Here is a 72,089-nt window from a genome sequence, read left to right on the forward strand (position 1 = left end):
CCAGTCGTAGTAGTTGGGGTCGCACATGGGCGGGAACGCAGATGCACCCCGGCTGCCCAGCGTCGGCCAGTTCCCTCACCACCCCGTTTTCTACACACAACCGGGCATACAAACCGCTCCAGGGTCCTGGTAGGGCGCTCTTTTCCTCCCGCAGTGCCGCCTCCACTGCCGCCAGATCCGGATCTCGCTGCTGGGTCTGTCTCAGCTGCTCGTCGTTTAGGCCCGGGAAGGCGCAGCCGACGTCCTCCTGGATCCGTCCGATCGGGTCCCGAGCTGCGGGTCCCGCGCTTGCCGGGCGGTCGACGGGATCCTCAGTGCCACCTGTGAGGGTCTCTGTGGCGCACACTGCACTCTCTCTCGCTGGGGGGGGGTCAGTGGCCGCGGCCTCTCGGGGGTCCGTTGCCTGCCGGCAGCGTCCCCCCGTGAAACACGGGCAGGCCTCCTCCGCCCTCGTCTCGGCGTACACCGTGGGTCGCCTCGACAAGGCGTCCGCGTTTGCATGAGTCTGGCCAGCCCGATACTCGATTTGCAGGTTGTACTCCTGCAACTGCGCCAACCACCGGGCCATCTGCCCCCGCGGCTCCTTGAATGTAAGAAGGAACTGCAGAGCATAATGGTCAGTGCGTACGCGACATTTCCTGCCGTACAAATACGGCCGGAACTGTTTGCATGCGAAAATCACGGCGTACAACTCTTGGCGGGTCACGCAATAGTTCAGCTCGGCCCCACTCAAGGTCCGGCTGGCGTACGCGATGACTCGTTCCGTCCCATCCTGTACCTGTGACAACACCGCGCCCAGCCCGCTGCTGCAGGCGTCGGTGTCCAAAATAAAATCGGTGGTAAAATCGGGGAAAGCGAGGGTGGGGGCGTGGGTGAGGTGGTCTTTGAGAGTGGTGAAGGCCGTCTGGCAGGCCCCCGTCCACTGATAGGGGTGCTTAGGGGAGGTGAGTTGGGTGAGGGTGCGTGCAATCTCGCTGAATCTCTTTACAAATCGATGATAATAGGTGGCGAGCCCCAAAAATGATCTGATCTCCGTCAGATTCCTTGGCCGTGGCCACTCCACTACGGCGCGTACCTTCTCCGGATCGGTGTGCACGCCTGCCTCGCTGACGCGATGCCCGAGGTACCCCACCTCGCGTTGTGCGATGTAACACTTACGTGGCTTGAGCTTGAGATGAGCCGCTCGCAGTCGCTGGAACACCTCTCGAAGCCTGGACCAATGCTCAGACAAAGATCTACTGAACACTATCACATCGTCCAAGTAAATCAGGCACTGTTCCCACTGCAAGCCCCGCATCACCAACTCCATCAACCGCTTGAACGTCGCGGGCGCGTTAGTGAGTCCGAACGGCAACACTCGAAACTCAAACAGGCCCATCGGGGTGGTGAATGCTGTTTTTGGCCGATCCTCCTCCGTCATCTCCACCTGCCAGTAACCGGACGCCAGATCGAGGGTGGAAAAATACCGCGCTCCTGCGAGACTGTCGAAGGTGTCGTCGATGCGGGGTATGGGGAAGGCATCGCCGAGCGTGACTGCATTTAGTTTACGGTAATCGACACAGAACCGGGTTGACCCATCCTTTTTCGTTACTAGTACCACCGGGGCTGACCAGGGGCTCGCCGAGGGCTGAATTATGTTATCGCGAAGCATGTCCCCAACTGCCTCTTTGATTTGGGCGCGTTCGGGTGCGCCCACTCGGTACGCAAGGAGTTTGATGGGTCGGGCTGCACCGGTGTCAATTTGGTGCTTAACAAGGTCGGTCCAACCCACGTCCGAGTCGTGTTTCGCTGAACACGTCGGCATACTCCCGCAGTAACTCGCGCAGCCGATCGGCCTCTCCCTTAGGTAAGTCCGCCCATGGTACATGTAACGCGTCGAGCAGGGGAACGACCTCGGCTCGGGGAGTCGGGCCGACTCACCAGGCCAGGGCCTGCTCACCCTCAGGACGACCGGGGTCCTCAGCCCAGAGCGCGAACACCGAGTCGTTAGAGTGGCGTGCGTGCAGGGGGTGTACTGTGGCTATCGGGGTGCGCCGTCGCAGTATCGCTGGGGTATTGTGGGGGTTAAACATCCGCATAAACAATCGGTCCCCATCTGCGTTTACCAACGTGGCGGATCCCACAACCCCATACCGTTTTGCCAACTCCGGGTGAGGAGTTAGCATTACCTCTCCTGATGGTCGGAGCGCGGGGTCGGTGGGGGATGTTGCCACCGGCACCAGCATCTCGGTGAGCGGGTCGATGGTGACTGCCGTCGCCAGGATAGCGGCCACAGGTGCAAAGCGGCGGCGCGTTGGTTCTCGTCCCAGGAACGGGATCCGCTCGCCGTTGCTCTCCATGGTGGCGCATCGCTGGCGGGGTTGCACGTTGAGTCCCAACCGTTCTAGGAGGTCGGTGCCTGCGATACACTCGTGACACAACGCACTCGACACGTAGAACTCCTGCGTGCACACCTGGCTGCCTATGCGGACCTCTAGGGTGGCTCTCCCCAGCAGCCCCATTCCGGCTCCGCTCGCAGTGTGCAGCGCGCGGTCCGGGGCCTGCAGGTGACGCACGTCGACCCCGATCGCGCTGCAGTGCGCTGCGCTCACGAGCGAGGCCACCGCCCCCGTGTCCAGCAGGATGCGGGTACGCACTCCGTTTACCTCCCCTTCCACCAGCGATGTGGCCCCCGTGATCCCCGCCACCAGCTCCCGCAGCCAGTTGCCAGGAGTCACCGTTTCCGTGGGCGTTGTTGCTGGAACCTGTGTGGAGATCACTCGCTCGCCATTATCACTACAGCTTGTTCGTATCGGGGCTACGTCGATTTCACCCCCCGGTGGTCCCCTCTCTAGGGGGGCCTTAGTGTTTGACCTTAGCTCTTGTCTAGCTCGGGCGACCTGAGGACAGTCCCTCCTGAGATGCCCTCGCCGATCGCAAACATAACACGTCCGGGGAGGGGTGGCGGCTCCGTAGTGGGTCCCCTGCCCGCTCCCTCTCCCTGTACGCAGTTGTTCCAACTCGGACTCTAATTGGGATACCTTCCCGGCCAGCCCCCCTACTGTGGAGTGTAGCTCACCCATCTCAGACTGGATGGTCTTCACATTTTTATTTGCTTCCTCGCGTACCTGGGTTACCCTCTCACCTACGTGAGTTACCCTCTCACCTACTTGGTTTACCTTGTTGTCTATCTGGGTTACCTGGCCGGAGACATCCTTTATACCCGTTTGTATACCGGCAACCCATCCCGGGGTTGTCTCGCGGGACACTGGAGGCTCTCTTTCCCGGCCCCTTACCGTCCTTGCGAGCTCCTGTTCCTCCTCCTCGTCTTCCGAGAGCAGGCTCGCAATGGCGCGCTCTCGTCCCAGCCTCCGGAGCTGCGCGCGTTCGCTGTGAATTCTTTCACACTTACGTGCGCGCTCGACAAGGGCGTTAAAGGGAAGACGTGGGCAGCTCATGTCTGGCTGCCACCACGCCGTGCGAGACAGGTACCGCTGGATTTTCTCGGCGGCCAGTTCCTCAATGACATCAGTTGCGTACCCCGGTCGTGCGATCTTTGTTAACTCGCGCACATCTTCGGCGTAATCACGTAGATCTTCACCAGGTTGGCGACGGCGCGCCTCTAAGGCCGATTTTGCTTCCTCCTCGTCACGCATGCCAAAACGCTGATCGAGTCGGCGCATCAGCTCCTCTAGCTGTGTCTGTGCGCTCGCGGGCAACGCTTCTACAAAATCGGCTGCCCGCCCATCAAGATTCATATTAAGTTGACGTACTGCCTGCGCGTCCGTCCATCCATTAATTTCCTTGGCCCCTAAGAGATTGCGGGCGAATGCCTTCCACGAAGGGGCCCCCCGGCCGGTAAATATTAGTCTTATTTTAGCGTGAGGTAACGCGGGGGTCCGTACTGCTTCTGGCACCAATTTGTGGGGGCCGTCGGCCCCCGGGGTCCCTCCCGCCTGCATCCCCTATTCGTTTACGTAACCCCACCTCCCTATTACCCGCTACGGTTTCGCCGGCATTCGAACGCGACACCCCTACTATTTACAGCCTCGCGCCGCGCCCCCACGCTGCGAACATACGTGCGCACATCATCATCAATCCAACGCCGTGCTCGCAGTATAGCCCTGTGCGGCACGTTACCAATGCGCATCCGTATCCGACACGTAACGAACGTATGCGCACTCCCACACACACAGCTCTGCACGGCACTCACTCTTGCGCCGCTCTGCGCCGCGCTGGCCGCTCACGTTATGATCGCGCACCTGGGGTACGCCGATTTCGCACGACGAGAGCTTACGCATACACCGTACCACACGCGTTCACACTTATAACACGGGATCACACGAGCACACGCAAGCGGGGCACGCGCCGACACAACGACTCAAGTTGCCACCGCCGTGCGCGCGAGGTAAACCGTACAACAATGCGCAGCCGATTACGCGCTCGAGCACACGCAAGCTCGCACAAAGCTAACAGCTTCACTGCGCACCGCGGTTTCGCACACGCGAGCGGGGTGCACGCCGACACAACGACTCGTCCCCTCCCGCACTCGCGCGTGCACGTCAACACAAGTATCGTGCAAGGACGATTCTCCTCTCACACGGCTGCGTAGGCACGCCAACACACAAAAGTACTCTCCCCGGGCGTTAACACACACACCTCCGTACCCGCACCATCGTACAGAGACCACGGCCTTTACGCATACAACGACCACACACCCGCGAATGCAGTGCACGCTAATACCACGTTCAAAAACACCCAACAACACGGTTTTGTTACTACGCTCGAGATTTTATTAACCCTTGTTAACCCACCGAGCCACCCGTGTGTGTGTACGAGCCAGCAAGGCGCTTCCAACCCACTCTCTAGTGGCGTGCAGCCCTATTCTATGCTGCGCTCTCTGTTACACCGCTTTCCTACTCGTCCTTACCCCGAACTAACCTTCTCCTACGGATCCTACTCTCCGCTCTGAGGTGTTGTAAGGTGCGTAATACGATACCGTCTGTAGTCCTAGGTGACCTTGCGGCACTCAGGTCGTCCTGCAGACGATCCTGCGGCTCGCCCGATGACTCCCTCGTCGTCGAGCCCGTGTCACTACTCCAGAAGAAGAGCCTTCCCTACTGCCCCTGCGTTTTCTTTTAAACTATCCACATCAAAACTAGGCGCCCCCGTCCCGACCGCCTTGGTCTCTCGACCAATCCTGAGCCTAGGATTTCCCGCCCTTTTGCGATCCCGCCGGCCTTTGACCTTTTTGCTAAGCAGCAGCCCCGGGTCCTGATCCTAGCTATCTGCCTTGCTGACCCGTGTTTGTGTTTGTATGCGTTTCTAACTGCGGGGCTCTCTGAGCTCGCCGTGGTCGTGCGATCTCAAATCCACCCACGGCGCCGCAGTGTTACTTAGCCTGGGAAGGGTCCTGTCCAATTCCCTGGCCCTGAGAAACCGTGGGATAACCCCCCGAGGGGGCCCTCGGGTGAAAACTCAGGGTAGGTGACCCGACCACAAGGCCCTACGTGGGTGCGGGTGCGTGCTTATGTGGGGGGGGGGGGGTGATGGGGGGCAGTGCAGTGGTGGAAGCCGGGCGGCTCCCTGGCTCGGCAGAGCGGCCCCGTCGTTGTGGCACCACACTTCCACTAAGTTGGCTGCCCGCCCATCCAATTTAATATTTAGCTGTTGTAACGTTTGCGCGTCCATCCAGCCATGAATATCTTTGCCGTACGTGAGGTTGCAGGCAAACGACTTCCATGACGGAATCCCTTGCCCGGTGAATACGCATCTTACCTTCGCTTGGGGTGGGGCACCTCTCTCCCTTGGAGGCATGGGAGGTCGTACCACCTCTGACACCATATTGTGGAGGCCGGGGCCCCCCCCCCCCCGCCCCCGCTAGGCGGGCGGGGCGCAACGTCCGCCCCCTCCACTCCCTCCTCCCCCTCGTCCATTGCCTCTCGCCGGGCCCCCGCCGATCGAGTGATCGGTCCCCCCGCGCCCGCGCCCTCTCTGAGGGACATAGCTCACTGGCTGCCTCACCACCGCCCGGGGTTATCCCGCACACCCCCGCATGCACCACCCCACAATAACAAATAAGTATAACCCGTAAAAACAATTTGTTTCACTATAAATCCTTTATATGCGTGGCAGCGAACTTAATATAAAGGATTTAAAAATATATTCGCCTGTGGAGGACGCGGGGATCGATCCCGCGACCTTTGGCATGGGAAGCGAGGGCGCTACCAACTGCGCTACTCCGCCACGGCTTGTGGAGGGGTTACGCTCTGGGCTCTTACACTGTGACGTTCAGCCAAAGCCATGAATGAGTTCTATTTGAATATATATGTAAAATAAAAAAAAATTTGCCTAAAAAGTGTAAAATTTTGGGAATTTTTTTTTCACGAACATTAATTGTCTCGCACAACGAGTCTGTGTGGAAAATGTCAGCTCGATTGGATCACGGGAAGTGGGTTAAAAAACGACCGAAAGATTTGCACGGTCGTAAGCAAGCAAGCACGCAAGCAAGCAAGCGAACTTAATATAAAGGATTTTAATAAAGGATTTGAAAAAAACGCGGTGGCGTGAACGCACACGCCTCTGCAGGTGCTCGTTTCACGCACACGCACGTGTAAACACGCGCGAGCGTCGGCGAGTGGCTTAAACGCCCCCTGCCCTAATACTCGCACGACACAGCTGCACAAACAAGCGAGCGTCGGCAGCCGTGTATATTACACACATTACACACCTGCACGCCTCGTCGTCAACGCTATTGTTCTCGCGCGAACACGCGCGAGCGTTGGTGAGCGGGTTTATCGCAACCCGCCCCGCCCTAATACTCGCGCGGTACGGCTGCTCGGACGCTGGCACGTCGGCGACCGTTTATGTTGTAATACATGCGCGCCTCACACACACAGCCCTGCACTCGCTCTCCTGTGCACACCGTCACTCGCTCTAATGCGGCGTACCGCAGCCACGCCTGCAGCGATCTCCTCTCAGCACGCGGCAGCTCTACGCTCACTCTCTCGTGCACACCGTCCCCCCCGCGCAGTCGCACCACACACAAATCGCAGACACCACGCCGATGTTCTACCCACACACACAGAAATCACACTGCACCGATACTCTGTACTAAAGTTTATTAACCGTGCAAATACACACTACCTGGAGGGAGAATATTTTTTCGACTCTGCCTACGAACCCAGTCACTCAAACGTCCTACCACATACCTCGAAGCTGTACTCACGGTGTCGCATGGACGCCGTGAGAGTCGGAGGGAAAAGGACGAGCGAAAACCTCGCCTATAACTGCCTCGTAGCAGCACTCACTGGCATCACACGGATGCTTCGAGCGGCTCGAGGAGGCAGAATGGCAGGGAGTGGGTCTTGATGCCTGGAGGTTGAAGACAAGAGAGCGAAAATCGTCCCGGGCTGCTCTTTTTATTCCCTAAACTTCAAAGGCCCATGGTGACATCGTACCGTACAAGCACATTCGTGCGCTTACCTGCCCTGTCGCTCCTTTAGGCCCTCTCCCATGGGGGAGTGCTGCTGCTCCGCCCACCCATTGTTCTCATGTGCTCTTGCCGAATATTGCCCCCTCAGCCTCTCCCAATGTTGTGACTCATTGCGGCTGGCCCAGTGAACCTTCTTGCGCCCATGCAATTTTAAGCCAATTTAGGAGCACCACAATGTAACCTGTCCTGCAAGGGTCGGCCAATCCCCTGGCACCGGGAAACCGTGGGACTTGCCCTCTAGGGGCCCTTCGGATTAAAACCCGATGTGCCAGGCAACCCCCCATCAGGACACTATGTTTGTGCGCTGCATGTGGGTGTGTGCTTCGTGCAGGGGCCGGGAGGGAGTTGCGGCGCTCTGTGGAGTTGTTCCGCGGTCTTGGCACCACAAATCACTCGTGTTAAGTCTACAAACGTGTCACTCACGTGAATATTACATGCATGCCACTCACGTGAAGCCTACACACGTGCCACTCACGCGAATACAGCACGAGTCTGTGTGCCAGATACGGCTGCAGCAACAAGACCAACAGCTGTCGTTCACCACTAAGTGGTGGTGACGTGAAGTTATCAATGGCTCGCTGGTTGAAGGTCACGGAACAAACCCCCGATGCTATGGGGTGACTGACTCAGATGACTGGCAGATGCACTATCTGTGCTTCCTACTGTGCCAACTTGCTGCGTTTTAAATGCCCAACGCTCCACTCGTAGTTGTGAGCGTCGCTCCTCCGCAGGGCGACTGACTCCATTTGCCCCATAGCTTCATTCACGAGTGTACTCCACAGGTGCCGATCTTGATATCACTGGTACTCAGCTCCACATCCTCCTCTACATTCATCTCTTCCGCTCCTACAAAGACACAGTCATTCACGGCCCACTCGCGTTGTTTGGAAAAGAATTCTCCTGCACAGGAAAAGATGACATCAGCGTGCGTAAAAGCGGGTTAACTTTTTCTCTTAAATGTGATAAGCTGAGTTCCAGCACTTCCAACAATGCCCAGCTCAATCGTCAACTCTCGCAACTCCACGGCCCATTCCAATGCGCCGCTGCACCACCCACGAGCCGTGCCGAGAAGGAAGTGAGTGACTCATTATAATCAGCACACGCGGAGTTCGATCAGCCCCTGCGCTAGACCGCTACTGGAAACGATACCGAGGGGCCAACCATTGCCACTAAGCCCCAAAATGACTGCTTAGTTGAACAATGACCCACATCTAACAGAGCGAAGGTCGCTCGCCTATACACATTTGGGCTGTTCACCAAAATTGGTTCAAGCAATCCCGACTCTGCTGACGAGAACACCGAATGTGAAAACCGATCCAGAGGGGTGTTGTTTATGTATTTATCCAGGAACGCTGCGATGTGTCGTAGGAGGTTTTTTTAAAAGGATGGTCCTGACACATGGGGTTGTTATTTTAAGGTGTTTTCAACCAATTAATGATGAGTGATAATAATACACGTGGGAGGAAACCGGCTTGCTTGTGTTGAATCAATGTTGCACTCCTAGAAGGCCGTGTGGCTGATGGGATGTGTTTACAATTATTTTTTTATGTGGAGGAACGACTATTGGAAGGCGTATTGCCTGCTCGTTCATTGTGTTAATTTGGGAAAGGCATCGTGAGAGTATGACAGGACCCAGATAGAGAGAGTAAGAGCGGTGATGACCAGAAAATAACCAATTGGCACTCTTAACTCAATCAACTAATTTTCACTAATTATCCATTTATTTGTCTGGGTGGTAAATTTCCTCCCCCCCCCCCCAATAACAGTGTTTCCCTTAAACTCATGTCAAGCCACTTGGCTGTGCTCCAGTGAGGGTCCCGGTGGGAAGTTAGGCGCCGCGCGAGGTTTCTGCTCCCGCGAGATCCCTCGTAGAGTCGCGAGGCAGTGACACGCGGAGCCTCCGTTGCTCGTCCTCTCGGCCATTCCTCATTTCCTTTGGCAGTCAATCTGTCATTAGTCTCGACCGCCGGCCACCCGCCCCCCTTCCCATGATCTGTCCTGCCAATCCCGATTTCCTTAACAGCAATGTCTGTATGTTGTTCTGCAATCCACATTTTCCTCATTCTGCCTCGCAGTGCAATTCATTCTTAGCATGCCTCACTTTACAATACGGCTGTCTAATTTCCTTTTTCAATGTCCACGTTTATGACCCATACGCGATACCAGAACTGGCCTTCTTAACCTGAAAATCCGTCACCCGTGGACGTGAGAATGTCTCCAGTGTGTCTCGTTCGCCTGATTCCTCTGCACCTGTTCTCATTGGCACTGAGCAAGAGTGAGTCACCGCTATGAGAACAATTGTGGTCTTATCCACGCAATTCTCCACCGGGCTTGAGTGATACATTCTTCCACGTGTCCATGAAAAGAGACAGAATGGCTCGCCAGTCCCGCCACAGGACGTGAGTCACGTACCTGGTGATATTTTGTGTATGGTATTGGGTCGTGTGGGCAGCCACAAATTAGGGCCGTGCGTATATCCCAAGACTAAAGTACGATATATCTGTGCGTGTGTTTTATCACAGTTAAAGCTCGCTGCCCGCTCAGTGTTTTGAGAGGTGCAGCTCGCTGGTGTAAACATCCACACCGATAGTTCCTGCTGTCACCAACTGGGAAAAGGCATATGTAGCCTGACACAGGCTTTCAAGTGCATGACTGATCTGTGTAAATGCATTACTGTACAGTACTTCTGAAAAAAGCCCTTTTGTCAATCCATTACCGAATGAAGGGAGCCGCATGAATGCATGGTGTCATGATAGTTATTTGCCGATACTTCACCACGCTGGTGAATGTGGTTGGCGAAGGCATGGAGTATATGGCCATAAAAGTCGAGTACATTGCTGGATTTTGCTTCACTACTGTCTCCTGCCCACCACGAAGCACACTCTAGGCTCAACTCTATGTTTATTTTACCAGGTAAGATCCACTGAGCTATGTAGCTCTTTTTTCAGAAGCGATGGCTCAACGAAGTGGGTGATCACGTCGAAATTTATATCAGCCAAATACTCCAAATGCATGTTTCTAAATGTGTATGGAAAATCCGGAGAACCCAGAGAAAAATCCACGCGACCACGGAGAGAGCATGCAAACTCCAAATATAAAAACAGGCATCAGGGTCAGGATTGAACCCACGACCTCATGTATACCAGGCGAAGTAGTTAACATCTCACCACCGTGGTGCCCCATTTGTACGGGAATAGAGTGTTGCCTCCTCGCCCAAGGCGTGGGTGGGTGATCCGGCTTCCTTCCACTCGTATGATACACACACCTCGTCATTAACTGACTGAAAACATCTTAAATTAAAGAAACCCAATATAGTAGCAGGACCCCCCCCCCCCCCCATGAAAAAGAGTCCTATGACTCAGTGTTGCTTTCCTGGATAAATAAGTGACTATTATTTTTATTTTGGCCATCAGTGGGAAAAAGTGACAGGTGGCCCATGAGTTGAGAGGAGTCAAATTCTAATGGCCCTGGCTCTTTTGCAAGGAATCACGTCCGCATTAACCACACATACTTGTGGTGAACATGCAAACAAAAAACATGCTCTGGTAACATATGTGTAATTGGTTCAACTGAGTCGCAGATGTAGGCTTGAAGGCAACATATTTATTCAACTCCAACATGTGGGGTAACTTCCCGTTAATAGAATAACAACCTATGGTGGTGACCACCAGGCTGACTACACTAGTTACAACGTAACTGCTAATACGGATTGGGACCAACAGCTTGGGTCCAGGTCCACATGTTGGAGACTTGTTGAACGGAGAACGTAGACGAAGGTTTCTTCCAGGATGAACAACAACCCCGGTCCCTCTCGGAACCCGGTTTATATTCCCTGTGGTGTGGCTGGCTCCGCCCTTTGCCACAACCACCTTCCAAAATCCTCAGGAAGGAACCGGGTCCCAACCACGTGACCACCTCTAGCCCCCACTTGGGGCCGCTTTGTAGACTTAACTGGTCACGTGTCCTCCCGGGTCAACCAGAGTGCCATGGCCTCGAGTAACTTCATCCCTCGGCCGGCACCCACAAACCCTGTCCTGTAGGGTCGGCACTGCACGCAAAGCATGGTGCCATCTAGCACTGTCATTCAGCGCTCACCGATCCCCTCTAGGGCCGGGCACTGTACGTTGACATCCCGCGATGTCACTACATATGCATTGTCTTTGAAACTGATTGGCTTACACCAGATACAGCCTTCTTTCGTCTCTGGTCTGACATTGGTGAGACTAGGCCAGAAAGAAGATTGTTTGAACATCTTAACACCTGTTGTATTGCCAGAAAGGGCAAAACCTATTGTTATTTTTCATACTTTGTAATAAGACTCTTTGAGACGCCTTCTGGAATCCGTATTTTATTCACTTTGGGTTACATCTACTTCACGCTGCTGATAGACAACGTGAAGGGACAGATAGACCGAGAGAGACGCACTGCCACGTGGCAACTCGGAGCCCCGCTCTCGCGTGGCTCCTTCCTCCGTTGGTTCCCGTTCTGACCACGTGTCGTTCCTCTCTACCCCTATTTAATCCCCGGGTCACGTGGTCACTTCAGCCAATCCTCGTTAGCTTGCATCGAATCTTCCAGGCTCCCTCGTCAGCTCCCGGGACCACGCCCCTGACTCATCTCCCCATTGGCTGAGGCAAAAGCCAGAAAAACCAATCTCCATAGCTGTCACCCTTCCATCACGTCAGGGCCATGCCCCCAGGCTTCCCCCCATTGGCTGTAAACCAGGACCGGCAGAGCCAATCACCATGACAAGGTGTGATACGTCAGTGAGCCGGATATATTCTCATATTACACTTTGATACTGGCAAGAAGGTCTCATTAAAAATTCGACCGCTTGCTGCTCTGCAGAGCCTCAGAAAAGTGCAGGAACATATCCTCCGATGGATATAATTGCAGGACCAGAGCTATAAATGTTCTGGTACTTGTGTAGTGTTTTCTCCGGAGGCACTTTGTAGGGGGTATGTCTTTATTATACACACGCGCCCTAATACTAAACATCAACTCCTCGTACAGTTTATCTCGAGTACTTCCACTCGGTATATTACACGCCTCCTACGTAGTGTGCCTACCCCGGCTGCGCTCCAGGTCCTCCGGCTATAATATCCTATGGGAGACCCAGAGTCCACCACTGGCCTCACAGAGCTTCGGCCCTTAAAAAGACAGTGAAGCTAGGGGTCCAGGGTCCTATTCTAGCAGGTCTTCTTGCTTCAACTGGTCGTCTTCAATTGCCTGGATCTCTCCAGAGGTCCGCCTTATATACATTTCTCAGCCGAGGTGCGGACCTCTGTGAGGGACGCGGGTGACCCAGAGTCCCTCACTGAGGTTCGCATGTCTGCCGCTGCAGACAAGTGCATCCGCAGCCCCCCCGGCCATTGGGAGTGTTTGCGAGGGATCGTAGGACCCCTCAAAACCCCCAACTGCTTCTGGGATATCTGTTGCCTGAAAGTGCAGCCCATCCATGGCACTACATTTGCATTGTCTTTGTACGGTTCGCCTTTTGGCGTTTTCTGGTCTAACACTGGTAAAGCAAGGCCATAAAGAAGGCTGTCTCTGGTGTAGACCAATCAGTTTAAAAAACAATGAATATATTACTGGAGCATATTTTTTTGCATGTTCACCACAAGTATGAGTGGCTAATGCAAGACATGAGTCCTTGCAAAAGATTTTTATTTGGTGTTTTAACAAATTAAGACCTGTTTTATTGCCAGAAAGGGTAAAAACTATTCTTATATTTTGATACTAGTTTAGTGAGTCCAACTGAGTCGCAGACGTTGTCTTGGGAGAAACACTATTTATTGCAGTAACTCAACATAACATAACACAACCTACACTTGGGTGTTGAACTAGACACAGTTCGCTATCCCGACCTGGACCACAAGCTGGGTCCCGGACTGCGTGGCTAGAGGCTTCTTTTACCCGACGTGGATCTTCATCACCAGCAACACGAAGAACACCGAGCCCCTCATGGGGCCCCTGTTATATCAGCCCGGGCTGGGGCTGGCTCTGCCCCTCGCCCCGCCCACCTTCTAGATCTTTCGAGCTCTTTCCCGAAGGCTCCCAAGAGCTCTTTTATACCACGTGACCGCCCAGCGGCCCCCGCCCGTCGATGGTCCCCCTCCAATATCATCCAGTCACGTGTAACTGTCGTCATGGACAAAATAGAATACAACAACAAAATTCAAGAACTACTCAACGATGGCAGCTATACAGAAATAAAAAGAGACCCCCACCAACAACCTCATCACTAAAACCAACAAAATCATTTCTGATTCAACCGCATTAACGATGGCAGCTATACAAAAATAAAAAGAGACCCCACCAACAACCTCGTCACTAAAACCAACAAAATCATTTCTGATTCAACCGCATTAATTGATCAGACCAAACAGTTCTCGTTGAAACCTTCTGCAGCCAGGCCACCAAGATTATATGGCTTGCCAAAGATACATAAAGAAGATACACCTCTTCGTCCCATTGTCTCTACTATCAACTCCCCCACCTACAAACTGGCTCGTTTTTTGTCTGAAATCCTACGGCCTTTCACTGGAAAAACCACCTCTGCGGTACTAAACTCTACTGACCTGGTATCGACAACCAAGGGGATTTCCCTGTCCCCAGACGACCTGCTTGTCAGTTTTGATGTTGTTTCTTTATACACCAAAGTTCCTGTACCTGACACCATCGCAATCATTGCTGTAAGTTTCCTCTCACTACTCTCCCATTGACATATTTCGTTGCTTCCTCTTAGTATCTTTCACACGACGGTCAATGGTACAGTGTATAATAACAAATAGTATACAATTTATATGCTTAATACAATGTACAAAGTAATATATAGTATCGTAATTGTATAGTGAATATACAGCAGTGTGATATACATTAGTGTGGGTAGAATAATACATATGTAATAGTGTTCCAGGAGACTTTGACACCGGGGTTGGAGGCACACGTATTTATTCCATATCGGTACAGTACAGCACTGACATACAACACTGGAGGGGGTATCGGCCCCCTCACCCGTCTAACTGGGGATACACTTCTAGCTACGCCTAGCCTACCCCTGGGTCCTCCAATAACGGGCTAGGGAAGGCTAGCTAGCCCGACACTGGTAAGTCGGGCTCACGGTACCCGGAGTCCCAGACCAGCTCTTACAAGAGCACCGGCTCTGGCTCTCGGGACCACGCCGCTGGCTCGATCCTGTCCGGCCCTGACAAGGGCGGCGATCCAGGGGAGTCCAGGGCTCTATCTATGACGATCTTCGATATTCACTGGTTAGCTTCAACATCTCTCCCTGAACCCTCCGGCTCATCCCCTTTTATACCAAAACCCCCGCTGAGGGGTGGGGCCCCGGGGGATCCCAGCTCCGAGTCAGCCCCCCAGGCTGCCCGATGCGGACGTCGCTGGAAGCACCTGCCCGTCCACTGACATAGCCACGCCCACTGTGTTTCTTTCCCATCTGATCCCATTGTATACAGCCCCTCCGTAACACCCCTACATCACCCCCCCCTGTACAGCTCGCAGCCGTCCCGGCTGCAACAAACAACAATAAAAGTGTATATACCCCTTGAACCCGCGTGTGCCTCACTAATTTTTTTTTCAACAATAACAACAACAAGAACACCAACAAGAACCACAACAGCAAGAAGAGAATTAACCCGGCGCACCCCCCCTGAATAAATACGAATACCGTAAGAGCACCCTATATACAATTTGTAGGAGAACACACCACACACACAACACACAATGAACACAACATATGTACAATCCAATGTGCAGGAAACACACCACCCACACAACACACAATGAACACAACATATGTACATTTCTCCGGGCCTCACAAAAGTCTGCGCATTTTCGTGCGCATTCTTGCAGCAGGCCCATCACACGGGGCAACCCCGGATGGCGGACTGTTGGGTGGCAACCGTCCGTGTCCGAGTGAGTCACTTTCCGTTGCCGCGTGACCCTTGGAATCCCCAGGAGGGGTTGTCAGGCGTGAGCCCGTCACTCCCGGTGCACCTGGGGGCGGGACAGCCGGCAGCACGTTAGGTGAGAGCAGCGGAGACGGACCCTGTGAGTCGGCGGACCCCCCACATGTCTGGCCACGCGTGTGTGAAGTGGGAACTCGGACCGCAACGAAGGGTTTCAATCTGGAGGGGTGCACAAACCACCGCCGCTTCCCCCATTTGATGCGTACACACTGAGGCCGCAAAACCTGAACCACCTCCACAGGGCCCCGCCACGGCCGCACCAGTTTAGAGGAGGTTGCAACCGGTACCTGTGGACAGTGTAACCATGCTTTGTCACCCGGTTTCCACTGCAGTACGTGTGCCCGACCCAGCCTGAGCCTCTCGTTAGCCTTCTGGCGGAGGTCGGAATTTTGCATAGCAGCCTCCCGTGCCTCTGTTAATTTAGCAATATTGAATTTAACATGTTCGGCCAATTTAGTTTTACCCCGCAGCGCGGAGATATGCAGCTGGGTCTGAACAGGCGGGTCAGGTTTGCGGCCGTACATCAAGAAGAAGGGGGGAAATCCCGTTGCCACATGGGGAGCCATTCTATATGCTGCCAAGACCCCTTGAATTTGAAGGTCCCAATCGGTCTGTGAGTCCGAGACCTGTTGGGACAGCATCGACGTGATGGTTCGATGCAGACGCTCGACCATCCCATCAGTTTGCGGATAATATGGGGAGGTACGAATTTTTTTCGTGCCCAGGAGCTCACAGACTTCTTGGAGAAGTTTACCAGAAAAATTTTTGCCCTGGTCGGTCAAGATACGTATCAGCATTTTGCCCAGGAAGTCCGTCCCCAGCAGGCACGGAACCGCCAGCAAGGAGGAGACAAAAATTGGGCCCGATAATTTGATATCTCCGATACAAATTTGCGCTCGAATTTGTCCAATGATGCCCAGTGAGCCCCCGTTAGCAGCATAGAACGGAACATCAACGGGCAGCAAAGGACGGCTTTGAACGGGAAGAATGTTGTAAATCAATCCCGAAATAATGGTCGCCGATGCTCCCGTATCGACCAGGATGCGCACCTCAACCCCACCAATGTGCCCCACAACGGCTGATGACCCCGACGACGCGGCCACAACGCGATGGGCCAACACAGACCACTGGCTAGGTTGGATATTAGTCCCCACAGTGGTACGTGTTGGCGCGACGGTGTGCAATCTCGGCCCCCCGTTCGTTGCGGTGCGTGAGTGTGTGACGGGTGTGTGCGTGGGCCAAACATGAGGGGTGCCGCGACTCGCCGGGTTATGTTGGAGCTTGGGAGGAGGCGCGGCGTCCTGTCGATGCGTCGCCCCGCGCTGCCGAGGAGAGCGGCATCCCGAGGCGACATGACCCCGGAGGCCGCACTTGTAGCAGCGCGGGAGCGCTGCCGATGACGATTGCTGGTCGAGGCGGCTCGGTTCGTCCCGAGCCGGCCGTACTCCTGCTCTCCACTCCAGCTGACAGTCGACGGCGCAGATTTCCTCCGCCGGGAGGGTGGCTGCAGCCACGGCACGGCCAGTCGCCGCCTTGCTGGCCTTTCGTCGCTGCGATAGTAGGTTGGCGTGGAGGTGTTGTGCGGCCCGGAGGGAAGACATCTCAGCGTCGTCCTGCGCTACGACGACGATGTCCAATTCGTCAGCCAGCAAGAGGATCTTTTCAGTGACCATGGCGTCCACTCCTTCGTCGTCCATTCGCGGGAAAGCCGTTCTTGCTAGCGCCAGGAGACTCGTGCGATACGCCAGGGGCGACTCCTTTGCACCCCGCTGACGATCGTAAAATAGCTGCCTGCAGTCAGACGGTGGTCCATAGACTGCAGCCAGCAACTGAAGTGCCATCTGCAGCGTGGCGCGCTTGTCTTTCAGCGCCGAGGTGAGAGTGGCGAGGGCATCGCTGTCGAGCAGCGCCGGCAGCGCGCGGAGAGCTTCGGCATCGGTCCACTGCGCCATCTCCTGGTGTGCAAGGAAGCGCCGCTGGAAGCCGTCCCAGTCTCCATCCTCGCCCACAAACTCCTTGAGGGGAGGTAGACGTTGGTGTAATGCAGCGGCCGCAGTGGAAGGTCGCCCCCCGTTGCTCCCGTCACTCGTCTCGGCTTCGGCTTCGGCGCGAACGACGAGTGGCATCGCCGGTCGCACCACTGGAGACGCGCTGGCCGCTGTTGATGACGTTGCAGCCACTGTACGGCCGGCGTTGGACGCGAGGCTCAGCCCGGCCACGCCCTCAGCAGCTGCTGCGGCGATGGCGGGAGAATCAAACTCCAGCTCCGTCGAAATGGCGGGAACCCGTGCTGGTCGTTGGCTGTTGTCGCTCCGTGGCGGTCCACCAGCCCCCAGCCGCGTAATTTGGTCGAGTGTGGCGGCAGCAGCGTAGAGCAGCTCCGCCAGTCTCGCGTGAGCCTGCCGCAGTCCATCTGCTGACGGCTCCCCTCCATCCAGACGCTGCGGTGTGGACGTATCCGGCCCCGGCTGCTCGGCGTCGCCTTCAGCCTTCTCGGGCTCAACTTCTGCAGCATTGTCCTCCGCCCCCGGTACCCTGGCACGAGCTGTCCGTCGCGTGTCCATGTTCGTGGATGATCACTTCTAACACCAGATGTAATAGTGTTCCAGGAGACTTTGACACCGGGGTTGGAGGCACACGTATTTATTCCGTGTCGGTACAGTACAGCACTGACATACAACACTGGAGGGGGTATCGGCCCCCTCGTACAGCACTGACATACAACACTGGAGGGGGTATCAGCCCCCTCACTCGTCTAACTGGGGATACACTTCTAGCTACGCCTAGCCTACCCCTGGGTCCTCCACTAACGGGCTAGGGAAGGCTAGCTAGCCCGACACTGGTAAGTCGGGCTCACGGTACCCGGAATCCCAGATCAGCTCTTACAAGAGCACCGGCTCTGGCTCTCGGGACCACGCCGCTGGCTCGATCCTGTCCGGCCCTGACAAGGGCGGCGATCCAGGGGAGTCCAGGGCTCTATCTATGACGATCTTCGATCTTCACTGGTTAGCTTCAACATCTCTCCCTGAGCCCTCCGGCTCATCCCCTTTTATACCAAAACCCCCGCTGAGGGGTGGGGCCCCAGGGGATCCCAGCTCCGAGTCAGCCCCCCAGGCTGCCCGATGCGGACGTCGCTGGGAGCACCTGCCCGTGCACCGACATAGCCACGCCCACTGTGTTTCTTCCCCATCTGATCCCATTGTATACAGCCCCTCCGTAACACCCCTACACATAGTGTAATATTACAATGTATAAGGTTAAGGGTGGTTTATAGCAATACAGTATATAATTTAATATTGGGTTTGTCTATGGCAGTATATAGTATGCTGTAGACTCGTGTGATGTAAGAGAATAAAGTTTAGATGGAAGCATATTATATTTTTTATGACGTACAATTGTAATGTATTACTTACTGTTAGTAACTCAGCTTATTGTGGAGTATATTTAGTATACTGATGATACTATGAAGTTTATACATTAGTTGTTTACGTGGTGGTTCTAGTTACTGCAGCTACATACTATTAACACTCCTTCCCTTTATTAATGCTACCCCTATCCCCTCCCTTTGATGCTGCTAATCCTGCATAATGCACGGGCATAAGTAGTACTAATCACATACCTGCATTTCCCATACCCCCTCCCTTTGATGCTGCTAATCCTGCATAATGCACGGGCATAAGTAGTACTAATCACATACCTGCATTTCCCATATCCCCTCCCTTTGATGCTGCTAATCCTGCATAATGCACGGGCATAAGTAGTACTAATCACATACCTGCATTTTCAATAAATATGCTAAATATGCAAATTCCTTTGTCAAGGCCCTCTTCCCCCTCCAACCCAGCTTAAATATACGCTGCCAAACCTGGTGGTGTTCATTCAGACTCTGTCTTTCTGACAGACCTGTTCTTCACATGAGGACGGCTGCTTGCGTTGTGGCCGAAACGTCGTGAGAATTATTTTATTATGTTTTATTTTTATTATTTTATTATTTCCATTCTACGTGACTTTACCGAAAGAACCAAGAAGATGAATCTCTGAAAGTCACGAAAGCTTTAAATCGAAAAAAATGTTATGTTTCCTTTACACGCATGGCACCTGTGATTCCACAGCAGCGAAGCCACTCTGCCGGCACCGCGCCTGTGATGCCATCACAACAAAGCAGCCTGGCCGATGCTGTTTTCCCCTCACCACCCCCCACATGAACACACACACACCCCACGTAGGACCTCGGGGGGAAGTCACCTTCTCCATGGTTTCCTGGGGCCAGGGAATTGGCTGATTTCCCCCAGGTTAAATTGCACTGCGGCGCCGTGAATTGACTTGTAATTACTTGGTCATGGCAAGGCCACTCAGCACCCGCAGTGAGAAAACCAAAAGATGCAACCAGGCAGGTAGGGGGCGGGGCCACGGACGGCGGGGCCGGCGAGGCCGGCGCAGACATGAGCCGAGGGTACACGAGGGAGCGCTCTGATTGGCTGGGAACCCCCTGGGATTAGCGGCGGCCCCCTTTGATGTGGAAAGAGTGAAGCAGACGTCGCTGAGAGCACCGGTACGAGTGTAGTGACATCACCAGCAAACGATCTGATTGGCCAGGAAGACCGCTGGATCAACCGAAGGGTCTCTTTGATGTAGAGAAGGATAAAAGGGAAGGAGAGAGCACAAAGGTCATTTCGTACTCTTCTCAAACCAGCGATCGGGACAGTCTACTCGCCGACGACTCGAGCGTCCATGTGACGCGTCGTAACGTGGCCAGGATTCACTCCCAGGAGCTCCGTATGAGTTGAACCGTGAGTACGTGAGAGAGATAGTGAACGGCGTGAGAATTCCTCAAGAGATTAATTCTAAATAAGCGGGGCGGATTGGGTTTTAGACCGTCGGGAGCCAGTGCAGTTCCTCACTGATTTCAGCACTGAGTCACGTAGGGGTGGAGTTCAGACTGCTGGGAAATAGGTTAGTTATCCTACTAATTTCGGCTCCGGGCTACGTAATATTTAGTCCTACGTGCGCATCCGGTCGAGTACCGCGACCATTGTGCCCGAGTCTTACGCGCGGATCCAGTCGAGTACCGTGACCATTGTGCAAGAGTCTTACGCGCGCATCCGGTCGAGTACCACGATCATTGTGCCCGAGTCTGGTGCGCGAATCCTGTCACAAGTTATTTATCATTGCGCAGAGGAGCCGGAGGACGATTCTTTAATTCCCCAGGGCACCGTAACTCTCATCCTAAAACCAATCCCGAATACCCGACCCACAGCCCTTTAAACCATCTCCAATACACACTTCGCTGGCTACGTGTATACGAGTGACGTCACTGCCAGGGGCGGTTTCTTCATTAGGGCGATTGGGCGATGCACCACCAATCTCATTCAACCACAGAGTTACGCTAGCCGTTACTGTGCCTCTGGATATAGTCCAATCAGCGTAATGTCACGTTCTGTGGAGTACCGCCTCTTTTTGGGCGATTTCACTCTGGCTGAGAATCGCCCAGAGTGTTCCCATAGACTTACATTCAAAGATGTTTTTTTTCGAATGGCGGGTGCTGCAATGCATTCTCTATGGCTTCCGGGAGGGCTCGCACCAACGTGCTTACGTCATCATACGCAAGCACGTTTCAGTCAACAATATTATTTGTCGCCACCTAGTGGAATCTTTAATAAAAAAAACTGAGTGGATTGTAATAATAGTGAGTATAGAAACAAACAATATGTATTGTAAGAGTCACTTTATTTTTCATTAATATTAAAGAAGTGAAGTTGCCTTTACATGCTTAAGCTGTTAATTTATCCATTGCATGGGTAGACCTTATCCTTATCAATCATCCAGACATTTGCCCCCCCTGAGAGATTTTGCAGGAGCCGCCACTGGTCACTGCCCTTTGACCCCTGACCCCCCGTCCCGCACGTGCGATTGGTGCGCGTTGTCGTGAGAGCGGCGACGTCGTGTTTGAGTGGCTGCGCGTGCACGAGTGTGGGCAGCAACGCGCAGGGAGTCTCCTACTAACGTTTGGAGAAGCGTACGGGGGGGGGGCGAGGGATTAATTCCAGGTGGCCGCGCGCCAGCCACGAGCTATGCCTCACAGGGAGGACACGGAGGCGGCGGGGCCGCGGACTCGAGGGGCCGCGGCACGCGGAGGGGAGTCGGGGAGCAGCAGCCCTCACCCGAACGAGGAGTCGGGGGAGCAGTGGCACTCACACGAGTGAGGAGCCGGGGGTCAGCAGCCCCCACACACCTTTCTGGCCCAAAACTGGCACTCAAAGCGCCATCATCACATTAATACTCAAACATAAAATATAACATTCTATATAACGAGAACATTTTTATACACATACTTTTTTACGTTGTTTAAAATAAAATACATATATAGTGTGTTCCGATTAAAGCCGTAACACATGAAGCTGCCGAACACCAAAAACATGTCCACCCAGAACCTAGATTGTTACGAACAATGCAACGCGAATGCCATTGCATTGCTCCAATGGGCATCTGAATGGTCCGCGAGTCCTTGACAAGTGGCCCTTCACACATCTGCAAAGCAGAGTAAAAACTGGGAAGCACTGTGATGTAACGTCCAGATCTGGGACATCTACGTTATTTCTGGCCGAACACACTCCGAGTGCTCAAATTTGCCAGTGGCGCCACAGGTGCACGTCCGACACTCATCGGTGGTGCTGATGCTACTATCGCCATCTAACGTGCCGTATCTGTTTCCCCATGCTCTCGCTCTGAATTACTCGGTTGGGAAACTGCGTACTAATTATCGTCCTCGACTGTGGAAGCTGCCACTGGGTGTCCTGTCAAGGCCAGTGAGTTGATCGTCGCAGCCCGGCCACCGATGACTGCACACAAAAACCCCACAAACACTTGGGTTTGATTTGTTTCCTTAATCGTCGTGGGCATTATCTATAGCAGGGGCTCGTGGAAAGTTGCAAGTCCTGCCAGTGTGGACAAGAGGCCACTTGCAGAGAGCTCAGAAGTCGTTTGTCTCTCACCCTCCATGGGCTGCTGCTACTCTCTCATACAGGGTGATGCACTGCTCTCTGCAAGTAATACAAACAATCGATAACAATGTATCTGTCACTTAACATAAATAAAATGACTTGTACACATCCCATCAGCCACACAGTCTTTTGGGATGTGTAATTTCACCAGCATTGTTCAACAACACAAGGAAAACTCTCGACCGGTTTCGACATTCGGTCTCTCATCAGCATCGTAAGCTCGCTTGAACCAATGGTGACGATTCCATAGGTCAGCTATGAGGTGGCGATACATCCGCATGACTCGTTCTCTGCAAGCACACAAGAGCCTCGATCAGAGTGTGGTTTAAGGAGCCGGCATTGCTCTCGTGGGATGCAATTCACTGGCTCTAAACAGACGTCACCATTGACGTAGCACGAAGCACGGTGTGCACGCCGCCGTGTATGTGTAGTGCCATGGATGGGCTGCACTTGCAGGCAACGACAGACATCCCAGAAGCGGTTGGGGGTTGTGAGGGGTCCTACGATCCTTTGCAAACACTCCCAACGGCCGGGGGGGCTGCAGATGCACTGGCCTGCAACGGCAGACATGCGGACCTCGGTGAGGGACTCTCGAGTCACCCGCGTCCCTCACGGAGGTTCGCACCTCGGCTGAGAAACGTATATAAGGCGGACCTCTGAAGAGGTCCAGGCAGTTGAAGACGACCCGTTGAAGCAAGAAGACCTGCTAGAATAGGACCCTGGACCCCTAGCTTCACCGTCTTTTTAAAGGCCGAAGCTCTGTGAGGCGAGTGGTGGACCCTGGGTCTCCCATAGGATATTATAGCCAGAGGACCTGGAGCGCAGCCGGGGTAGGCACGCTACGTAGGAGGCGTATAAAATACCGAGTGTAGATGTAGGACTTGAGAAACACGCGCCATGCGTTGGATTGTGATACGGGCACGCGGTGGACAGTGAGGGCAAACGGGGACACAGGGAGCGGGGCGACATACTGTTGTTATTGTACCAATTAAGGTGGTAAGGTAATTAAGGCGGGCCTGCAGGTGTTCGGGGGTAATCGAGGACTCAGGCCGGTGATTGCATGAGAGGGATGGGTGTCGGGAATTGGCGCCTCGATGTCTACAATAACAACACCACGTGAGGCTGGGGGGTGAGCGGCGAAGCGGGGGATGGCCTAATTGATTAAGGGAAATTGGTTCGGGGATAAAGGCAAAGAGCGTGGGGAGAAACGGGAGTTGGTTGGTGCCTGGGACAAGAGACAGATAGAGGAAGAGACGAAGCAGCAGACAAGAGAGTATAGTATACGGTAGCAGTGGACAAGAGAGTATAGTATAAGGTAGCAGTGGACAGAGAGAGATAGTGTACGGTAGCAGTGGACAAAGAGAGGACAGAGTATGGTAGCAGCGGATAAAGAGAATACAGTATAGGCTTGCAGCGGAGTAACGGACCTTGGTGGAGAAGCTACGATGGAGTGAGACGGCAGAGAGAACAAAAAGCGACCGAGCTGGAGAGAGAGAGCAGAGAGGGAGGTCGCTGGAGGAGAGGAGCAGAGGGAGAGCGAACGAAGCCAGCGGAGCGAGCGAACGGAGGGACATTGAGTGATGTTGATGGGGAGTTGTGCGTTGAAGAGAATGGAGAGACATTGGGTAATGCCGACGGAGGAGATGTGAACTATACGCGTTAATAAAGAACCGAGAAATACAAAGAAGCTGTCGCGTCAGTACGAATCCTACATAAGTACTCGAGATAAACTGTACGAGGAGTTCATGTTTAGTAGTTAGGACGCGTGTGTATAATAAAGACGTGCCCCCTACAAAGTGTCTCTGGAGAAACACTACATATGCACCACGCTCGGCAATCTCCTGCCAGCGAGACTTCCACATGGTAATACTATTTACTTATTTATCTGGGAAAGCCATACCCAGTCGTATGACTCTTTTTAAGGAGTGTCCTGTTATATTGGGTTTTTATTTCAAGATGTTTTCACCCAATTTACGTTCATTATCCGAGTGGGGGAAATACAATATCCCCGTACAAATGAAAACAGATGGCAATTAGTCAACTGGCTGAAATTTCCTGGTGAACCAGGGTATGCCACCTTCTCGACACCCCCTGGTAGGGAGTCCGACGGCTAGGGAGTGATCCACCAACATAGATGACGAATTCGATCCCACGCTTATATCCCATGGCTCTAAATGCATGACCTCGTGCTGTCACTCACACTCCATGCTATAACCCATTCTGTCACTGACACTCCGTGCTGTCACTCACACGCCGTGCTGTAACCAATTCTGTCACTCACACCCCGTGCTGTCACTCACACCTCGTGCTGTCACTCACACCCCGTGCTGTCATTCACACGCCGTGCTGTCACTCACACCCCGTGCTGTCACTCACACCCCGTGCTGTCACTCACACTCCGTGCTGTCACTCACACCCCGTTCTGTCACTCACACTCTGTGCTGTCACTCACACGCCGCGCTGTCACTCACACCCCGTGCTGTCACTCACACGCCGTGCTGTCACTCACACCCCGTGCTGTCACTCACACCCCGTGCTGTCACTCACACTCCGTGCTGTCACTCACACCCCGTGCTGTCACTTACACCCCGTGCTGTCACTCACACTCCGTGCTGTCACTCACACCCCGTGCTATCACTCACACCCCGTGCTGTCACTCACACTCCGTGCTGTCACTCACACTCCGTGCTGTCACTCACACGCCGCGCTGTCACTCACACCCCGTGCTGTCACTCACATCCCCGTGCTGTCACTCACATCCCGTGCTGTCACTCACACGCCGCGCTGTCACTCACACCCCGTGCTGTCACTCACATCCCCGTGCTGTCACTCACATCCCGTGCTGTCACTCACACTCCGTGCTGTCACTCACACCCCGTGCTGTCACTCACACCCCGTGCTGTCATTCACACTCCGTGCTGTCACTCACACCCCGTGCTGTCACTCACACCCCGTGCTGTCACTCACACCCCGTGCTGTTACTCACACCCCGTGCTGTCACTCACACTCCGTGCTGTCACTCACACCCCGGGCTGTCACTCACACGCGTGCTGTCACTCACACCCCGTGCTGTTACTCACACACTCCATGCTGTAACACACACCCCATACTGAGTGGGTACTGTTGTGACCTGCAATGTGGTGAGTGGGTGAGTGAGTGTGTTGTTGTGACTTACAGTGTGGTGAGTGGGTGAGTGGGTGAGTCAATGTGTTGTTGTGACTTGCAGTGTGGTGAGTGGGTGAGTGAGTGTGTTGTTGCGATCTGCAGTGTGGTGAGTGGGTATTGTTGTGCCCTGCAGTGGTTTATAAACACAGTATAGTGGATGAGACGAAACAGTCAGTTGTCTGGAAGACCGAGTCCTCGACACGGGTAGAGCAATCGATGAGTGAAGTTCACGGTAAGAGTAACGATGTTAGTAGCGATAGAAGAGTTGTAAGAAGGTGACTGACCGCTGCTGAGCGAGTGACTGGAGTGAATGAGTGAGTACTGGATCATCAATCAATGATGATTTAACGTGAGACATGCATACACCAGACGGGCACGCGCAGCAGTTGTGTGCGGATAAAGATCGGCTCCAAGGTCATGAATCACATATGGATTACTGTGCTCAACCTTTTCTCTCTCTCTCCTTCTCAGTTGTCGATAAATCGAGTACCACGTTCTGGCCAATCAACAGTGGTTGTCGGTGGGAACAACTTACCCACGACAGACGCGTCTCGCTTAACGAATGTCGTTCTTTCTACGAGAATTCGCTATTTCGAGCAATTTGAATTCAGACCCATTTGTTCGCAAAACGAGAAAATTGTTCGCTTATCCAGCGGTGATTTATTGATAAATACGCGTCCCGTGGTGGCAGTGGTGCATGGTGGCCCGCAACTGTTTGCTTCCTGTGCTGCGTCCATATGCTAAAAGAATGCCCGAAGATGGAAACGACCGGGAAAAAGTAAAGCTGTGAAATTCAAAACCACGTGGTGCAAGACCGTGAAGGACGGTTGGTAGCAGTGATCAGCCTCTCTTGGCGCGAGGCTCAACATTTTGCCAAGGACAGAAAAAAGTGGAGGAAACTCCCCCGCGTGTTTCGTGGTGTAGGCGAGGGGGGCTCGTGGTGACACTGTAATGGGTTGGGTGACAGGAGGTGAGTAATGGTGTAATGGTTATCACACGACGCTACGAACTCGGCGACCCGAGTTCGATTCCCGAGGTCGATTCATCCAGGACGTGATGCGGTGTGTAAACATCTCCACTAGGGAGACAAAGGCGGGCGGGCGTTGTGCTGGCCACCCACCCCTCGTGGGCCATACCGGTCTTCATAAGTACTCGCGAACAGTACTTGCGCCAACAGTCTGTTAAGGCTACACGGGGGATCCTTCACTGTGGTTTTTCATGTGTGGTGTTACATTTAAAGTTTTATTACGTTATTTGAACATTCTAATTTGTATTTCTAAAAAAAAGTTGCTCAAGAGTGCAACATTTTGGGGGCTGAAACTTGACTCAGAGTTTAACATGGGATTGAGTCAATGGGAAAACGATTATCGCTTAACGAGTTTTCGCTTACACCGAGCCGTTTTGGCAGAAACGACACGCGCCTGTAATAGGCACGCGGCGGTACCGCAGCGATACCCATGCTGCTTACAGCCGGCCCACTTCTTATTGTTGCGGGTCGCTACTGGCCGCTTGACGTCGTCTGCCTCTGGGCCCCGTGCTAAGCGGCAGCACACGTGTGCGCAGTGCGTGTCTCGTGACCTCCTGCCAGCGGCCGTTTTAATTTCACGTGGCCTTAAAGTGCACATAGCTTGGCACAAGCGCCGTGGTGACGTCACTGCTACTTAGTTGTTGTTGAAGTTATTGAGTTTGGGTGCCGTCGGGACTTGAAATGTTTCGTGGCTGGCCGTTGCAGTTATGCGCACTTCTCTGTAACTGCCATTGCAGGTGTGCTGGGGGAGAGGCTGGGAGAGGAGTCGGCGGGGGATGCCCTTCAACGCACGCGCGTGCCGCCGCTGCCACCGCGCGCAGTTTACTTATGCATCCGGGCCACAGGAAATGCCATCGCATTCTTCACATTCTTTACATTTCCATAAATTTTTCTGTTCTCAAACCATTCACTCCATATTGCTATGTGCGCACGTTAAGAAGAATTATTGTAGATCGCGTGCTACGACTGCATGTTACATTTACTTGTGTTGTGGAAAATAAATGCAAACATGTTGTAAGCACATCTCAGAATTGTGCGAAACGTCGCCTTGTGAAACACTCAGAAGCACGGTTCCACAAAGTGTCCGACATGAGAGAGACCTCGCCACCCTGGCAGCAATCCTGTCCGGGAAAGGCCCTTCGGAAACATCCGCGGCATTGCGATGCCACAGCCAAGGGCGATTTACTCAGAGCGGGCAAGGTGCACGGGGTAAGCCCCGGGGCCTCACTGAACCCGACAAGTGTATCAGTTTGCTTAGCAAAGCCTCCGTAGTTTCCACGAAGACCAAAAGCATCCGGGTCGCGGATTGTCACGTTTTATTCCACTGTGTTGTTTTTATGCTTTTATTTGAGTTCAACATGAGCCCGGTACGAAGCACAAACCGTAATACAGAAACTCCGCGGACAAAAAAATCCCGAACTCAGTGCTCTTGGGTTTAGGGGGAGGGGGAAAATTTTTAGGGCTCAAATGACACTACACTGCTTTTTATACAACACAACTAAAGGAGAACGCACCACTCACACCATTGAGAATCGCAAGTTTATTTTTTTTAAGGCCACGATACAAATAAAGATCCGGTCGTTTGGGGAGAAGCAGCTGCACAACGTTTCAGCTCAATATGCATTTTTTTTAATTCTAACCGATGATTTGCTGAAAAGCTTAGCCTAAATTAATTTGACAAATTAAGGTGAGTGGGGGAAACCAAAACGACTTAAGTCACAAAACCAAAAAATGCCGCCGATGATGACGACGACGACCGCCGCCCCATTACGTGTCAAAAGCGAGGAGCCCGCGTGGTAGGACGAAGACCCCTGGGGACAGTGGCTCCCCGGGGCTGGGGCTCCCCCGGAGTTCGGGGTCCCTCTGGGCTCGGCGTGCAGCGGGAGGGTAGCTGCTGCTACTGCTCTTGGCGGGGAGGAGAGAGGCGGATGGGGGGAGGGGTCCACACACACAAGGGGAGAGGCGGCTTCTGCTGTGTGTGCCCGCGGGTTACCCATGACACGAGGCGCAGCTGGCACGAGGTGCCCGCCGCCCGTGAGGAGTCATCCATCTCCCCCCAACTGGTGCCGAGACCAGGCGCCAGAGCCAACCCCTGGCGCAGGTGGGATAACACTCCAACACCCCTCCCCCAGGGGCCCCAGGTAAATACAACACGCAGCTCGTACAGGGTGGCTGCGTCTCGTCGCGCTTTACTACGATGCTCCAACGTTTATTTCTGTACGCTGTCTGACGGACACGTGATGTATGTTCGTCCGCTTCCATTGTCAAGCGTCGCTACCTCTGTTCGGCAGCTCATGGTAACCACCTTGATCGTTTCGTGCACTCGGACAGCGAGATTTGGACCTCGCGGCTTTCGCGGGCAGAGGTCCATCAGCCTGGAACTCACTGCCACTGCGCGATGCTTGAGACTCTTCACAGACATTTAACCAGTTGAGTAGACAATGCAAGACAGAACTGTGTGATAGAGCTTACGATGTGTAAACGATGGTCGAGACTAATGATGGAGGGGCAGCCCAAGTAGGAGACATCCACTGAAAGAGGATGACCACAGAGCCCGAGATGAAGCCCATGAGGTCGGCCCATTATGCAGGAACTAGTCAGTCGAATGTTGCGCGGCTGGCTACGTATGGTATAAAAGAAGTTCAACAAAGCACAGTACATGTGTAGTGTAGCACAAGTCGGAGACGAGGTAGTTGCAGGAGGCACCTTCATTATTAACACATTTAGGTTCAACAGGTTCGCCTCGTTCCTTCTCGATGTTGGACAGCCCCAGCCAAGACACAACCCTAACCGCGTTACACTGACGGCATCGACCAATATAGGCAACAACTATCTGGCCACACAATTATCGAGTGAAGGCGGCAGCAACGAAGGCAGCGAAGACGACAGACGAGACGAGTCCACTCCCAGAACCGGCAGCCAGGAGCTCTTCCTCTCTGTTGCTTTTATCTTACTCAGCGCGGCCTGACTCCGCCCTGGCCGTGCCTCGCTTCTCGAACCCACTAGCGGGTTCCAGGGCCTTCCCGATGAGGTCTTCCGTGACCCTTGCCCCAGTTCCTCCGCCCTGCCGGCACTCCCATGTATATGATCAATGGCGTGTGCGCTAACTGTCCATCACAGTTTCCGCTGCTGGACAGCAGTCGACGCTATGCCACTACACATGTGTAATAAAGTATTTCCACGACAGAGCTTGTTGAGTGCTTCTTTATTCACAACGGTACAGCACAGCTTCACTTGCCCTCCCGATGGTTCCACTCTCCCAACCTGTGGATGAGGCGCCTTTCTCTCCACGTTCCCGCGAGGCTCAGTCCACTCTCCGGCCTCGCCGCTGGCTGACGGCGTGTTGGAAGTGGAGGCGAGCTTCGAGGGAAGATCCGCCACGTGGCCTGTGGCGAGGAGGAGAAGGCAGCGCCGCCGTCCGGAACCCAGGCTTCCACACTGACCCCGAACCTTCCCCGCGTTCTCCCTTATATTCCCCTCGGTGGAGCTAAGCCCTGCCTCGAGCCACACTCCTTCAGGGAACCTTCTCGAGGGATCCCGAACGCCTCACCGGCCCGATCATATCCCCCTCTCTCGGATTGGATCCCGATGACATCATCGTGCCCATACTCGTTACCCCCTGGTATCCCCTGGATGGCACTCCCTCATTACACATGTGAAGTATGGGAATTGACGGCAGGAACTTCTTGACGGGAACACACTTTTTATTAAATCTTTACGTGTCAAAATACAACGTGTGGTCTCCTTTCTTCCGACTTCACACTCCACTAATCTCGTGTAAACTCTAGGCCTCTGGCTACACACGATACCCCTCACTCGTGTAGACCCTATGCCTCTGGCTACACAATACACTCGACTCGTGTAGACCCTATGTCCCTGGCTACACACAATGCATTCGGCTCGTGTAGACCTTATGCCTATGGCTACACACACTACACTCGCCTCTGGGTTACACAGAGTCCCGGTCCCGTTAGGACAGCGGGACTAGGTACCGCAGGGCCCTAGGTCTTCATCCCCGTCTTCATTCTTCGCTGGTTACACACTGCCCTCACGCCTGTGTGCATCCCCTTTTATAGCCCCTGCTCACGAGAGACGGAGCTGATGCGTACGTCGACGTGAGCATCGCTCCTTAGTGAACCAATCACGACGCACTCTCTCTACGATCCGTTTTCCCCAGCGCGTGTTAACGCTACTCCGCCAATCACACCGCGCTGCCACCCGGTCACTCCCTCTCAGCGCGTCACCGGCCCACAGCCAATCATTACCCCGTAACCCACGACCCCGCGCTGACCCCTGATCCTCCACCGTCAGCGCGCGTCACCACATACACAGCCAATCATTACTCGCTGGCATACGATCCCTAATCCCAGCGCGTATCACCTCTACATCACCCCCTCCCACATAGCTTGCAGCCGGCCCGGCTGTTAACCAACAACACAACCTAATGTCAACGCAGTAATAAAGAACCCCCACCCCCCCAGTGTGCCCCGTAACGCAACAACAACAACACAACAACAACACTTAAATAAGAAGCAATATACAGCCCGACGAACAATACAGTAAAAGCGAACACCGTAAAACGAACACGCCAAGTGTCACTCCGACTAAACGCAGTGCCGAGGCGCTCCGGCTGCCTCGACTCCTCACGTGGTAGGTCACACAAAGTAGCGCGACCTAGCGCGAGTCCGTCTGGCCGGTCCGTCGTATGGGACGGGACGTTGGCGACCGTCCGGTGGCTCCGGCCGCTCAAGATCCGGCCGCCGGTGGTCGGCAGCTGTCAGTTCCGAGACACCTGGGAGCGGATCAGGCGGAGACATGTGAGGAGCAGGCAAAGACAATTCCCCCTCAGGGTCGCCGGTCACGTCACATGCTCGGCCCTCATGACACAAGGGGAGGCCATACGGAGGCGAGAACGGTTTCAGTCGGGAGGGGTGGACGTACCAACGGCGTTTTCCCCATTTTATCTGAACGCACTGGGGGCGTGCAACCCGCACGACCTCCACGGGTCCCCGCCACGGCTTCAACAATTTAGGCGACGTAGCCAAAGGTGCCTGAGGGCAATGCAGCCAGGCCCTGTCACCTGGTTCCCAATTGTGCACGGACACCTTCCGTGCCCGCAACCGCTCGTTTGCAATTTGGCGAGCCCGCGAATTAAGCCGTGCGGCCTCCCTTGCCTCTGTCAGCTTATGAATATTAAATTTAATATGCTCTGCCAATTTTGAATTAGTTCGTGGTGCGGGCAGACCCAGCTGCGTTTCCATGGGCGGGTCGGCTTCCCGACCGTACATCAGATAAAACGGGGAAAATCCCGTAGCTGCATGGGGGGCCATTCTATACGCGGCGAGGACCCCAGGGACCTGCAGGTCCCAATCAACATGTGCCTCACACACCTGCTGGCACAACATAGAAGTCAATGTCCTGTTAAGCCTCTCCACCATCCCGTCCGTCTGCGGGTGGTACGGGGAGGTACGCACCTTCTTGGTACCCAACAGGTCGCACACCTCTTGCAGTAATTTACTCGAAAAATTTTTCCCTTGGTCAGTCAGCAAGCGTTCGGGAGCCCCCTTGTCCAGGACGTAGCCCTGGACAAAGGCGTCCGTCACAGCCGCCGCCGACTGGTTGGCGAGTGGCCACGCCATAGGCCACCGGGTAAAATATTCGAACCCCACCAACAGGTACTTATTACCCCTAGGCGTGACCGGAAAAGGCCCCAGAATATCGAGTGCAACGAGCTCGTTAGTGCGCGAGACCTGAATGGATTGCAGCGGTGGATTAGCTGCCACGGGCGGTGGTTTCCGTCTGGCGCACTCAACACAACCCTTCAGAATATTTACCACGTCACCCCCCATTCCCGGCCAATAATAGTCACGCTGAAGCAGGGCAAGCGTTTTGTTAACTCCCAAATGCAAGAGGCGTTCGTGTGCGGCCAAGACAACCTTCCCCCTCACAGCAGAAGGCACCACAATCGCATGCCGCCGGGACAAACTGTCCCATCTCATCAACAGGCCTTGCTTAAGCTCGTAGGAGCCAGTTCGGTCGTGGTTACCTTCGGAACCCCCCGTCTTGCGGCGCAATGCCAGCAGGGAGCTGTCCGCCATTTGGAGACGGCCCCACTCAATCAATGACAGTGAAAGCAGCGAGTCCTGACCCCCAGGGGTAGCGGGACCATCCCCAATTGGTGTGCTCGCGGTCGCAACCAACGCCTCCCTACCTTCCGTAACCGGCGGTTTACAGCGCGCCGATCCCGATAAGCACGCACATTTGTGACAAGGCAACAACCGCGACAGGGCATCGGCATTTGTGTGTCGCAACCCTTTACGGTACGTAGTCGTGAACTGATAGTCCTGGAGGACTTCCAACCACCACGACAATTGGCCCGAGGGCTGGGCGACCCGCAATGAATACTGGAGCGCCGCGTGGTCCGTCCGGACCGTGAAATGGCGACCATAGAGATATGGCCTGAATTGTTGTACAAAAAAAACAATGGCAAGCAGTTCGCGACGGGTGATGCAGTAGCGCTGCTCTGCCGGCGACAACACCCTGCTACCATAGGCGACCACACGTTCGACCCCTCCAACGACTTGGGACAGCACTCCCCCAATGCCCGTGTTGCTAGCATCCGTGTCTAGCAAGAAGGGACTCGCAAAGTCCGGATAGCGCAAGGGTGGGGCCCTAACCAAGGCGTCCCGGAGGGAGCAGAATGCAGCCTCCTCCTCCGGTCCCCATCGGAACTTCACTCCTTTCGCCGTTAGAGCGTGCAAGGGTTTTGCAATGGTGGCGAAGTGCTCAACGAATCGGCGATAATACGAAGCAAAACCGATGAAACTGCGCACGTCTGACACTGACGTGGGCGTCGGCCACGAACTGACACAGTCCGTCTTCGCAGGATCGGTAGAAATCCCCGAAGAGTCGACAATGTGACCCAAGTACCTCACGGATTTACGAAAAAGGTGGCATTTGGCCGGTTTAAACTTTAATTTAGCTGATCGCATTCGCAAGAACACCCCTCTCAATCGCTGGAGGTGTTCTTCGAACGTTTTACCGAAAACAATGACATCGGCAAGGTAAATGAGGCACGTATCCCACTGCAAGCCCGACAAAACCAATTCCATAAGATGCTGAAACGTCGCCGGAGAGGAGTGAAGTCCCATGGGTAACCGGTTAAACTGAAACAGGCCCCCTGGAGTCCGAAATGCAGTCTTAGGCTTAGACTCTTCGTCGAGTGGCAACTGCCAGAATCCGGATAATAAATCAAGAGTCGAAAAGTATCGCGCACCAGACAATGCGTCGAGAGACTCGTCCATCCTGGGGAGCGGATACGCGTCGGCCACAGAGATCTTATTCAGGCGACGGAAATCGACGCAAAATCGCAGGGACCCATCCTGCTTTTTAACGAGCACAATAGGTGCTCCCCAAGGACTGGAGGAAGGCGAAATAATGTCGGCTTCTAGCATATCGTTAACTGCCGACTGAACATGTTCCTTCTCAGCAGGACTCAGTCGGAAGGGATTTTGCCTGACCGGTGCCGCATCGCCCGTTTAGATAGATCGTTTATTGTCATTGTCACCAGTACAACGAAATTTAAAATGCTCACCAGTCAGGGCATCATTCATAAATTTAAATTAAATAAAACAAGAAAATAAAAATTAAATTAAATGAAAGATAATCAATTTATACTATATATAAAAACAGCCCAAGTATACCCACATACCCACATAAGGTTACATTTTGTCATTGCACATCTCTATTTCACAATCAATTGTAAACACTATTACTTAATAATTAATTAGCATTATTGAGTGTGGTGATCGCTGTAGGATAAAAGCTCTGTTTGAATCTGTTTGTCCTTGTTTTGACTGATCTGAATCGTCTGCCTGATGGCAACAGCTCAAACAGTGAGTGTCCAGGGTGAGAAGAGTCCTTTATAATGTTCTGTGCTTTTTTGATGCAACGTGAACTGTGTAGTTCTTCCAGTGTGGGGAGATGGCAGCCGGCGATCTTTTGGGCTGTGTTGATGACCCTCTGGAGCGCTTTCCTCTGAGCCACTGTACAGCTGGTGTACCATACACAGATGCAGTATGTAAGAATGCTCTCGATGGAGGCTCGGTAGAAGGACACCAGCAGTTTCTGTGTGATGTTATTATTCCTGAGAATTCTCAGGAAGTAAAGTCTCTGCTGGGCCTTTTTCAGAAGCTCAGTGCTGTTGGCGCTCCAGGTCAGGCCCTCCCCAATGTGGACTCCCAGGAAGCAGAAGTCTGCCACCCTCTCCACACAGTCCCCGCTGATGATTAGTGGTGGTGGAGTGTCCGTTTTCTTTCTCCTGTAGTCTATTATGAGCTCCTTGGTCTTTGCGGTGTTAAGGAGCAGGTTGTTGCCCCTGCAGTATGCTGTCAGCCGCTCCACCTCGTCCCTGTAGGCAGACTCATCCCCCCCAGAGATGAGCCCCACCACTGTGGTGTCATCAGCAAACTTCACAATGGTGTTGCTATGGTGGACGGCGGCACAGTCATGTGTGTAGAGGGAGTAGAGCAGGGGGCTCAGTACACAGCCCTGGGGGGAGCCGGTACTGAGGCTCAGGGCTGTGGATGTATGACGGCCCACTCTGACCCTCTGTCTGCGGCCCGAGAGGAAACTATATATCCACATGCAGGTGGAATGTGGAATCCCCAGGTCGCCCAGTTTTTCCACCAGTTTGTGTGGGAGGATGGTGTTGAACGCAGAACTGTAATCCACGAAGAGCATCAATGTGGTGGCGTAGCAGGTCCGTGCACCCAATGTCATACTTATGTTTACTGAAGACATCCGAAAATTCAATCAGCAACCCGCGCAGCGCACCCAACTGTACCGCTGACAAATCGTCAGAGTCCGCGCATAGCGAATCAACCCAATCGAGGTCCTCCTTCAATGTTACGTTTTTCGCGGGACTCGGATCAGCCTGCGCAACCAGCCTCTCCTCCGCAGGGACCCGCGCCGCGTGAGCTAGCACGGTGCCCTGCTGAATGACGGCCGGCCGCGCCCCAGCGTTTAAAACCATCACAAACGGATCCCTGTCAGCCCCCACCAAAGTGTGAGCCACCGACAAATCGAGACCTCCAACAGCCCTATTAGAAGGACCCAAAAGCATGCCCTGTTCCGAGGCCTCCTTCACCCATGGCTTCCGCAACCGGAGGGGAATTAACATTTGTGAACCCGGGGGCACGTGCACGGTCTGTGTCGCTAACGCCTGTATGGTAGCGCACGCCGTCCGAATTTCATTAGGGCTCGTCAAAAATGAAATACGGCGACCCGATGGTAGTTCAATGCAACGCTGATCAATGAGAATTTTGATGGGCATTTTTGCCAAAAAATCAGTGCCCAATAGACAAGGGACCGCCAGGGAGGACGAAACGAAAACGGGTCCCGACAATTTGATATCACCAATGCAAATGGACGCCCTAATCTGACCGATAATGCCCAACGATCCCCCGTTAGCGGCGTAAAATGGCACATCCACCGGAAGAAGCGGACGACATTGTACAGGGAGAATATTATAAATGAGATCCGATATAATAGTCGCCGATGCCCCCGTGTCCACTAACACCCTGACCTCGACCCCATCAATAGATCCGGTAACGACGGATGAACCCGCTGAGGCAGCCACTATTCTGTGCCCCAACTCCGACCATTTAATGTCTCCCCGGTCCCGGCCGAATCCCCCTCTCCGAACCGAATCCCCGAACTCTACTCGGCTCTCCCCCGCCGCAACGCGACGACCCATATGTGTCGAGTATGCGGGCCAAGCATGTGAGGTGCCGCGACTTGCCGGGGTTTGCAGGGACGACTTGGGGCCTTGGTCGTCGTCCAGCCGAGGTCCCATGGCGCGCTGACGTGGGGCGCGGCAACCGGAGGCCACGTGGCCCCGGAGGCCGCAGTTATAGCAGGCGATGACAGTCGTCGGAGATCTCGGTTGCTCCAGCTTGCGGGCCGCTCGCAGAGGCGAACGACCCCCCGACCTCCAGTCCCCCGGTCGTCCCGCGATGAACGCCTCCTCTCGTGGGCTGACGACTTGGGGCACGGTGACAACTGGGCCCGGAGTTGAGGCCACGGCAGCGTTGCAGACGACTCCCTGTTTACGTTGAAGGACCTCGTGCGCTTGTATGCTTGTGGCGACCCGTAAGGACGAAATATCGGTCTCATCGGCCGTGTTGATGGGGACCCCCAGGTCCTGCGCCAACTTGAGCAGCTGCTCCAAAACCATGGCATCTTGGCCCTCCTCGTCCATACGAGGGAACGCGGCGTCGGCGAGAGCAAGCAACGCCGTGCGGTAGGCGAGCACGGTCTCCGTGTCCGCCTTCCGTCTTGCATAAAAATGATGGCGGCACGCCGAGGGAGGACCATAGACCTTGGCCATGAGAGCCAACGCATCCTTGAGCGTGGAGCGGTCCGACCTGCGTGCGGACGTGAAGGCCGCGAGCGCGTTGTCGTCCAGCATGGCAGGCAGTGCCCGCAGTGCCGTAGCGTCGGACCAGGCGGACATCTCCTGATGCGCCAAAAATCTGCGCTGAAATTGGCTCCAATCCCCGCCTTCCGCCTTGAAGGCTGACAACGTGGGAAGGCGCTGCTGAAAGATGAAGTCGTCCTCCTCCTCGTGCTTCCTCTCTGCCGCCCCGTCGGTGTGTAAGATGGCGGCCCCAGCGGCGGGTGTGTGATGGCGGTCCGCCGCGCGCGTTGGTGACGTCAGCGGGCGCGCATGGAGGACCGCTGCCACGTGGTGATGGCCGTTCCCGCCAAAAGTCTGTGCAGATGAAATGGCGGGAATCGCCAAATCGTTTTGGCGGGAATCTGCAGGGCGACCCTGTAGAACGTCGGCCGCCGTCCCCGCTCCTCCCGACGAGCTGATCTCCGCCAGGATGGACGCGGCGGCGAGCAGCAGCTCCGCCAGACGGGAGTGCGCTTCGCGAAGCACGGCGTCAGTCCCCCGTCGCTCGTCCGGCGCCGTCGGTGGATCCTGCCCCGTGGGCAACTCCTCTTCCTCACCCCCCGATGCCAGCTGGCCCGCGTCGTCGAGGTTGTCCCCGTGGTCAATCCCGTGGGTCCGACGGCTCCTCCTTGTATCCATGCTTGGAAGACCGTTTCACTTCTGACGCCAGTTGAAGTATGGGAATTGACGGCAGGAACTTCTTGACGGGAACACACTTTTTATTAAATCTTTACGTGTCAAAATACAACGTGTGGTCTCCTTTCTTCCGACTTCACACTCCACTAATCTCGTGTAAACTCTAGGCCTCTGGCTACACACGATACCCCTCACTCGTGTAGACCCTATGCCTCTGGCTACACAATACACTCGACTCGTGTAGACCCTATGTCCCTGGCTACACACAATGCATTCGGCTCGTGTAGACCTTATGCCTATGGCTACACACACTACACTCGCCTCTGGGTTACACAGAGTCCCGGTCCCGTTAGGACAGCGGGACTAGGTACCGCAGGGCCCTAGGTCTTCATCCCCGTCTTCATTCTTCGCTGGTTACACACTGCCCTCACGCCTGTGTGCATCCCCTTTTATAGCCCCTGCTCACGAGAGACGGAGCTGATGCGTACGTCGACGTGAGCATCGCTCCTTAGTGAACCAATCACGACGCACTCTCTCTACGATCCGTTTTCCCCAGCGCGTGTTAACGCTACTCCGCCAATCACACCGCGCTGCCACCCGGTCACTCCCTCTCAGCGCGTCACCGGCCCACAGCCAATCATTACCCCGTAACCCACGACCCCGCCCTGACCCCTGATCCTCCACCGTCAGCGCGCGTCACCACATACACAGCCAATCATTACTCGCTGGCATACGATCCCTAATCCCAGCGCGTATCACCTCTACACATGCATAAGAGGTAGTGATGACTTGGGGAAGTCTTCACCCAGCAGGGGCATAAATCCTGGCGGCTGCTGATACCAAGTGGGTACAGACTACCTGTGCGGAGGCTCATCTGAACCGAGGCTAATGAACCGTCACCACTGGTGGCTATCCTAAAGAGAGTTTGGCTGCTGCCAGTGGCTCTCCAAAAAACAACACCAACGTTTGAACTGAGGAGCCAGATGCTGTGACCCACATCCATTCGATGTTGTGTCTGTTTGCAGACGGCAGTGCACACCATCAGAGCTGCACACGAAACCGCTCTACTTATTGTTGCATAAAGCGGAGGAGGGGAAACAACTGCGGCAAGGGAAGCAGCACGGGGGGTGGGGGTTCTTTTGGGTGGCATACCGAGAGAACAAGTTGGCGCACTGCCAGCGAGCAAGAGAGAGCAGTGTGTTCGTGTGAAAAGGGAAGCTCTGGGTAACCGTGCCCACACACACCGCTTATGGATTCCGAACTGTGCGGGGCTCCGGAGGATGCTCTGAGACGCGCGAGTCTAAAACTATAAACTTTTTTATTTTACCAGGTTAAGGCTCAACTGAACTTATGTAGCTCTTTTTCAGAAGCGACCTGGCTATCACAAATGATAGCTCAACGAAGTTGCTTATCACGTAGACATTTATAACGGGCAAATACTCTAAACGCACGTTGTTTCTAAATGTGGGAGGGGAAAAAAACGGAGAACCCAGAGTAAAATCCACGCGACCACACGGAGGGAGAGAGATGCAAACGTCAAATATATAGCAGGCGTCAGGTTCGGGATCGAACCCACGACCTCCTGTATACCAGGCGAGGTAGTTAATATCTTCTCGTCACCACGGCATCCCAGGCGAGTTACTGGGTGACCGCTGGGAGCGCAAGGGCAGCTTGAGCCAAGTGACAATCCCATGAGAATTATTGTTTATACAACCGTTACATTTCTCAATCTGCTTGTCCTGGCGAGAGTTGCGGCGGCAGCATGTTTAGTAGGGCGCTCCAGATCTCCCTTTCCCTGGCGACAGACTCCAGCACTACTACACTAAATACTACTATACATTGCTATACACTACACTGTACACTACTATACACAGACTCTAGCTCTTCCTGGGGAATTCCCAGGCGTTCCCAGGCCAGCCGAGCGACAGCGTGTCCTGGGTCGGCCCCGGGGTCTTCGCCCGGTTTATAAATTTAAATTATTATCACCTCCATGCGGCAATGTCAGGCAGACCGCCTGGGAAACAAAAACACGTGGGCTTACCATCTGATTACGTGAACACGCATAACTCGACATATACACAACGTAATAAACACCAGCTCGCGATGATGGAGCGTTGCACACCGTGGCTTGGAATGTGTCCTCGTGTGCACTTCTGTCCACCGGCCGTGGTTTGGCTTTACGAGGGGGGATTCATGGGAGTCGCCATATTCTTTAAGCTAAACAGAAAAAACACGGAGGGAAACGTTGGCAGAAAAAAAATTACGTCGTCTAAAAGTATTTTACATTTTTAACAAGCACATTTGCACGTTTGTAGAAGGCACTTTTAATCTTGATTTGAAGCTTTCGTGACTGCAGGAATCCATACTCTCTGGTTCTTCACGTAGATAGAAAATTAATAGATCAGCAGTTCTCCTGTTGTGTTTGTCTCACCTGATGACGGTTGCTTGTGTTGCGATCGAAACGTCGTGAATTATACATTTTCTATCTACGTGACTTTACCGAAAGAACCAAAGAGTAAGGCACTGTTATTTTGCTCTCTTTTTGTGAAGTTTACAGACAACGCTAAAACTGCTACTGTACAAACATAAGGTTAATGCCTCTGTCTGTGACACCATTCTATCCAAACACAGACTCCGTGATTTGACATGAATAGGCTGAGCTGCATCTAAACCCCCACGTCTACCCACCTGGCAATTTTGAATCCTGCATCGATTGACTGCCGTAATCGTGTGGTCACGTGGCCAGACTCAAGATGCAATTTAACGGCTGCTGCCAAGGGGAACGCCCGCGGAGAACAAGCAGCGCATTTATCAGCGAACTCAAGAGTCCGTCGCTTTCATTTAGGCTGGCCACCACATTAAACCCAAATCAACTGGGATCTAATGAATCGCCAAATGCACGGGAACTTCCATGCACAGTGGTTCAGGCCTGGTGAACCTGCACCGGATTACATCTGAGTCAAGGATGAACTGACTACGGTTATTCCACACCTTCGCGTATTAACATCAGGTATGAATACAAAGGTGGCATCTCATGTTTCCGTGATGTGTTTCCACCAACTCGTAGTGTGCGTTGTCCCAACCGCTTCAGATCTGAGGTGGTGCAGCATTCCAAACCGTTATCAAAGAGGCCATCAGGATGGGACTGTGTATCTCTGCCACGTCACTGTCGCTTTGCCCTAAACTTGCAGAGAACACCCTCCACTGGAGCAAGCATCCATCTGAAACAGTGGAGCCAAATTAGAGCTAGCATTTGAAATACGTAGTGTTACCTATCGGAACACTAAGTATTTACCTATCAGAACGCCACGTCTTTACCTATTAGAGCGTTAGGTTTTTACCTGTCGGAACAGTAAATGGTTCCCTATCGAAATGCCAAGTGATTACCCAGCGGAACATCAAGTGTTTACCCACTGCAACGCCAAACCCACGCAGTGCTTGGTGTTCTCTGTTGATTGTGGGTGTCGCCTGGAGGGTCCGGAAGTTTGCGGTATCGCTGCAAACCCAGGAAAATCCCAAACCTCATGCACCTGCCCCACACGCAAAAACACGGCTTTCTACAAAGACACCCCGTATAGCCTGAACAGACTGTTGGGGCAAGTGCTGTTAGCGAATAGCAACGGTGCTGGCCACCTACTCCCTCGCGTGCCGGCTTTCTACACGCACGCACACACGCACACCCACCCATCACGCGCTAGCGCTGCGGATCGTGCCCACAGCTGAGGCTGTAGAAGAAGCAAGGTCAGCGGAGACGATTCACACTCGGACTGTAGGGCAACCCCACCCATCCCCGCATTTACTCACACGCGCCATGCCCATGGCCGAACAGGGGATCGGTGGTGGCGAGCAGTGAGCGGGAGGAGCAGGAGATGGGCTGGATTTCCCCCAGTAGCTGCCGCGACTGTGAGGCAGAGCACTTCACCCCGAGCACTTTACTTCACGGCAGGGTAACTCGGCTGCTATAAATTAGAGTATTTGGCTGCTATACATTTCCACGTGATAAGCACCTTCGTTTGGGCTATCATTTATGGCCAGGTCGCTTCTGATAAAGAGCTGTATAGCTCAGTGGGCCTTACCTGGTAAAATAATACAAAAAGTGTAAATAGTTTTAGTTTAGGGTAGAGAGAAGCCCCGAGAATGTGCTGGAGCCGATTGTCCCACTCCTGGGCCGCACCACATGAGTGTAAAACATCACACAAAATCATCATCATCAGCGTGATTGTGGAGACTACAATAAATAAATAAGCAAGGAGGCAACATGCCTTCTACCTGTAATGACAGGAGAACCTACATGCGGGGTGTGTGGACTAGTGGCCACGGGAGGTAATGACAGGGGAGTCAGCCTACAGTACGAATGCACTAGTGGCCATGGGAGGTAATGACCGGGGTATCAGTTGTGAGTACGAAGGGAATGGTGGCTAAGGGAATTATTGAGAAGGGAGCGTGGTCAGGTGACAGAAGAGGACGGTAGAGTCTGCTGGTGGAGTGAGTGTCCAGAGTCAGCGAGAAAGTTCGGGAAGGAGGGTGTGGCCTCGGTTGTTATGTAAGGGAGATGCGAGGAATACTCAGGGCTGTTGCAGTGGGGTCGCCGCCTGATGTCAAAGTGCCATCTGAAGAGAAGTGTCAAGTCGTCATTACATACCCATACCGGTGCCTCCACATGAAACAAAATATTTTTATTTAAAGAATTTGAAAGTATTGTTGAAACTTCTAACAACACATAATTTCAGCAGCATTGATTCATAAACCAAACTCTGGAATGACTTTGATGTTCAGCGACCCATCAGTAGTCAAACTTCACTTGAACCAATGCTGGTGAACTGCCAGATGTTTATAGGCAAGGATCGTCTCTGTTAGACCATGGGTCCCAGTTGGATGCAAGACTCTATGACACAACACAAAATAATTACCAGCGTTTTTGCGTAGAATATAATGACGAAACGAGCAGACAACGCCTCATGTCTGTTGGATTATTGTGTTCGAGGAATCTCGAGGATGCATTGGTAGGACTCGAGGTCATGTGGCACACCCAAGGAAAGAAAGAGGTGCCAGCGCCGTGCATCCCCGCGGGCTCCCGGAGCGAGCCCGGGGGATGGTGGCACTCATCATCTGCAGATGGAGCGAGCCGGCAGCCATCGCATGTGTAATGGGCTCAATTTAGGCGCACACACAACTTCTTAGGAGGCAACACTATTTATTAAACTCAACAGCAAACACTATGGGAACCTCATTTGCCAGTAAAAATATGATAATTGTTTTTTACCCTTCTATCTGGCAACAAAACTGACATGTTTGCATAGACCGCAATACCTTTTGGCGTCATCTGGTCCAACCCATGTGAGACTAGGCTCTAAGGAAAGCTGTCTCGGGTGTGGACCAATCAACTTTAAGGACAGTGCACATTATCAGAGTTATGTTATTTTGTTTGTATTATGACTGCAGGTATTGCGGTCTATGCAAACATGACTCCTTGTAAAAAGGTGTCAGTTTTGTTGCCAGATAGAAGGGTAAAAAAACAATTATCACAACGGCAAACACTTAACATAGGGTGGTGACCACCGACATATCTTCGCTAACACACACCATCACTCGCTAACTCTGGCTCTCTGATACTGCTGACGTGGCCAAGCCAGGAGGGCTACTGGATGGCCATGCTGACTTGAGGCTTGACTCTTCTTCACAAAGCGTGTTCATGAGGAATCTTCATCCCGGACACGAGCAGCCTCGAACCCGGTGCAGAGGCTGCTTATATGCGTATCCGGGCCACACCCCAGCCACGCCCACCTTCGAGAACTCTCGAGAAGGCTCCTCTCCTGTCCACGTGGCCCCCAAGCTGCCCCCGGGGCCCCCGGTTCCCACCTTGATCCGATCACGTGTCTAGCCGGGTTCACTCAGAGTGCCACAGCCTCACACAACCCCTGCGGCCATGACGCATGGCCTCCAGATCCCCCGAACCGGCCGTGACGTCATTCCGCATCCAGACGTAATGACGTCATGTGTGTGTGGACCCGCGTGGTAGTGATGCTACAAGTCACTACACATGGATCAACACAGAACCATGCATACACGCGGCACCGTGGATACACGCTGCACCATGGACACACACTGCACTGTGGATACACATGTCGTCGTGCATACACACAGCACCGTAGATACACACGGCACCGTGAATACACACAGCACCATGAATACACACGGCACCGTGCATACACACTGCACCGTGGATACACGCGGCACTATGGATACACACGGCGTCGTGGATACACACTGGACCATGGATACATACGGCGCCGTGGATAGACACAACACCACACGCGTGTTTATATCGTTGTCGATGACCAAATTCTTGTCGTAACTGTGGGGGCCGCCATCCACCCCACCGCCCTCCACGGGCAGGTGGGGCACAACGTTTGCCCCCTCCACTCCCTCCTCCACTGCGTCGATCGGCCCCCGCCGGGCTCCCACCGACTGGGTGATCAGCCCCCCCCCATACTGGCGCTCTGTCTGAGGGACATGGCTGCAGCGCTGGCTCACCGCCGCATCGGGTTACTCCACACACGCCCACGTACACCACCACTAATACGAAGGCAGCTGCGTGAATATGCACGCGCGCCTCCGGGTGGTTAAACCCTAATCCGCTTGCACACAAAGGCTAACGCTAAAGGGCTGCGTGAATTTGCGCGCCAGCGGGTAGTTATTCGCTACCCCGCACCCGCCCTAATGCTTGCGCGGCACGGCTGCAAGGACGCACGCGTGCCTCACACACACACTAAAATTACCAACACTAGACCGACGCTGCAGCCCTGCGCTCGCTCTCCAGCACACACCGTCACTCACCCTAATGCAGCAAACTCTTCTCAGCACGCGTGCACACGCTGCAGCTCGACACTCACTCTCACGCGCACACCGTCTCACACCAATCGCAGACACGACACCGATGTTCTACCCACACACACAGAAATCACACTGCACCGATACTCTGTACTAAAGTTTATCAACGGCGCAAATACACATTACCTGGGAGGAATATTTCGCGAGAAGAGCTTAGCCTAACTCTGCCTACGAACTCGTCGCACGGACGCTGTGAGAGTCGTAGGGAAAAGGACGAGAGAAAAATGTACCTATCACTGCCTCATAGCAGCACTTGCTGGCATCACACGGATGCTGCGAGCGGCTCGAGGAGGCAGGACGGCAGGGAGTGGGTCTTGACGGCCCGGAGGTTGAAGACAAGAGAACCAAAATTGTCCTGGGCACTATTTTTATTCCTCAAACTTCAAAGGCCCAGGCTGACATCGCACCGCGCAGCCAATTGTGCGCTTACCTGTGCCATTGTGCTTTTTCTCTCCTCTACCATGGCCTAATCCCCTCTCTTCAAAGGCCCAGGGTGGCATTCTGCCGTGCAGCCAATCGTGCACTTACCTGTGGTTACTGACCCCCTGTTACCGCGTCCTTCCTCTGATCCGCAGCAGCGGTCGCCGGTCACCCATTGTCCCTCGTTGCCCATTGTCTGGCAGGGCGCTTGTGCTTTTCTGGCTTAAAATGCTGCCCTCCGTCCTCCCCCCAATGTGGTGAGTAACTCATTGCGGTTGACCCAGTGAACCTTTCCTTTCTGCGCCCACAATGTAACCTGTCCTGCGAGGGTCGGCCAATCTTCTGGCACCGGCAAACCGTGGGACTTTCCCCCTAGGGGCCCTTCGGATTAAAACCCGATGTGCCAGTCAATCCTCCAATAGGACACTATGTAGGTGCAAGTGCTGCATGTGTGCATGTGCTCAGGGTGGGGGGTAATGGACAATCCAGGCCAAATTCCTAGACTCTGTACCCAGAAAAAGCAGCCTTTTCTACAGGTGTCTGTAACAAAGTTAGAAGAGGTAGTAGAAGGTTTGCTGTAGGTAGCAATCTGCGTGACAGGGGAGGTGATGGGATGGTCAAGAATCATAATTTCGCAGAGTTTGTGTTTTATGGACAACCAAAACCACTTGGGCAGAGTAGAGCGGGCAACTTTGTCAAGTGAGGAATTTGAGGGAGGATGAACATCTACGTTATTTCACGGGTCAGAAAATGTGGACTTTGACAAAGAATAGGTGGAGAAATGCGAGGAATGTCAAGGCTGGGTGATTAACTTGCAGTCTCAGACGAGAATGTGGACAGAGAGTGTGCACTGCGGCTGTGACTCAGGGAGAAGAGGCTGGCAGGGAAGTGGTACGCGAGTGCAGGTGGAGGAGGGTCGCAGGTGGCCGTAAAAGATGTCCAGAAGTCGGTGACTCAGGCGAAGACGGAAAATTTAAGTTGGTTGGACGCTTTAAGAGCGGAGCTGTGAGGTGTGGTGATCAGCCTTGCAATTGTTACTGGCTCTGGTGCGTGGAATTGGATGAGGTGAGGTGGGAGAACCAGCAGCGTTGGTCGTGACGGACTTCTGATCTTGGCACCAGTGACTAAAACAAAAGGACACATCGTATTTGTGAATAACAGGTATCGTGCCGCATCTAATGGAAGCCGTTCAAATACATGAATTGTGCACGAACAAGTGCAACGTTATAATTTGAACTTGGGCATAAATTACCAAAAAACCCAAATACTGCAACCGGAGAAAATGTTGAAATGGAAATCGGGAGAGGCCTCGTGATGGACGCAGGAAAATGTCGGGCGCAGCCAACGAGGGGGAATGCGCGCATGGCGGAGCGTACGCTTCTTATACAATTCGTAAAGCATGCTTCTGGAATCTGGAAACCAAGCACCGTGGAGATTCCGCTAAATGAATAAACAAATAAAGGGCCACGCCGGGGCTCTTCGGGACTTGGCCACGCGACTTTGGAAACACACGGGTTTTTTTTAGTTGCGCCAGCATTTTTTTTTTGTTACAAGCATTTTCGGAAGAGTTGATGGCAGCCAGCAAGCAGCATCAGATTCCGTATCATTGCCATTTACGGCACGCATAGTTTATAATGTAAATTATTCCACAAGCCAAGAAGACATCTGCAGTTAATACAGCTGCATGGTTTTTATTTTATTGAATAGGATGCTTTAATGTTTTCCAGTTTTCACCAGTCCTTGGGGGGAAGGTAAAAATCGGACTCTGTCTGCATTTCAAAAACGGAGAATCTCTATTCGGCTACGAGGACTCATTTCTCTGGTTCTTTTGGTAAAGTCACGTAGGTATAAAATAAAATTATAATAAATCACGACGTTTTGATTGCAACATAAGCAATCATCATCAGGTGGGAAAACCACAGCAAGAAATTTTTGCTGAAGTGGGAGAGAGATGCCGTGGTAAGAGGTTATGTAGGTAAGAGAGGGGGAGGGGCAAGGGAGAGGGTAAGAGGTGAGGGACGTGAAGATGGACGGGGGGAAGTGGGCGGGGCTGGAATTGGGAGGCTGAGAGAGCTGGGGATGTGCGGGGTGAGGATGCAACACTAACAACGCCACTGCAGCAACAATGCCAATGAAGCAACAATTCCAGTGCAGCAGCAATGCCAAACGCTGGGGATGCAATTATCTCGGCAAAATAGTCTAATGCCCGCAAAATATGATGGAACAACCATAAACAGTTAAGGTTTTACCTGGTTAATAACATCCTTCCAATGATTGCTCAATTTGTATCCATCTTCTCGGTTGAAGTTACGTCTATGTTTATATATCTGGATGGCTTCATGAACAAACCTTTGATAGTAGCCCGAAAGTTTGCAGAGTACCTTTGTCTCGGAAAAAAAATGTCATGCAAGCCCACAGCGTTATAACAATGGTCAGCCACGGCCGAGGTATTGGTTCTGCCTTGTGTTCACGAACACGGTCCGAGACATGTTGTTTCATTTCCCCAATGTAGCAGCCACTGCAGGTACAACTTAGTTTGTAAACTCCAGAATATTGTATGTGAGGAATTACATCCTTCACAGATGGGATTAGATCACGGAGTTTGTGTACCGTATTGAATCGGACCTGGATCTTGTGTTTGTTAAGATTTTGGAAATCTTTTTGGTCACACCTGCTATGTATGGTAACGTGATGGTTCTGATCGGCTTCTCAGGGGGTTGTTTCTCCATGGTTGGAGAAACAGCTTAGCGAATAATGTGGTCCGAGTACCCATTCATCTTGAGGGCCTAGTGTACGTGTTCCAGTTCACTGGCTCGGTGGTGTTGGTCGAAAATGCAGTGGGACCTATGGTGTTTTGATGAGGGAATTCTTCTGGTGGTGGGATTCAGGTTTCAGATAGGAATCTGTGTGGGTGGTTTTCCTGTAGACAGAGTGTCCCAATGAGCCATCAGGTCTCTTCTCAAACAAAACATCCAGGAAGGGTAGCTTACCATCCTTATCTACTTACATGGTGAATTTGATGGATGGGTGTATGGAATTAATGTGGTTGAGAAAGTGACTCAATGCTGGCAGGCCATGTGGCCAAATGATGAAAGTTTCATCTACATATCTCTTCCACAAGGAAGGACGTAGGGTGGATGTCTGGATGGCATCTGTTTAAAATTTCTCCATGAAAACATTAGCTATCACTGGTGATAAGGGGGAACCCATGAGGGTACCTTCATTTTGTTTGTAGAAAGTACCATTCCAGGTGAAGTAAGTGTTGGTAAGGCAGTGCCTAACCAGAGTAGGTGCATCAGGATTCAGTCCATATTGGACTAAGTCTTCAATTATTGATAAGGTGTCAGGTACAGGAACTTTGGTTAACAGAAAAACGACATCAAAGCTGACGAGCAAATCATCTGGGGACAGTGAAATCCCCTTGATTAGAGAGACCAAGTGAGCTGAGTTACGTACTGCTGAGGTAGTCTTGCCAGTGAATGGAAGCAAAGTATCAGAGAGAAAACGGGCCAGTTTGTAGGTGGAAACGATGGGCCGAAGTGGAGTACCTTATTTATGGATTTTTGGAAGACCATAGAATCTTGGTGGTCTAGCAGCAGAAGGTTTTACGGATAGCCGTTTGAATGGATCGATTAGAGAAGTCGAACTGGTAATTATATTGTTGGTTTTTGTAGCTAGGAGGTTGGTAGGATCTTTGTTGATTTTGGTGTAACTGCCATTATTAAGAAGGTCCTGGATTTTGTTGTTGTACGTGGTTTTATCCATGACTAGCTGTACTACCCGGCTTCGCCCGGGACTTGTATCCACCACGGCCGGCCGCCTTTGTCTCCCCAGTGGCGATGTTAATACGCCACACCAGTTACTCGTTTGAGGCTGAGTCGACCTAGGGGAGGATCAAATAATCGTCACCGGTGGTGGCCGTGAGCGGGAATGGAACTCGGTTCGCCGGGTTGGTAGCGCAGCGTAGCGTTAACCACTACACCCACCGCTCCTCACACACCACACACGCACAGACACACATACAGACACACACACAGACACACGCAGACACACACAGACAGACACACACACACACAGACAGCACGCTAACCACTACACTACCGCTCCCCACACACCACACACGCACACACACAGACACACACACAGACACACACACACATACATACACACACATACACACAAACACATACACACACATACACACACATACATACACAGAGACATACACATACACACAAACACACACATACATACACACAAACACATACACAATACACACACACATACATGCAGACACACAGACAGACACATAACACACATACATACACACACATACATACACAGAAACACATACACACACGTACATACACACATACATACATACACGCAGACATACACATAAACACATAAAAAAAACCGACATACATACACACACACATACAAACACACAAACACATACACACACATACATACACACATACATAGAGACACACAGACATACACATAAACACATACACACATACACATGACCCGGCTTCGCCCGGGACTTGGATCCACCACGCCCGGCCGCCTTTGTCTCCCCAGTGCCGATGTGAAAACGCCACAGCAGTTACTCGTTTTGAGGCTGAGTCCCTCCCTCGCCACTCTCCCTCCCTCGCCATTCTCCCTCCCTCACGACTCTGTAGAGGACGTGAAACTTTTATGAATTTACCTTAGATTCGCGTGGTGGGTGTCGAGGCCTAGCACCGTGCAGAGCCTCCCGCCTCGCCTGATTTTCCCACCCGGCTGACGCTGGGTACGGGTGCCGGTCCCCCCCCCCTAGCGCTCGAACAATACTGAGTAATGGCTATTATTTAATTAATTACGGAGCCTATGAAAGTAGCGAAGGCGTGGCTAGCCATTGGCAGGGGCAACCGCCGTCCAATGAAAGTGCAGCCCTTGGCGAAGGCGTCGCTAGCCGTTGCCAGGTCCAATGAAAGCGGCGAAGGCGTCGCTAGCCGTTGGCAGGGGCAACCGGCGTCCAATGAAAGTGCGTATGGTCCGGAGACACACAGACACACAGACAGACAGACAGATTCACGATTTTATATATATAGATGACAGTAGCATTGCCCTTGTCGGCTGAAAGAATGACTATGTCATCTCTCTTTTTCAATTTGGCGAGTTCAGAGCGCTCGTCTTTGCTGATGTTACTAATGGGTTTCTTAGCATTTTTAAGGATGGTGGCAATTTCAGATTTTGCCACGTCTGTCAGGATGTGTCCCAAGCCTTTGAAGGCTACGTTGACATGGGAGATTATATCATCCACTGGAATATGTTTAGGATACAAATTGAGCATTCATTGGAAGGATGTTATTAACCAGGTAAACCTTAACTGTTTATTGTTGTTACATCATATTTGCCGGGCACTAGTCGATTTTGCCGAGTTAATTGCATCTCCAGCGTTTGGCATTGCTGCTGCATTATAATTGTTGCTTCATTGGCATGTTGCTCCAGTGACGTTGTTGTTGCATCCTCCCCCCGCGCATTCCCAGCTCTCTCAGCCTCCCACTTCCCCCTGTCCAGCTTCACGTCCCTCTCCTAGCGTCCACGCAACGCTCCCCTTCCCCTAAACCCCTCCCTTGCCTCTCCCCACCTATATAACCTCTTACCACGGCATCTCTCTCCCACTTCAGCAAAACATTCTCTTGTTGTGGTGTTTCCACCTGATGATGATTGCTTGTGTTGCAATCGAAACGTCGTGATTTTTTTTATTTTCTACCTACGTGACTTTACCGAAAGAACCAGAGAGTATGGATTCCTGCAGTCACGAAAGCTTCAAATCTAGATTGAGGACGCATCTCACAACTTTTTCGCAGCCCCTCGTCTGTGCATTCCATTGCAATTCTTTCTAGACAGACTTCCGTTCAACTTCTCAGCTGATCGTTATATTTTCCAAAAAGTGAGTGTCGTTTTTTTTTGTAAAGGGGATTCAGGGACATATTTCCATTGCATATACAGGGTCGGAAACATCTACCGCATCTTCCAAAAGCACACAAGGGACAATATCCCCGTCTCCGTGCCTGGATGTTTTCTTCCAAAGCGAAGAGGTTGCTGGTATCAACTCGAATATGAACGCAAAAAAACAACTCAGTGCACGAATGAGTGTGAGGACTGCATTTCCATGTGCTTGGCAGAGAGGATTTATCAGCGATCGCTGAGAGTGAGGCTCTCTTCCAGCGCTGGAACGCGACAGGCCTTCTGGCTCAGAGGCCAGAGCTCTGAGCTGGAACTTCCGAGACCTTGGGTTTGAATAAAGCAAAACTAAACTATTGTTTTCATTTTACCAGATAAGGCCCACTGGGCTATTTAGCTCTATTTTAGAAGCGAACTGGCTATCACAAATTATGGCTCAGCGAAGTGTCTTATCACGGAGAAATTTGTTGCAGCCAAATACTCGAAATGCATGTTTCTAAATCTGGAGATAAACAATAATCGGAGGACCCGGAGAAAAATCCACGCGACAACGGGGTGAGAGAAACATGCAAACTCCAAATATACAGAAGTCAGGGTGGGGATCAAACCCACGACCTCCTGTATACCAGGCGACGTAGTTAACATCGTGGCGCCACCGAACCCATGGAGAGAGCTCCCTGTGATTGAATCGGGTTCTCTCGTGCAGCAGCGAGTTTATGGTCTCAGCACGGTCACCAGCGACTGTACAAATCAACCCACCACTTCGTTTAACTCCATCCCAGCGCTTTGCTCGATCTCTTCCTCATCCCTCCCGCTGGGCGATGCTGGGAAGCTCCCCCTGGCTCTTCGAGGAACGTGCTCACACCATTTCAACATTGACAAATAAGAAGCTTTTCTCGCGCTCACGTTTAAACAATGGGCTTCGCCGTTACCAGCGATGCCATCATTGCTGTATTATCAATCGACTCATTTTAAGGATATTTCTTCCATCAACTTCAACCTATCTGTAATATCCACCCAAATTACAGTTCCACGGTAACACCCCCCCCCCCAATACCCAGACGGCATGACCACAATAATTACTGCGAATCAGGGTGACACGTGCCTATCCGCGAGGCTGGCCCCGTGTAATTACTGCGAAGCGAGGGATAAAAATAGGCCGCGAGCGCGCGCGCACCGTTTACGCTGACGGAGGAGGACCGTTCGTTGGCGATGGCGGAGAGCGACCTCCCTCAGGTTTGCGTGAACGCCTCGGTCACCGCTGCACCCGAGCTGTGCAGCAGAAAGGATGGTGGCCGCGTTAGGTGTGTCGATAAACTAAAATAATACACTATGAACCCCGATATATTTTCCCCTCATGTGTCTTTGTTTCTCCAATTAAATATTTGGAAAATATCTCACAATGTGGCTGTGAATAACTTGGTCAATGCGTATCACTTTCTCCGACTCCCCTTTTTAACTATTTCAGTTTAGTGCTTTCTTCTTGTAGTCTGAATCGGTTTCCACCTCGTTGATTAAGTCCTCCACCACCACCAGTGACATGGTCTGGTCGAGGAGCTATCTCCCCTCTTTTTCACTGCAAAGGGCAGAGTCGACTTCTTCCAGAGTGGATTCCGGAACCTCCAACTTCATTCGAGGTGCAGAGCACTGGAGCCTCGACTTGTAACAGTCCCGTGTCAGTTGAATGAACGAGATTCCTCTTTTTCTTAGTCCCTTGGCCTTGGGACAATTATTGCGTTGCGATATCCCTCACCCACCAACCCCTGGGGCCCCGCTCTCACCACCCCTCTCTGTCCCCCACTGCGTCTTCCACCGACGCGGATTTATCATCCCGGACAGTGTCTGAAGTTTTACGACAGATCCTGGTTATCCCCTCCCCGACCATCGCCGGACCCTGCGGCCGTCACCATCCATCCTGGTCACGATTCCTGCACCTTGCAGCTTCCCGTGCTTGATCCGACTTCGCAGCGACGAGTCTCCGTCTGCTCTTTCCAGGCCTTCCGTGTTCATTGCTACTCATCAGTCGAGACGTTCAGAATCGTCAGGGTATGCTTTTGTTTACGTCCAGAAGACTTTCGTACAGAACGAACGAAGTGGACAGGGTAACGTGTTACACGTCTCACACAGGCCGTGCGAGTGAGGAGCCGGGGGTGGTGGATCCCTCTGAGACCGCGTGCGTGAGACACTCTCCATGCAGCAGAGCAAATTGGTTTAATTTAATTGGTAAACTAATTAATTAGTGTGTTTATAACAATTGATACAAGTAAAATTAGAATCCACTTAGTGACTATAACAGCAAAACATCGTTGTCAGTGGTATCTTGAGCATGAATTAAAACCTTCTCCAGATTCATCATTGACACTGCATTTGAAACAGCACCATTGGCAACCAAGCCTGACGCTATTTATTTCTGGATCAATGATCCTCGCTCTCAGGTTTGCCCGGTGACACAGCGCCATGTGCACTGGGCTGCAGGTACATGGGTTGGTGCGCCACGTCTCAAGCCATCTCGGCTCACCCCGAGCCTCCCGGAGCACCCAGAGAACGAGGGTGGGCACTGCCTCGTGGCATATTTTACCTCTTCACAGTGAGTACATTTTTAGGGTCTCTTCTGGTTAATGTGCATTTGTAGCATTCTATACGGATTGGTACCACATGTCTGCCTTATTTTTAATGGGGATAACTTTTATTTGACTTTTTTTTAGTTTTAGCTCCTTTGCGCATTTTCACTGAACCCAAAAAAAGTCTCCACCACAGCACCCATTAAAACCCGCACGTGCGCCTGGTTAAGGGCGGCCTCAAAATTGGCAGCAATCATCGGCCGCAGGACCCCCAAATCGCAGTCCCCGGGCCCAGAGCGGCTCCTCAACTCCGAGCTCCCCTTTCATAAACTCGAAACAGCGTTTGTTGTTGTTTAGTTTTTGACAACCTCTCTCCCACACTCTTGGATTTTCTATTTTTTATCTGGCCACTTACACGGCCACACTATTATTTGCTCTTGTGGCCCCAAAGCCAGAGGGCTACGAGGCGAGTCGTTTTCATTTAAACGAGACACCAAACAATTTTTTTCTTTTACACGGGAAGCCAGAAGCAAATGGAAGCGGGGCATGCGGGCACAAACGTGCCTTGTACAAATCTTGGCAAAGCTTCAAAAACTAAAATATGATGACTAGGATGTTATTTATTTCGTCAACATTCATAACAGATAACCGGTACATACGGTATAACGGGGGCCAGAAATGATTGAAGACGTCACAGCAAGCAATGGGAGCGTGAAAGTTGCAAAGAAGCAGTTTGATGATTGACAATTCACAAATGATCGCTCCCTTGAGGGAGAATGATGGAACTATCACTCATGATAGAGATAAAAGACTGAACATGAGCGGAGGAATTTGATTCAGATCTTTATCGCACAAAAAATGCAGACAGCCCAGGAATCAAAGCATCTCTCAGATGCATAGGGAGGAGGAGGATCCTGCTGAATTCCAACCTGCACTTCTCCCCCACAATGCTCGTCTTTGGCCAGAGGGAAGGCAAAGACGACAAACGGGGCGGACTTGTGAACGCTCTGGTGATCTACGCCAAGCTGGCGATCCTACAGGGCAAGAAAGGCGGCCTTGGACGGGAGCCGATCACCGAACCTCCGGGGCAACTTCAGGGCCCTGCTCTCCGCCAGAGCGTGGCTGGGGAGTTCCACCACGGTCAGCTCAAGGGGGATAACGGCACCTTCCTGAAGCAGTGTATGGCAGGGGATGTGATCCGTGCTAGCCAACGGGGACCTGGTCATGGCAGACTGAGCTGGACCTCTCAGCAACTATGCACACTTTTCGTTTACTTTATGGGCACATTAATTTTAATTTTCGTCCAACGTAACGGACACTCACCTGCAAAAAAGCCGAAACAATGACCAAATGGTGCTCACGATCTGTGAACAAACCTGGAACCAATCGGTAATAAAAGGTGGTGGTTCCGGACGCCACTTTGGAAAAAGTCTACTCTGCCCCTTGCATTGACAAAGAGGGGGGGATAGCTCCTTGATCAGACCGTGTCACTGGTGGTGGTGGACTTCATTAACGAGGTGGAAACAGATTCAAAACTACAAGGAAGCGCTAAACTTAAAACTAATAAAAATGGGGAGTCAGAGAAAGTGTACGCAATCGCTAAAGTTATTCACAGTCACATTGTGAGATATGTACAAATACTTTTATTGGAGAAACAAAGGTACACATGTCAGTGGAGACTATATCAGGGTGAGCAGACGACACAGTCATACTTACGTTCAGTGGAAAGGAACAGTTAGGATTGTCGGGGAGAACTTAATAAAGGGGAAAACAAGGCTGCAAATTTGTGCTAGGTCGAGATTAACAGTCGAGTAGCAGCCAAAGGAGAGAAAGCAGACAAATATGAGATGGAGTGATACAATAAGCTCGTCAGCAGGTGCTAAGTGAATTTGTTGCATCATGAGATGAGATATGGTGAAAACTTGTGGCTGTGGATAAGTCATGGCTGCTGCTGATCATGGAGGAAGATGTGGCTGTGAGTGAAATTATTACATTACATTTCGAAATTTTGCTAGGTTATCTAATTTAGTGTCTCTCTCTCTCTGTCTCCCCTCATTTTTGTCATTTAGACGTTTTTTGCGCAGATTTTGTGCCACGCATTGACATGTTAATTTCTCTACCCCCCCCTCTCTCCGCCCCCCCTCTCTCTATTTAAGGCCTCGACACAGAGGCGTGGTTTCTCTGTGTGCCTATGTATGTATCTCTCTCTATGTGTCTCTGTGTTGTCTCTCTCTGCTTGTGTGTCTGTCTGTGTGTCTCCGTGTCTGTGTTTTGTCTCTCTCAAATTTAGTAATCTTTGGAAGAACGTAATCAACCAGGTAGGGTGTTGACTGTTGTGTTAGCCGACTCTCTGTGTTGTATTGCATTATATTTCTAAGTTTACTAGGTTTTATTCTTTGGTTCTTTCGGTTAAGTCACGTGACTTAACCGAAAGAACCAAAGAATAATTCCTGCAGTCACGAAAGCTCCAAAATTAAGATTTTACTAGGTTTGTTTTCTACCTGATGACGATTGCTTATTTTGCAATCAAAACGTGACTTTACCGAAAGAACCAAAGAGTCATTCCTGCAGTCACGAAAGCTCCAAATTAAGTTTGAACCACTTCTACGTGGGAGGGGCTGGGTGGAGAGGGTGGGGCTGGCTGGGGAGGGTGGGGCTGGGTGGGGAAGGTGGGGAGGGTGAGGGTGGGGCTGGGTGGGGAGGGTGAGGGTGGGGCTGGGTGGGGAGGGTGTGGGTGGGGCTGGGTGGGGAGGGTGAGGGTGGGGCTGGGTGGGGAGGGTAAGGGTGAGGCTGGGTGGTGAGGGTGGGGCTGGGTGGGGAGGGTGGGTCTGGGTGGGGATGGTGAGGGTGGGGCTGGGGCTGGGTGGGGAGGGTGAGGGTGGAGCTGGGTGGGGAGGGTGAGGGTGGGGCTGGGTGGGGAGGGTGAGGGTGGGGCTGGGTGGGGGGGTGAAGGTGAGGGTGGGGCTGGGTGGGGGGGGCTGGGTGGGGAGGGTGAGGGTGGGGCTGGGTGGGGAGGGTGAGGGTGGGGCTGGGTGGTGATGGTGGGGCTGGGTGGGGAGGGTGAGGTTGGGGCTGGTTGGGGAGGGTGAGGGTGGGGCTGGGTGGGGAGGGTGGGGCTAGGTGGGGAGGGTGAGGGTGGGGTTCGGTGGGGAGGGTGAGGGTGGGGCTGGGTGGGGAGGGTGGTGAGGATGAGGGTGGGGACGGTGAGGGTGGGGCTGGGTGGGGAGGGTGAGGGTGGGGCTGGGTGGGGAGGGTTAGGGTGGAGCTGGGTGGGGATGGTGAGGGTGGGTGGGTAGGGTGAGGGTGGGGCTGGGTGGGGAGGGTGAGGGTGGGGTTCGGTGGGGAGGGTGAGGGTGGGGCTGGGTGGGGAGGGTGGTGAGGATGAGGGTGGGGACGGTGAGGGTGGGGCTGGGTGGGGAGGGTGAGGGTGGGGCTGGGTGGGGAGGGTTAGGGTGGAGCTGGGTGGGGATGGTGAGGGTGGGTGGGTAGGGTGAGGGTGGGGCTGGGTGGGGAGGGTGAGGGTGGGGCTGGGTGGGGAGGGTGAGGGTGGGGCTGGTTGGGGAGGGTGAGGGTGGGGCTGGGTGGGGAGGGGGAGGGTGGGGCTGGGTGGGGAGGGTGAGGGTGGGGCTCGGTGGGGAGGGTGAGGGTGGGGCTGGGTGGGGAGGGTGAGGGTGGGGCTGGGTGGGGAGGGTGGGGCTGGGTGGGGAGGGTGGTGAGGTGAAGGTGGGGAGGGTGAGGGTGGGGCTAGGTGGTGAGGGTTGGGCTGGGTGGGGAGGGTTAGGGTGGAGCTGGGTGGGGAGGGTAAGGGTGGGTGGGGAGGGTGGGGCTGGGTGGGGAGGGGGAAGGTGGGGCTGGGTGGGAAGGGTGAGGGTGGAGCTCGGTGGGGAGTGTGGGGCTGGGTGGGGAGGGTGAGGGTGGGGCTGGGTGGGGAGGGTGGGGCTGGGTGGGGAGGGTGGTGAGGGTGAAGGTGGGGCTAGGTGGTGAGGGTAGGGCTGGGTGGGGAGGGTTCGGGTGAGGGTAGATGGGGAGGGTGAGGGTGGAGCTAGGTGGGGGGGGTGAGGGTGGAGCTAGGTGGGGGGGGTGAGGGTGGGGCTGGGTGGGGAGGGTGGGGAGTGTGGGGCTGGGTGGGGAGAATGGGGCTGGGTGGGGAGGGTGAGGATGGGGCTGGGTGGGGAGGGTGAGGGTGGGGCTGGGTGGGGAGGGTGAGGTTGGGGCTGGGTGGGAAGGGTGAGGCTGGGTGGTGAGGGTGAGGGTGGGGCTGGGTGGAGAGGGTGAGGGTGGGGAGGGTGAGGTTGAGTGGGGAGGGTGAGGGTGGGGCTGGGTGGGGAGGGTGAGGGTGGGGCTGGGTGGGGAGGGTGAGGGTGGGGCTGGGTGGAGAGGGTGAGGGTGGGGCTGAGTGGGGAGGGTGAGGGTGGGGGTGGGTGGGGAGGGTGGGGTTGGGTGGGGCTGGATGGGCTGGAAGGGGAGGGTGGGGTTGGGTGGGGAGGTTGGGGCTGGGTGGGGAGGGTGGGGCTGGGTGGGTCACCCCGTGGTGCCCTTATAAAACCAGTGGCGGCTCCTGCAAAATCTCTCAGGGGGGGCAAATGTCTGGATGATTGATAAGGATAAGGTCCACCCATGCAATGGATAAATTAACAGCTTAAGCATGTAAAGGCAACTTCACTTCTTTAATATTAATGAAAAATAAAGTGACTCTTACAATACATCTTGTTTGTTTCTATACTCACTATTAAAACAAACCACTCAAGTTTATTTTATTAAAGATTCCACTAGGTGGCGATAAATTATATTGTTGGATGAAACGTGCTTACGTATGATGACGTTAGCACGTATGATGACGTAAGCACGTTAGGGCTTGCCCTCCCGGAAGCCATAGAGAATGCATTGGAGCGCCCGCCGTTCGAAAAAAACATCTTTCAATGTAAGTCTATGGGGCCACTCGGGGCGATTCTCAGCCGGAGTGAAATCGCCCAAAAAAAGGCGGTACTCCACAGAACGTGACATGACGCTGATTGGACTATATCCAGAGGCACAGTGACGGCTAGCGTGACTCTGTGGTTCAATGACATTGGTGGTGCGTCGCCCAATCGCCCTAATGAAGAAACCGCTCCTGTATAAAACTCAACGTTTAACCTACACACTACACTATACATGACACGATACACTACACTTATACGGGTAGTAACAGCTTCCACACTGCCCATCAGGGATTATTTGTCGAATGCGCTGTCCAACCAAGTTCCTACCTGCCCACTCCGAAGGAACGTGTTTGTGTGGTGACCGACTCTCTGTGTTGCATTGCATTACATTTCGAAATTTAGCTAGGTTTATTTGATTTAATGTGCTCTCTCTGTCTGTCTCCCCTCATTTTTGTCGTTTAGTCGTTTTTTGCGCAGGTTCCGTGCTACTCATTGACATGCTAATTTCTCTACCCCCCCCCCTCTCTCTCCGCCCACCCCCCCCTCTCTATTTCAGGCCTTGACAAAGAGGCGTGGTTTCTCTGTGTGCCTATGTATGTGTCTCTCTCTATGTATCTCTGTTATCTCTCTCTACTTATATGTCTGTCTATATGTCTCCGGTTCTATGTTTTATCTCTCTCTCAAATTTAGCATTCTCTGGAAGAACGTAATCAACCAGGTAGGGTGTTGACTGTTGTTAGACGACTCTCTGTGTTGCATTGCATTATATTTCTAAATATACTAGGTTTGTTTTCTATTTCATTTATACCTGATGATGATTGCTTGTGTAACAATCGAAACGTCGTATGCTATTATTTTATTCATTTTTTTCTATTTCGATTTAAAGCTTTCGTGACTGCAGGGATTCAACTTCTTGGTTCTTTTGGTAAAGTCACGTAGAAGGGAAGTAATAGAATAATACAAATAAAACATAATACAATAATTCTCACGACGTTTCGGCCACAATGCAAGCAGCCGTCCTCAGGTGAAAACCAGGTCTGTCGGGGAGACAGCGTCTGAATGAAACAGCACACGAGCTTGGAGCATATATATAAGCTGGGTTGGGAGGGGGGGAAAGGGCGCTTCGACAAAAGGATTTGCATATCAAGAGGAATTTAGCATATTTATGGCAAATGCAGAAATGTGATTAGTACTACATATGCCCGTGCATTCTGTAGAATAATACATAGTGTTATATTACAATTTATAAGGTATAGGGTGGTTTATAGCAATACAGTATATAATTGAATGTTGGGTTTGTCTATGGCAGTATATAGTACGGTGTAGACTCGTGTAATGTAAGAGAATAAAGTTTAGATGGAAGCATATTATATAATTTTTACGACGTAGAATTGAAATGTATTACTTACTGTTAGTAACTCAGCTTATTGTAGAGTATAGTTAGTATACTGATGATACTATGTAGTTTATACTTTAGTTGTTTACGTGTTGGTTTTAGTTACTGCAGCTACATACTATTAACACTCCTTCCCTTTATTAATGCTACCCCTCCCTTTGACGCTGCTAATCCTGCAGAATGCACGGGCATAATTAGTACTATTCACATATCTGCATTTCCCATACCGCCTCCCTTTGATGCTGCTAATCCTGCATAATGCACGGGAATATGTTGTACTAATCACATTCCTGCATTTCCCATAAATATGCTAAATTCCTCTTGATATGCAAATTCTTTTGTCGAAGCGCCCTTTCCCCCCCTCCCAACCCATCTTATATATATGCTCCAAGCTCGTGCTGTTTCATTCAGACGCTGTCTCCCCGACAGACCTGGTTTTCACCTGAGGACGGCTGCTTGCGTTGTGGCCGAAACGTCGTGAGAATTATTTTATTATGTTTTATTTTTATTATTTTATTACTTCCCATCTACGTGACTTTAACGAAAGAACCAAGAAGATATTTTCTCTTTATACGTGACTTTACCGAAAGAACCAAAGAGTAATTCCTGCAGTCACGAAAGCTCCAAATTAAGTTTGAAATGATTCAAACATTTGAAATGATTCAAACCTGATTTGAAGCTTTCGTGACTTCAGGAATTACTATTTGGTTCTTTCGGTAAAGTCACGTAGAAAGAAAATAAATTAAATAATATAATACGACGTTTCGATTGCAACACAAGCAACACTTAACACTTAACTTCTAATTTAGCAATCTTTGGAAGAACGTAATTAACCAGGCTATGCGTTAATACAGGTGTAATGTTCTTGGAAGGAGACGGAGTCTTCTTAGAGGCAACACGTTTTATTCACCAACAGTTATACTAATCCCATAACACAAGGGGTAATGGCCCCTTTCACCCACAACCTGGGGAGGTACAGCCTCCGGGCTATCTTACCAACTCTTTCCCTGGTTGAGCCCTCCGGCTATCTAATCCTAGGGGAGGCTGACCCACCGCTGGCACCGGTGGGTCCCCGACCACTGGCCCGTCCGCACCTGGCCCTTACAAGGGCATCAGGCCGAGGGAACCGCAGGGTCCTAGCCCCACGACCACTGGCACCGCATTGAGCCCCGGCCCTTAGAAGGACATCGGCGGCTTGGGGTCCAGGGTCTTCTTGATCTCCAGGCGGCTTCCGGCTTCGGCTTGAGACGGACTGACTCGCGCTCTGAGGGAGCCGCCTTATATACTCTTTCTCCCTGAGGGGCGGGGTTCTGGGGGATCGTAGCTCCTGCCAGCCCCCTCCCCTCCGAGGGGTTCCAACCGCCGTTGGCCTGACCGGTTTGGACCGGTTCCTACCCCTCCCCCTGGTTGTGGCGCGTGTGCGTCAAACCTGACCACCACATCACCCCCCCCTGTACAGCATGCAGCCGTCCCGGCTGCAACACAATTCACAACCCCAACAACAATACAACCAACAAGAACCCGGAAGCGAGAAGAGAAAAAAAATCCGTGAGCCTCAACGCAACAATAACAACAACAACAAACCAACAACACCCGCAATAATTTACCCCAACCCACCTGTAAATATGAACACTGTGGACCAACCACACCAAGGATCCGCACACCCCCCCCCCCCCCCCCCCCCCCCCCACCGAACGCCAGTAGCCCAGGGAGGAGGGGTGTTGTGTATGCATCGGATCAGGTCTCAGGAGAACCGGGGACGCTTCGAGCGAGTCCGTGTGGCGGGTCCATCGTAAGAGTTCAGCGTCCCCGGCCGAGGATCGGGAGAGCCCCGACGACGGGCAGCCGGCACGTTCCAGGAGGCAGGGGACAGTGCCCGTGAGCCGTTTTCCTGCAGGCCAGGCGGCCGGGCAGCTCCCCGATCCTTCGGCGTGGCCACCCTTGGTGGACTCACACCTGCAACATCCGAAGGAGTGGCAGGAGGGTGCGGAGCAACACAAGGATCAGGAGAACCCTCCCCCGGCATGTCGGTCACATCACGCGAACGGCCCCTGCGAGATGAAGATGGTGTGTGAGTGCGTGGTGCGACATAGGGTTTCAGGCGCGATGGGTGAACGTACCACGAGCGCCGTCCGCACGTGACCCTAACACACTGGTCCCGAACGACCCGAACAATGTCCACCGGACCTCGCCAGGGTCAAAGCAATTTAGATGACGTTGACAGCGGTACCTGGGGACAGTGCAGCCACGCCCTATCCCCTATGGACCATTTGTGTACCGAAACCCGGCGATCATACAGATGCTCATTCGCCTGTTGCCTCGTTCCGGAATTTTCCTTCGCGGCCACCCACGCGTCGACCAATTCTGAATGTTAAATTGAACGTGGTCGGACAGCTTCGAGTGTTACGCAGCAGCCTTGACCTGGAATTGCACCTCCATGGGGGGGGTCAACATCCCTGCCGTACATCAAGTAGAAGGGCGAATAACCCGTGGCCGCATGAGGTGCCAACCGATAAGCGGCCAGAATTCCAGGTATATGCAGGTCCCAATCCAGCTGTGCCTCATCCACCTGATGGCACAACATAGAAGTAATAGTACGGTGCAGACGCTCGACCATACCATCGGTCTGCAGGTGGTAGGGGGAAGTTCGCACCTTCTGTGTACCCAGAAGGTCACAGACCTCCCGCAGAAGGTTAGATGAGAAGCTTTTTTCCTGGTCGGTCAGCAGCCGTTCCAGGGCGCCCTTATCCAGGACATAGCCCTGGAGAAACGCCTCCGCAATAGCTGCCGCCGACTGGTTCGATGAGGGGCCAGGCCATGGGCCAGCGGGTGAAATACTCAACCCCAACCAGTAGGTACTTATTACCCCGAGCGGTGACAGGGAAAGGACCCAGGATGTCAAGTGCCACCAGCTCATTGACCCGGGACACCAGAATCGACTGAAGGGGCGGGCAGGCCGCCCTAGCCGGGTGTTTCCGCCGCGCACACTGTGTACAACTGTTTAACAGGTCGGCGACATCGCGCACCATTCCCAGCCAAAAAATATCCAATTGCAGTGTGGCGAGCGTTTTGTGAATGCCCAAATGCAAGATGCATTCGTGCGCTACTGTTGTATAAACACGACAATAGCGAGCAGTTCACGGCGGGTAACGCAATAGCGTTGTTCCGCCGGAGACAGCACCCTACTGTCATAGGCAATGACGCGTTCGACCCCGTCCACGACCTGCAAGAGCACTGCGCCAATGCCGGTATTACTGGCGTCAGTGTCCAGGATGAAAGGCAAGGTGAAGTCGGGGTAGCACAAGGGAGGGGCACCGACGAGGGCATCGCGAAGCGCCTTGAACGCCCCGTCCTCCGCATCCCCCCAGTGGAACTTGGCCCCCTTAGCCATTAAAGCATGAAGAGGTTTCACTATCATCGCAAACCCCTCAACAAACCGGTGGTAATAGGACGTGAAGCCTATGAAGCTGCGGACTTCCCTTACAGACGTAGGAGTCGGCCACGTCCTTACACAATCAGTTTTGGCGGGGTCGGTGGCTATGCCCGTATGACTGACAACGTGCCCGAGGTACCGCACCGATTCCCGCAATAGAAAACACTTCTGGGGCTTGAATTTAAGGTTAGCGGTCCGCATCCTGACAAACACAGCCCTCAATCTCTCCAAATATTTCTCAAACGTACGACTGAAAATAATCACGTCATCCAAATAGATGAGGCATGAGTCCCACTGCAGCCCAGCAAGGACCAGCTCCATTAACCGCTGGAACCTCGCCAGGGCTGAGTGCAAACCCATGGGTAACCGATTAAATTGAAAAAGGCCCTGTGGCGTGCGGAACGCGGTCTTCGGTTTAGATGCCTCATCCAAGGGCAGTTGCCAAAATCCAGATAAGAGGTCCAAGGTGGAAAAGTACCGCGCCTCCGCCAAGACATCCAGTGACTCGTCCATGTGAGGAAGCGGATACGCGTCCGCCAGCGAAACTTTGTTAAGTTTTCGAAAATCCACACAAAATCGCAAACTGCCATCATGTTTCTTTACGAGCACAATCAGTGCACCCCATTGGGCTGTTGGAAGAAGCCACAATGTCCGTGGCTAGCATGTCATTCACCGCCAACCGGACATGTTCTTTCTCTGCCGGGCTCAACCGAAACGGATTCTGCCGAATGGGAGTGGAATCGCCCGTATCGATGTGATGGTTCAATAGATTAGTGCACCCGATATCAAATTTGTGCTTGCTAAAAACATCGGCGAATTCACGGAGTAACATACGCAATCACGATCGCTGGGACTCGGAAAGATTTCCAGCCCCTGAACAGAGAGAATCCATCCAACCATCATCGGTATCAGACCGTGCCTTGGACCCAGGCGTACCATCCACATGAGCCACGATGGAGTCATTGTGGAGTGGCAGCGATGCATGGGCAATCACAGCCCCCTGGTGCACGACCTTTGTCCGCAACCCTGCATTCAGCACCTGAATGAAGGGTTGTCCCTCAGCAGGCACAATTGTTTGTGCTCCCACCAGCTCCAATCCCCGTACGGCCGTGTTGGAAGGAGCCAGCAAAATACCCGACATTGTCTCCGACCCGAGTGGTTTCCACAACCGAAGCGGAATCAACATTTGTGCGCCCGGCGGAATTCGTACGGTTTGGGACGCCATGGCCGGAAGTCGCGCAAGCCGTGCATAGCCGGGTGGGCGAAGGCAGGAACAACATCCAGCGGCCCGAAGGGAGCTCAATGCAGCCTTTGTCGATCAAAATTGTAATGGGCATTTTGCCGTCACCTGCCCGTCCCGCTGGAGGAAGCAGCTCCGTATGTAGATAGTGAGCAGCGCCCAATGAGGAGAGATTCGCCTCGTCCTTGACGTGAACAACGATTCGCAACTCACGAGCCAGCAGCAGCATCTTTTCCAGCACAATAGAGTCAAGGCCCACGTCATCCTGTAGCGTGGAGCGAGCCTTCTGTGGGATGAGGAGGAACGTTGCCAGAGCGACATCGTCCAGTGCGGAAGGCAAAGCTCGGAGAGCGATTTCCGCAATCCACCCTGCCATCTCAGCATTTGCCACAAATCGTCGGGCAAAAGCTGCCCAGTCTCCACCCTTAGCCATGAAGACTTGTAGAGACGGCAAGCGCTGTTGCAGTCCAGGGACGTAGTCCCCCCCCGAGGCGAGCTGCGGCCCGAGTGTGGCGTTTGTAGAGCCGTCGGATGACAAAATGTCCGCCAGAAGCGGCGGTCGCATTTCTGACGACGCGGCAGCCTCGGGTTGGAGGCCCCCAAGGCCGGAAGTGACGCGCGTCCCCTGGACCACGCGACTTCCGGGGCAGTTGACATCATTTCCGGAGGAAGTGGCGAAACCCCCGGCGGAAGTGACGTCGCTCCCGGCTGTGGCACTCCCGGCGGCAGTGACGTATCCCCGGGCAAAAATGACGTCAAAATTTTGCGCGGGAATACCTCGCGTGTCGGCGGAAACGGCACCCAACCTCCGGCCTGGCCCCCCAACCGCAGCCACTGCTCCCCCCAGCGTGAGCTCGTCGAGGATGGAGGCAGCGGCATGCAGGAGACCGGCCAGCCGAGCGTGGGCCAACTGAATTGCCCATCCCGACGATGGCGGGCTCCCTGAGGGGCCCGGAGAATGCGAGCCCGCCGCTGCGGACCCGTCCCCCGGGAATGGTGCTCCCGCCTCCGGAGCAGCGTCGGCATCGGCCTCCTTGTCCGGGTCCCTGGTGAGCGCCTTCTGTCTAGTCTCCATGTAGGCGAAGTTCTTGGCCACTTCTGTCACCAGTTGTAATGTTCTTGGAAGGAGACGGAGTCTTCTTAGAGGCAACACGTTTTATTCACCAACAGTTATACTAATCCCTTAACACAAGGGATAATGGCCCCTTTCACCCACAACCTGGGGAGGTACAGCCTCCGGGCTATCTTACCCACTCTTTCCCTGGTTGAGCCCTCCGGCTATCTAATCCTAGGGAAGGCTGACCCACCGCTGGCACCGGTGGGTCCCCGACCACTGGCCCGTCCGGACCTGGCCCTTACAAGGGCATCAGGCCGAGGGAACCGCAGGGTCCTAGCCCCACGACCACTAGCACCGCACTGAGCCCTGGCCCCTAGAAGGACATCGGCGGCTTGGGGTCCAGGGTCTTCTTGATCTCCAGGCGGCTTCTGGCTTCGGCTTGAGACGGACTGACTCGCGCTCTGAGAGAGCCGCCTTATATACTCTTTCTCCCTGAGGGGCGGGGTTCTGGGGGATCGTAGCTCCTGCCAGCCCCCTCCCCTCCGACCGGTTTGGACCGGTTCCTACCCCTCCCCCTGGTTGTGGCACGTGTGCGTCAAACCTGACCACCACACAGGTAGGAACAACAGTTCCACACTGCCCACCAGGAATTATTTGTTTGTCTGTCTGTCGTGCATGGCCCCGCCCCACCAGAGCCCTCCCATTTTCTCGGGGGCACCAACCAATGGGAGCGGTGGGTTGGGGTTGGTAGAGGGGGGGGGGTTAGTGGTGGGGGGGGGGGGCACCGCCGCGACTCAGGCCAATGAGGAGACGGGTGATGTTTCATTCACAAAATGGAACTGGGGGAGGGTGGCTCTATTCATAAAATGGAAGCTTTGAAAAGAAAAAGCGGATCTTTTTTCCTGGTGTTTCTTTCAACATTCCCAGCCGAAAGGCGATTCAGTTGGGGGTGGGAGGGGTGGGGCTGGGTGGGGAGGGGCTGGGTGGGGAGGGTGGGGCTGGCTGGGGAGGGTGGAGCTGGGTGGGGAAGGTGGGGAGGGTGAGGGTGGGGCTGGTGGGGAGGGTGAGGGTGGGGCTGGGTGGGGAGGGTGTGGGTGCTGGTGGGTGGGGAGGGTGAGGGTGGGGCTGGGTGGGGAGGGTAAGGGTGAGGCTGGGTGGTGAGGGTGGGGCTAGGTGGGGAGGGTGAGGGTGGGGCTGGGTGGGGAGGGTGAGGGTGGGGCTGGGTGGGGAGGGTGAGGGTGTAGCTGGGTGGGGAGGGTGAAGGTGGGGCTGGGTGGAGAGGGTGATGGTGGGGCTGGGTGGGGAGGGTGAGGGTGGGGCTGGGTAGGGAGGGTGAGGGTGGGGCTGGTTGGGGAGGGTGAGGGTGGGGCTGGGTGAGGAGGGTGTGGGTGGGGCTGGGTGGGGAGGGTGAGGGTGGGTGGGGAGGGTGAGGGTGGGTGGGGAGGGTGAGGGTGGGGCTGGGTGGGGAATGTGGGGCTGGGTGGGGAGGGTGGGGCTGGTTGGGGAGGGTGAGGGTGGGGCTGGGTTGGGAGGGTGAGGGTGGGGCTGGGTAGGGAGGGTGAGGGTGGGGCTGGTTGGGGAGGGTGAGGGTGGGGCTGGGTGAGGAGGGTGTGGGTGGGGCTGGGTGGGGAGGGTGAGGGTGGGTGGGGAGGGTGAGGGTGGGTGGGGAGGGTGAGGGTGGGGCTGGGTGGGGAATGTGGGGCTGGGTGGGGAGGGTGGGGCTGGTTGGGGAGGGTGAGGGTGGGGCTGGGTGAGGAGGGTGAGGGTGGGGCTGGGTAGGGAGGGTGAGGGTGGGGCTGGGTGGGGAAGGTGAGGGTGGGGCTAGGTGGGGAGGGTGAGGGTGGGGCTGGGTGGGGAGGGTGAGGGTGGGGAGGGTGAGGGTGGGGCTGGGTGGGGAGGGTGGGGTTGGGTGGGGCTGGATGGGGCTGGGTGGGGAGGGTGGGGTTGGGTGGGGAGGGTGGGGCTGGTTGGGGAGGGTGGGGCTGGGTTGGTCACCCCGTGGTGCCCTTAAAAAACTCAACGTTTAACCTACACACTACACTATACACGACACGATACACTACACTTGTAATACCGTTGACGACTCTTGACGCCGGAGTTGGAGGCACACGGGTTTATTTCACAGTACAACAGTGGGCATATAACACTCGAGGGGGTATCGGCCCCCTCACCCGGCTAGCTGGGAATACACACGCTAGCTACCCTAGCCTGCCTCTTAGTCCTGGCCCGACACTGGTAAGTCGGGCCCGGTACCCGGAGTCCCAGACCTGCTCTGACAAGAGCACCGGCTCTGGCTCTCGGAACCACGCCGCTGGCTCGATCCTGTTCGGCCATGATAAGGACGTCGAACTAGGGGAGTCCAGGGCTCTAGCTAAGATGTCTTCAGTCTTCTCGTTAGCTTAACATTTCCCCCCGAGCCCTCTGACACATCCCCTTTTATACTCAACCCCCGCTGAGGGGTGGGGCCCCGGGCTGCCCGGTGCGGACGTCGTTGAGAGCACCCCCCCGTGCACTCACGTAGCCCCGCCCACTGTGTTTGTTTCCCATAAGCTGCCATGCATAACGGCTCTCTCTCTAACACCCCTACACACTTATACGGGTAGTAACAGCTTCCACACTGCCCACCAGGGATTATTTGTTTGGTTGTCGTGCACGAATGCGCTGTCCAACCAAGTTCCTACCTGCCCACTCCGAAGGAACGTGTTTGTGTGGTGACCGACTCTCTGTATTGCATTGCATTACATTTCTAAATTTTGCAAGGTTCATTTGAGTTAATGTGCTCTCTCTGTCTGTCTCCCCTCATTTTTGTCGTTTAGTCGTTTTTCCGCAGGTTCCGTGCCACTCATTGACATGCTAATTTCTCTACCCCCCCCTCTCTCCGCCCCCCCTCTCTCTATTTAAGGCCTCGACACAGAGGCGTGGTTTCTCTGTGTGCCTATATATGTGTCTCTCTCTATGTATCTCTGTTATCTCTCTCTGCTTATAAGTCTGTCTATATGTCTCCGGTTCTATGTTTTATCTCTCTCTCAAATTTAGCATTCTCTGGAAGAACGTAATCAACCAGGTAGGGTGTTCACTGTTGTTAGCCGACTCTCTGTGTTGTATTGCATTATATTTCTAAATATACTAGGTTTGTTTTCTATTTCATTTATACCTGATGATGATTGCTTGTGTTGCAATCGAAACGTCGTATGCTATTATTTTATTCATTATTTTCTCTTTATACGTGACTTTACCGAAAGAACCAAAGAGTAATTCCTGCAGTCACGAAAGCTCCAAATTAAGTTTGAAATGATTCAAACATTTGAAATGATTCAAACTTGATTTGAAGCTTTCGTGACTGCATGAATTACTATTTGGTTCTTTCGGTAAAGTCACGTAGAAAGAAAATAAATTAAATAATAAAATACGACATTTCGATTGCAACACAAGCAACACTTAACACTTAACTTCTAATTTAGCAATCATTGGAAGAATGTAATCAACCAGGCTATGCGTTAACTGTGTGTTAACCGACTCTCTGTGTTGCATTGTATTACATTTCCAAAATTGTATTGTTTGTTTTCTCAAAATTCAAATTTTTCTCTCTAAAATTTACCAGGCTTGTATCGGCCCATTTGCTCTTTCTCTCCCCCGGCCGCTACGGAGTGGATTTCCACACAACTCTCTCATTGACACGCTAATTTCTCTAGCCCCCCCCCCCCCATCTCTCTGCCCCCCCCCCCCCCCTCTCTCTATTGAAGGCCTCGACACAGAGGCGTTGTTTCTCTGTGTGTCTCTGTGTTGTCTCTCTCTGCTTGTGTGTCTGTCTGTGTGTCTCCGTGTCTGTGTTTTGTCCCTCTCAAATTTACCAATCTTTGGAAGAACGTAATCAACCAAGTAGGGTGTTGACTGTTGCGTTAGCCGACTCTCTGTGTTGTATTGCATTATATTTCTAAGTTTACTAGGTTTGTTTTCTACCTGATGACGATTGCTTGTGTTGCAATCGAAACGTCGTATTCTGTTATTATTTAATTTAATTTCTTTCTACGTGACTTTACAGAAAGAACCAAAGAGTGAAATGAATCAATTCACAAATCGTTTCGATTCTTCACATAGAGGCACTAAGCAGGATCTCGAGACCGACACAGAGCTACAGAGGAGGCGAGCGTGTGAACTCTCTCTGACACACGCAGACAGATACCGATTGCAGTGCAGCTGTGGCGGCTGACGCCCTGCCTCTCCACTGCCTGTGGGCGGGTGGGGCGTGACGTCCACCCCCTCCACTCCCCCCTCCTCCTCGTCGGCCGCCTCTTGCCGGGCCCCCTCCAATCGGGTGATCAGCACCCCCCCCCCGCGCCAGTGCTCTCTCTGAGAGACATAGCTAAGTGGCTGGCTCACCACCGCCCGGGGTTATCTCGCACATGCTTGTGTACACCACCACCAATACGGAGGCGGCTGCGTGCATGCGCACGCCCCTGCAGGCGCTCGTTTTAGATAGAGGCTAGCGCTAAAAACGGCGGTATGAATATGCGCGCGCCTCCGGGTGGTTAAGCCCTAATCCGCTTGCACACAAAGGCTAGCGCTAAAGGGCTGCGCGAATTTGCGCACGCGCCTCGCTGTCAATGCTATTGTTGTTGCGCGAAAACGCGCAATCGTCAGCGAGCAGGTTTAACTCACTCCTCCCCCGCCCTAATATTCGCGTGGCATGAACGTGCAAGCATCGGCGGCCGCTTATTTTTAATACACGCGCCTCACACACACACTCAAATTACCAACACCACGACGACTTTGCAGCCCTGCACTCACTTTCCCACGCACCCCATCTCCCCGCACAGTCGCACCACACACAAATCGCAGACACCACGCCGATGCTCTACCCACATACACAGAAATCACACTGCACTGATACTCTGTACTAAAGTTTATTAAATATTTTGCGAGAAGAGCTGAGCCTGACTCTGCCTATGAACCCAGTCACTCAAGCGTCCTACCACGTACCTCGAAAGCTGGACTCACGGCGTCGCACGGATGCTGTGAGAGTCGGAGGGAGAAGGACGGGAGAAAACTTTACCTATCAATGCCTCGGAGCAGCACTCGCTGGCATCACACGAAGGCTGCGAGTGGCTCGAGGAGGCAGGAAGGCAGGGGTGGGTTTTGACGGCCCGGAGGTTGAAAACAACTGACTAAAATCATCCTGGACCACTTATTTTATCCCTTAAACTTCAAAGGCCCAGGGTGACGTCGCCCCGCACAGCCAATCGTGTACTTACCTGTCGTTACCATCCCCCTGTCCTGCGAGGGTCGGCCAATCTCTTGGCACCGGGAAACCGTGGCACTTCCCTTCTAGGGGCCCTTCGGCAATCCCCCACCAGGACACTACGTGCGTGTGCTGCGTGCAGGTGTGTGTTTCTTGCAGGGGCCGGAAGGGAAATGCAGCGCTTGCAGAGTTCCTCCGCGATCGCGGCACCACATAGCCCCCCAAGATGCCCGTCCCCGTACCGGGCTGACTGGAGCACCTCGCCTGGGTCGCTCCAACTAGGTAGCACCGGGGAGTTTGTGGGACTTGTTCGGCCCTTATTGCCGGTTTCATGGGTGGTGGCTCAACTGTTCGAGTCTCCTGTGGCACTCTCTGTCTCCATTCCAGAGCCTCCTCCCGTCCTCCAGCGTCCGCTGGCTGGGAAACAAACTCGGGGGTAGAGGGGTTTAGGTGCCGCCACACCTGTCGCCTCCTGACCGGGCCGGGGTCCGCTGGGAACTGGGGCCCAGCGGGGCCCATGTACGGTGCGAATCCATCGGGTACGGAGGGCATGGGGGGTGCGGGGATTCTGGGGTTTCGGGGTACACGAAGGGTGGGTGCCTCTCCCGCCGGGGCCCTTCATGGTTTTAATCGGCGGACATTGACCACCATCTCTCGGCCCCTCTCCTCACCCTGGATCAGTACCGTCCAGGGGGAGATCTGCCGCACCACGGTCCAGGGTCCACGCCAGTAGGTGGTCACCTTCCCCACCTGTCCGGCCCCCACACGAGGGGTATGCAGCCCTACCTTAGAGCCCACCGAGTAGAAGGGGGGCTCCACACAGAGGCGGGCGCCCTGCTCTTGCCGCTGATGTGCGGCCTCCCCCTGTTGGTAGGCCCAGCCATGGGTCCCTTGCAGGGTCCCCATCAAGTGCTCCACGGGCTGGCTCCCTTCCTCCGGTTGTGGTAGGGAAACACCGAACAACAGATCTGCTGGTAGGTGAGACACCCGACCAAACATCATTAGGAAGGGGGTCTGCCCAGTAGAGGTGTGCACCGTGGTGGTGTAGGCAAACAGAGTGTAGGGGAGGTGTTCGTCCCAATCCTGCTGATTGGCGGCTGCCATATGTTTGAGCTTCCTGGCTAAGGGAAGTTCAAACAAGTGAAATACTCTACTGCTACAAGAATATACCGGTTGCCTCGGTGGGATCGCGGGAATGGCCCCTGTAGGTTGATCCCAACTAGCTGGT

The sequence above is a fragment of the Lethenteron reissneri genome, chromosome 43, assembly GCF_015708825.2.
Source record: "Lethenteron reissneri isolate LAM-NWPU_2019-01 chromosome 43, ASM1570882v1, whole genome shotgun sequence".
Classification (NCBI taxonomy): Eukaryota; Metazoa; Chordata; class Hyperoartia; order Petromyzontiformes; family Petromyzontidae; genus Lethenteron; species Lethenteron reissneri.